The sequence below is a fragment of the Callithrix jacchus genome, chromosome 3, assembly GCF_049354715.1.
Source record: "Callithrix jacchus isolate 240 chromosome 3, calJac240_pri, whole genome shotgun sequence".
In the NCBI taxonomy this organism is placed as follows: Eukaryota; Metazoa; Chordata; class Mammalia; order Primates; family Cebidae; genus Callithrix; species Callithrix jacchus.
This window is the reverse complement of record NC_133504.1, coordinates 168673598-168745686: the sequence shown is the minus strand read 5'-3', so window position 1 is coordinate 168745686 and position 72089 is coordinate 168673598. Positions and strand designations below refer to the sequence as shown.

The following is a 72089-nucleotide window of genomic DNA, read 5'->3' as shown; positions in this document are numbered from 1 at the left end:
TCCTCTCCCATTCTTGTGATAAGTGGTCTTATTTCTTTTCTTTTCTTTTTTTTTTTTTTTTTTTTTTTGAGACGGAGTTTTCGCTCTTGTTACCCAGGCTGGAGTGCAATGGCACGATCTCGGCTCACTCACTGCAACCTCCACCTCCTGGGTTCAGGCAATTTTCCTGCCTCAGCCTCCTGAGTAGCTGGGATTACAGGCATGCGCCACTATGCCCAGCTAGTTTTTTGTATTTTTAGTAGAGACGGGGTTTCATGATGTTGACCTGGACGGTCTCAATCTCTTGACCTCATGATCCACCCGCCTCAGCCTCCCAAGCAGTCTTATTTCTTTGCACAGTTATACACAACAATATGCGAACTAGACTGTAGGAGGCAAGTATTACGCTGTTTGCCCCAGCATCCACTAAACCCAGCCTTGGCTTCCCTCCTCAGTCTCCATCCCATACTCTTCAGTTTGTACTTCAACACTGGCTCTAGATGGGCCATGTGACCCAGTCCTAAGCCAATCAGAGCCTCACACCCTCACTGTTGGACGATTGGTCAAGAACAATGACACCACTGGAGCCAATTATACACTGCAAGGCTGTTGCTGTATGTTCCTGCATCTGCTCTCATCCTGAATATGAGAGGCCATAGGAGTGAAGCCAATGTCCCATGTTCAGTTTGAGACTGAAGCCAAACACATTCATGGGCAAAACAGAGAAACAGAAAGAAGATGGGTCCTGATTACATCAAATCCAGCCCAGGCACATGGAGGAGGCTGTGGGACAGACAGGATGAGTCCAAGATCCACAAGCATTTGGCAACGATTCAACACCATGATGATAACCTTAACAGCCAATGTTTGTTAAGCGCTTACCATGTATCAAACACTAACATTTTATTTAATCCTTTCAACCTTCAAAGGTAGTTACTATTATCTCTCATTTTATAGCTGAGAAAACAGCCTCAAAAAAAACTTAAGAAACATTCTCAAGGGTCCCCTCACAAGTCAGCAGTGAAATCAAGTTTCAAACCCAGGTTTCTCGGATGCTGGACTCTGAACTCTTGGTGTGGTTTAGAAATATCTGGAAAGAGGCTGGGTGTGGTGGATCATGCCTGTAATCCCAGCATTTTGGGAGGCTGAGGTAGGCCAATGACCTGAGGTCAGGAGTTCAAGACCAGCCTGGGCAACATGGTGAAAATCCATCTGTACTAAAAATACAAAAATTCACCAGGTGTGGTGGCACACACCTGTAGTCCCAGCTACTGAGGAAGCTGAGGAGGGAGAATCACTTGAACCTGGGAAGCGGAGGTTGCAGTGAGATGAGATCACACCACCGGCAGTCCAGCCCAGGTGATAGAGTAAGACTGTGAGAAAGAAAAGCAAGGGAAGAAGGGAAGGGGAGGAGGAAGGGGAAGGGGAAGGGGAGGAGGAAGGGGAAGTGGAAGGGGAAAGGGAGGAGGAAGGGGAAGGGGAGGGGAAAGGGAAAGGAAAGGGGAAAAGGGGAAGTTAAGGAAAGGAGAAGGGAAAGGGGGAAGGAAAGGAAGGAATGAAGGAGACTTTTTTTAATAATAGAGATCCAGGTCAACCCCTAGAGATTTGGGTCACTGGGTCTGGGGTGGGGGGCCCAGACACTAGAATTTATTCAGTGCCTCCAGAGTACTGCAAATGAGTAACCAGGATCAAGAGCCACTGGTCAAGGCACGTGGGATGAAGTTCTTGTTTCTGTAAAGCAGTTTCAGCCATTTGCACAAAAGCCAAGTGACACTGACCTTCCAAACTCCCAGCAGCTCAGGGCAACCCCACGTTCCAGTAAACACCTCCGTTTGGATTACCTACGCAATCTCGGCCAGCTCCTGATGGATGGAATTGAGATCTGATTTACAGGAAGAGAGTGAGGAGTGAGAAACGGACTAGGTGAGAAGAAGAGAAGCTTTCTTTTTTATTTGGCCTGTCATTTCTAGAAAACACACTTTATAGTACTAGGAAGCAACAGAAAGCAGCTGCTTTGGGAAACTCTGGGGGACGTCGGCTCCTGGCTTGTCACAGCTATGATCCATGTTCTGTTCCACTCCACTTACAAGAACAAATTTCCCTGTGAAACGCAGGGTACAGTGTACACTGCTGGGCCCACCACACACACCGCAACAAGGACCAGGAAAGTGCTTGGCTGAGACAGGGCATGGGCCAGCCCTCCATATTCTGGGGCCAGTTGGTTTTGTAGTTGTTGGAGGAGGGAAAGGGAGTTATTTGTTTTTTTTCCCAGAGGTTGGCTGAATATAATCATTCAGGAGTTCCTCCCTGAACATTCTTCCTTGCTTTAAAAAAAACAACAAAAAATCCTGGACTGCAATTTTGTCTTTATGGCCTTTCCCAGGAGATCAGCTTTTATTTCCAAAGTAAAACCCCCGCACAAAGGGTAAGGAAGCTTGCAAACCTTTTGAGGATGGCTGTATAGCAAAGACTTTCATTAAAATGCTTCTGCAACTCCTATATCATCAGGAAAGTGGCTTTTGCACTTGTTCTCAAAAATCTCCAGGTTACTTCTGATTTTATGATTCTGAGTCTCTTGGTTCTAGCACAGTGCCAGGCACATAGTTGATATTAAGCGGGAAAATGGTGGGTGTTTTTTTTTTCCTCTCTCTCTCTCTCTCTTGTGTATGCGTATGAGAAAATAAGAGCAGAAAAGAAAACCTATTGGCTGGGCACGGTGGCTCACGCCTATAATCCCAGCACTTTGGGAGGCTAAGGCAGGAGGATCACCTGAGGTTGGGAGTTCGAGACCAGCCTGACCAACATGGAGAAACCCTGTCTCCACTAAAATACAAAAATTAGCTGGGCGTGCTGGCATGTACCTGTAATCCCAGCTACTCAGGAGGCTGAGGCAAGAGAATCGCTTGAACCCAGGAGGCGAATGTTGTGGTGAGCCGAGATCACGCCATTGTATTCCAGCCTGGGCAACAAGAGCAAAACTCTGTCTCAAAAAAAGAGAAAAGAATGCCTATTGGCCAACTAGCTTCCTTCTTCATCAGCAAAACTCAGGACTTCAGTATTCCCTGAAATGTAAAATTATTACCAAATGGTTTAAATTTTGATGATACATTTCACCATTGGAGTAAAATTTAAGAAAAAAAATGCAAATGCAAAATTATCCTATGTTTGTTGTTAGTATTTTAATGTGTTTCTACAAACAAGCAGGAAAACGTTAAAACTACATTCAGGGGGTGGGGAGGGAGAGGAGATTCGATCCAGTGCAGGGGAGGATGGATCCATTTCTAAAAGGCAACGAGGAGACTTTGAACTCAGGATTCAACTCTTAAGATCTTCCTTTCTTTTTTTTTTTTTTGTTTTCTTTTTTCTTTTTTTTTTTTTTTTTTTTTTTTTTTTGAGACAGAGTTTCGCGCTTGTTACCCAGGCTGGAGTGCAATGGCACGATCTCGGCTCACCACAACCTCCGCCTCCTGGGTTCAGGCAATTCTCCTGCCTCAGCCTCCTGAGTAGCTGGGATTACAGGCACGTGCCACCATGCCCAGCTAATTTTTTGTATATTTTTTAGTAGAGACGGGCTTTCACCATGTTGACCAGGATGGTCTCGATCTCTTGACCTTGTGATCCACCTGTCTCGGCCTCCCAAAGTGCTGGGATTACAGGCTTGAGCCACCGCGCCCGGCCTTTTTTTTTTTTTAGGAGACAGAGTCTTGCTCTGTCGCCAGGCGCCAGGCTGGAGTGCAGTGGCGTGATCTTGGCTCACTGCAAACTCCACCTCCCGGGTTCAAGCAATTCTCCTGCCTCAGCCTCCCGAGTAGCTGGGACTACAGGCGCAGGCCACCACGTCCAGCTAATTTTTGCATTTTTAGTAGAGACGGGGTTTCATTATGTTGGCCAGGATGGGCTCGATCTCTTAACTTTGTGATCCGCCCGCCTCAGCCTCCCAAAGTGCTGGGATTACAGGCATGAGCCACCGCACCCGGCAAGACCTTCCTTTCAAACTGATTCTTACTCAACATTCTTTGCCTAGAACCAAAGGGAAATCGACCCACCTGTGCCAGATCGTACTTCTCCTTCCTGTCCAAAAGGATGTTGTGAGGGTCTCTGATGAAGATCTCACAAGATCGAGGTTCGTCAGGCCTCGAGCATTTCACAAATCTGTATCAGACACTTCCCTAAAAGAGACAGTGAACCCAGGACGGTCCTGGGGGGTTTTTACTCTTTTCTTCTGCCAGTGTGCCAAACTGCCTAACAATTTTAAAAGGAATTAACACCACGCCAGCCTGGAGTTTCTACAATTTACCCTTTTTTCCTTAAAAAGGAACTGAAAAAGCTCTTTCTGTCCCTGGCTCTCTCATGCCACTCCCATACCTCGCGATTCCTCCGGGAATACTGACGGCAGCTCCGTGGCCATATCAGCAAGTTTTTCAGTGTCTTGGGATGCAATTTAGCTGAGCTTTGGACATGGATGGCATAAACTTAAAGGAGCTAGACATTTTTCCACTATCCTCCCGAGCTGAAAGGCCAATTCGCTTGTTCCCTAAATAGTCGCTCTTAAGGTAAGCATCTCTGAAAGGCTAAAAGCAGACCTAGCATGATTATTGTCTGTTCTGGGCTTCACCACTTGCTCACTCTCTATATAACGACAGCTACGTTTACCGAAGAGCAGAGCGTGTCGGGCACTTTGCTGAGAGCTCTGCTTATAGGCTCGCAAGGAATCCTTGCAATACCTCTGTGCAGTGGGTACAGCTGTTTCCCCTCTTGTGCAGAGGACAAAACTGAAGCGCAAAGAGGGCAACTTTTCCAGGGTCACACAGCTCATAAGTGGCCAAGCTGGCAATGCAACCCCTGTCCCGAACCTCCATGCGACACTCATCTGTTCCTTTTAACCTGTTTTGGGCTTAGCTTGAAAAGTCCTTCATGACTGGGGGCAGAATTATGGGGAATGATTTTCTCTTTTCTGTTCAAATGTTTTGCGTCAAATGATTGTGAAACCCTTTGAGATAGCTCCAGCACCCCGACTGGCCCCAGCCTTCATGGACCTGAGCCTTCCTCTGCCAGCTCCTGGCCTCCTTGCGTCCTTCAGGCTCCCCCTGGCTGACAGCATCAGTCACGGGGCTACTGCCTCCTTCACTCTGCAGTGGCAAAGCCCACCCAGCTCCTTGTCTGTCTCCTGATTCATCCCTCGTCAGTCCTTTTGGAAGCCACAGGTCCAATGGAGCTGGATGGTAAAGACCAAAGCCTCTCCCCTAGAAGCATCGTGACTCCAAGAAAAGACTTGAAATTGTGAGTTGAATTATGTCCCCTCAAATTTATATGATGAAGCCCTAACTCCCAGCTCCTTAGAGAGTGACCTTATTTAGAAACAGGGTCATTAAGATGTAATTAATGAAGAAGACATCATGGTGGAGTTGAGGGGCCCAATCCAATGACTGATGTTCTTACAGAAAGGGGAAACTTGATCACAGATATACACACAGAGCGCCATGGGAAGATGAAGGCAGAGATGGGCGATGCATCTACAAACCAACAGACACCAAAGACTGCCAGCAAACCCCCAGGAGCTGGGGAGGCAGGGAACAGATGCTGCCTCACAACTTCATAAGGAACTAACTCAGCTGACACATGGATCTGGGCTTCCACTCTGCAGAACTATAACACACTTCTGTTGAATACACCACCCAGTTTGTGGTACTCTGTTACACAGCCCTATGAAATGAATATACTGAATATCACATGGAGGAAAGAAGAAAATTCCAGTTAACAAAATCCCCCAGCTCTCCTCTTAGATTCCCTTCTCTTGAGAAGCCTTTCCAGAGCCCTTGACCGTGGCCCTACAGAAGAGGGGACTGGCAGAGCCCCCTGGCAGAAGAGAAGGCCAGGATGTGGCGTTGAGATGGTGTTGTAGGGATAACATGCTAGTGTGTTTATTCGTGGTGCCCTTGATGGAAAGCTTGTGAGGTGGGGAGGAAATAGAGGCACCTCCGAGGCACCTGCCGGGCTCTATCCTGCCCCAGTCTGGGGAAGTGCTCCTTCCACGTGTTTCCTGCCTCAGCTCCTTAGGCATCCCCCCTCTTCCCTCCCACCACATGGCCTGAAGATCATCTCTTTCCCTATTGGCTCCCCCACTAGACTCGCCCCAGGACCAGACTGAGGTCAGGACAGGCCCACTGGCTCCCCATTGTATCTGCATGGCCAAGTCACAGTACACATCTGTTAGATGAATGGCTGGAGGAAAACACGAGTCAAAGAGCTCCAAAGATGAAGCCAGGTTTCGGTGGCTCATACCTGTAATTCCAACACTCTGGGAGGCCAAGGTGGAAGGAGAGCTTGAGACTAGGTGTTCAAGACCAGCCTGCACAACAAAGCAAAACCCTGTCTGTCCAAAAAGTTAAAAAAATAAGCAGGTGTAGTGGCATGTATCTAGAGTCTCAGCTACTTGGAAGGCTGAGGACGGAGGATTGCTTGAGTCCAGGAGTTCAAGGTTATATTGAGCTATGACTGCACCCCTGCCCCCCTGCCTGGGTGACACAGCAGGGCCCTGTCTCAAAACAGAAACAACAACGAAAACAAAAACCACGAAGACGAAAAGTAGAAAGGGAAGGTAACGAAGAAGCAGAATATTTTAAAAATAAGAGAAGGAGCGAAAAGGGAGAGAAAAAGGGCAAAGAGAGAATGAGAGAAGGACAAGAAGAATATGCATTTTTCTCATACGGATCCACAATTCCTGGTCTGATATTCTTGGGACCAGGTGTTTTCCATATTGAGAATCTGGGGTTTTTAAGGAGGGTTACTGTGGGGCATAGTACCCACACGGGGGCAGACTCCTGTATACAAACACGCATGGACATTTCTGCAGCAAAAAGGTATGTATATTCACACAACGTGGAGAAACAAAGACTAGAAAGAGCCTCGCGTAGTTGGAGTCGGGTCAGGTGTTCTTAGACCGCAGGTTTGCAGAGGATTTTGGACTTAGGAGGATGTTCGTGGAGCGTGGCTCTGGCATGGAGCCTCTGCAGCCCAAGCCAGGCTAAGATGGGGGCTGCTCACCCTTCTCGTGTCTAGGAAGGGAAAAGGCCTGGGCCAAGAGCCTGTCCCCCTGCTGTTGTGTGCTCACCTCTCATCCAGGGTGAATTTTAGGCCAGGGGTTCCCAAGAAAGTATTGAGGACAAATCATTTATTCAACCTAAAAAAAGATGAGGCTTTGTTCGCAATCAAAGCCAGATGAAGAATGAGAGACAGGGAGAGAAGCCTTTCCATGGAAAATCCAGTCCTTTCAGTGCTATACTCTTCACTTTTCCCCACGAATAAGCCCCCCATTTGCCATTGTTCTTTTCTGGGAAGTGGTTCCACAGTCATTTTTCCCAGCAGCTGGGCCCCCCACCCTGGCTGTCCCGGCTGCAGATGACCGGGGCAGCGTCTGGTGGAAGCCCCATGGGGCCTCCAAGCATTGAGAGTGCTCTCTCCTACAGGATCTGTCCTGGAAGCAGCTGACCTTATTCTTGAATGGCCTGAGGCAGCTGTAGACATATTTCTGCTGTCACTCAAGGATCCTGGAGCTAGTCCAAGCCCAGCTCCTGGTGTGGTATCTCGAGGTGAGAATCAGGATAGGGCAGAGGAAAGAAAATAAGGTTCACGGCCAGGCAGGTTTGGATTTCAGGCTTGTCCCTGTGACTTGTCATGTGATCTTAGGCACATGATTTCATCTTTCTGAATTTCATTCTCCTCCTTTGTAGAGGTGAATAATGATACTCTCTTGCAGAGCTGTTGTGGAGGGGAAAGGAGATAACATAGGAAAATATACCAGAAGCCTAGGCCCTTTCTGAATAGCAGGTGTTCCTATGTTTGCTGTTCTGTGAACCATCTGTGGACTCTTCTTGGGGGAGTGGCTTCCTTTCTCCTAGTTGGTGGCAATGGTGATGGCCGTGGGAGACATCGGAAGACTTTTGAGGCAAGTCCCTAAGCTTCTCCTGCCCTGGTCCATACTCCCCAGACGTCAGGCAATTCCACAAATTTGGGACCCACCAGAAAGCTGTTCTGCAATTGGGCCGGTTCCTATAAAGGGAAGTTGATTTCAAAACCTCCCCCTCCAAGATGTCAATGGTTAGAAGCAATCCACTGATGATCCCACCAGCTCACTTGACCTGGCCTACGCAGGGGCCAGCATAGCTCCAGGGCTGCCCCTGCCCCCACAGACACCCCCACGCGTCTGGGCACATCTGCCCTGGGCCAGCCCCTTGGTGCTTCCCAAGTCAGCTGCTGCAGTGGTCAGCAGCTCACAGAGCCCTTAGGGAGGAAACCCAGCCAGCACTGACTGCTGGTATTGATGTCAGGGCAACACAAGGCCTCCCCAGCTCCTGGTTCCTAGGACTCATCTGCATTAGGTTGAGATTCCATTCACTGTGCATGGTCACTATTGTCTGTGCAGTGCTGTTGGCTCCTGGCATCTCTCTGTGGAGTCCTCACAGTCCAAGATGGTTGCTGCAGCTCCAGCCACCATATCTGTGTTCCGCTTGCTTCCCAGGGGCCTCCTTACCCAGTGACTGTCACTGAGCACACATCTCACTGACTCATGTGGTGGTTCTAAACAAATCTATACATTCTTTGAGAAAGGTGGAAGTCTGTGTCCCCTTCTCCTGAGACTGGGCCAGACTTGGTGTCTTGTTACCAATAAAGGCAATGGAAGAAAAGCTGCGTGCCTCACCCCAGAAAAGTCATGCAGTTTCCAGCTGGTACTCTTGTCAGGCTTGCTCTTGGGGACAGCCACCATTAAGTTAGATGCCCCAGAATCACCATGGTAGAAAGGTCACACCTGAAGGGAGTAGTGTTACTAAGTCTACTGGATAGGGCCAGGTGCAGTGGCTCACTCTTGTAATCCCCGCACTTTGGGAGGCTGGGGCAGGCAATCACTTGAGTTCAGGAGTTCGAGACCAGCATGGCCAACATGGTGACACCCTGTCTCTACTAAAAATGCAAAAATTAGCTAGGCATGGTGTCACATACCTGCAGTCCCAGCCACTGGGGAGGCTGAGGCAGGAGAGTTGCTTGAACCCGGGAGGCAGAGGTTACAGTGAGCGGAGACCACGCCACTGCACTCCAGCCTGAGCAACAGGGCCAGACTCTGTCTCAAAAAAAAAAAAAAAAAAAGACTACTGGATAGGAGTCAGTGGGTCCAGTGCTGGTCAGGCCACAGTTCCTGAGAAGTGGTTCCACTCTCTGCCCTCCTGTGCAAGCAATGGGGGCAGCTGGCAGGAGTGTGAGCTCTGGAGGCCAGGTGCTGGGAGTCACATGCCGCTTCCTCCACTCCCTGGCATGTGTCCTTATGCAGGCAATGTTATCCTCCCCAGGCCTCCTTTTCCTCATCTGTAAAATGGGTATGATACTTGTCACCACCTCACAGAACTGATATGAAAATTAATACATGAGACATTCTCAGAACTGTCTCACTCAATATCACCTGTTTTCTTTATTTCATGCCACCAATTATTTCACAAAATTACTGTTTCCACATGTATAGCTTTCTCTCCACTAGAATGTGGCTGCACAGGGCAGACAACCTGGTCACCATGCTAGTAAGCATCCTCATTGCTGGGTCACCACCACCTCGAAGAGTGTCTGTCACACTGCAGGGACTTGAATTAGTTTGGATCATGTTTTTCTTTTTATTTTTGGGTTTGGATCAAGTTTAGCTAATGTGTAACAGATAAAACAACAGTGGCCTTAAAAGGGAGCAGTTTATCTGCTTCTCAGGAATAAGAGGTGTCTGAAGGTGTACACCCCAGGAAAAGGTTTGTGAAACTGTCATCATCAGAGGTCCAGACTCCTTCCACCTTTCTACTGCAGCAGGTTTAGTGTAAGTAGACACTTCATGGTCCAAGATGGCTGCTTGAGCTCCAGCCATCACATCTGAATTCTGTGTCAGGAACAAAAAGAAACAAAAAGGTGTAAAAAGGCACACCACTTTTCTTTTAGAGAAACTTTCTAGCAGTTCTATACAATAATTCAGTTTACATCTCATTGTTCTAATCTTAATGCAGAGTTACATCAGCTAGAAAGCTTACCCCACTGGGAATGGCAGCGTTATTCTCAAAGTTAGGGTTCTCAGGGACAGGAGGGAATATTGAGAAGAAATGAGCAGTCTCTGGCCAGTGCTCAGTAAATCTCAGACAGATAAACGGTCCAGCCAGCCTCAGCCCTTTCCACCCACGCCCTGGGGGTTCTCACTGCCCTGCAGGCCAGCTGACTTGTGATTTGTGCCAGCTTTGACTCTAGAAGACTGTGCCTACTGCCTGAGTGGGAGTCAAAAGGTAGGAAGGAGGCTGGCTCAGGAGAGGGGCATGGTGCAAGGCAGAAGCCACTCCTCCATCCTTGACAATGACACCATCGTCAATCATCCCCTCCTTGCCCAGGGCCTGCTCTGGTGATGACTTTGGGGACTAAAGTTCCAGTCTCCTTAGTCCTCAGCAATAAAAGGTCCTACTTGGCTACTAGGTGATTCCTCACCGCCATCACCAACACCAATGCCAAGATCAAGGGCAAAAACGTCACGGGTCTCTTGAGGACCTGGGCATGGAGGCAGGCACCAGTGACATGCAGAACACTGAGCTCTTCATTGGCCTTGGCAGAGTGCTTGTCCTATGCCACACACCATGCTATGCACTTTGCACCTAGCATCCTATTTCGTTTTCCCCTCAACCCCAGGCTGTCGAGACCATTATTATCCCCCTTTCACAGATGAGGAAACTGAGATGTAGAGAGATAGACTTGCCCAAGGACCACCCCTAGAAGGAAGCTCCAGTGACCCTGTGGGGATGTGATGTCATGTTGGTGGCAGGGGCCTTGCCAGCACAGCAGGAGCATTGCAGACATGAATCCTGGATCTAGATGTTTTGGTTATCACCTAGCACGACAGAGTGCTAGAGGTGGATGGGCCTGGGAGAGGACCAAATCCAAAATTCTCATTACACAGATGAGGAAACGGAGGCCAGAGTGGGGAAGCACCTTGCCCTGGCTTCGTATCAACAGGTTCAACGTGCAGCCTGTTCTCATTTAGTTTGGTCATTTCTTGTCCCTGATAAGTTGCTATTTTTTTTTAAGGCTTTTCTTTGGTTTTTTAAAAAAAAAGTATTTCATGTTTGGATTTCCCTCAACTTTTCACTAGCACCAGGTGCAGAAAAGGCTGAGGTTGTACAGTGATAAGCACCCCCTATCAGTATATTTGGGAGGACAGACAACTTCAAGGGACTCAGCATCATCTTATCATGACACCTCCCACTCCCAAGAGTGATCTACGTGTCATGCTAAACACTTCACAGTTACTGCATGGCACCCCCAGTCCCTGACAGAGGAACTCCTCCTTACCTTTCCTATCTTGTAGCTGAGGACACTGAGGTTTATCCAGGGAACCTATCCAAGATTACACACTTGATAAATAGCAGAACCAGCTCTGAAGGAGGGCTGGCAAACCACAGCCCGTGAGCGAGTTCCAGCCAGCCGCCTATTTTTGCATAGCCCATGAGCTGGAAATGGTTCTTCCACTTTTAGAAGATTTGGGGGGAAAAAAAGCATCCAAAGAATACTTCACAACTCATGAAAATTATATGAATTTCAAATGTCAGTGTCCATAAATAAAGTTTTATTGGGACACTGCCATGCCCATTCATTTACAGATTGTGGCTGCTTTCGAGTAGTTGCAACAGCAATGGTATGGCCAGCAAAGCCTAAAATATTTACTGCCTGGCCCCTTACAGAAAATGTTTGCCAACCACCCCTGCTCTAAAGCAAAGGCTCCTACCCCATGTTTCAATGCTCCAAGAAGGCTCCAAGGCTGGTGTCAGAGCTGTGAGTGCCAGGGTTTCCAGACCTTACCCTTAGAATGACGCCAGACAAGACAAGCCATGGAAGTCACCAAACTTCTCTGGGGCTTAACTGCAAAATAAGGATAATCATCATGCCCTGCCTGGCTCCAAAAACTGTCAGAAGATGAAAACAAAATAATGTACATCAAAGCATTTTGTAATCCAGAAAGCACTCTACAGAAATGGGAAGGATTAGTGCATTATTTGATTCAGAGAAAGAGGGCTGGTATGAAGGAGAGAATCCAACTGGAGGAGGTGGGGGTGGGTTTGCCTTGCTTTTGCAGTATTCATTAATAAAACAGACCAAGCCTGTTAGGAACGGCCTTTGCCACAAACCCTGTGCCCCTTGCTCCCCCATGGAGCGTATTCTTTGACCCTGAAGCATGGATTAATCTCTTAAACATTTACATTTGGGGCCAGTGTCTTCCATCCCAGAGAAATGGCTTGCAGGGGATTCCCAGCTTTGGGCTTCTTCCCAAGGTGTGAGGCACCACGAGGCAATTTTAAGGTAGGAAGACTTCTCTGTCCCCAAATTCAGTCTGCTCTTTTCTGCTCACTGACTGGCAAAATTTCACAGAGCTTCATTTCTATGATTATTCCAAATCCGTTAAAACAAATATTTCTGGACCAGGTTAACATTAAATACTGTTGGTTATTTCTATAGTGTGAACAAATCAGTTGATCATTTGTTCAAGAAATATTTGCTAAGGTCCCACAAAATGCAGGAGATCAAGGGGCATTCAAGGGACAGGCAGGGGAAGCGAGGAGGGTGAAACCGAGGTCACCACCATGTCCAGCCAGCTCCATTTATCAAGGTGTTTAAGAAAGAGAAGGGAGAAGGAAAAGAAGGTGTGGCAGGAGTTCCAGCAGGCAGGGTTAGGGCTGGAATCTTCTATGATGGAGAAGGGTGACTGTGAGTATTTGGAGCTGATGCCTGGTAACTCCAGAGTGGAGTCCACCGATTCCATGAACCTCCTCCCACTTACAGGGGAGCCTGCTGTTTTTGACTGTCAGCACAAAAGCCAATCTGAACGACAGCAGCCCAGCTCTCCTATCACTCCCCACCCCCAGCCGCAGCCCCCCTTCTGGCACCATGGATGCCTGACACTCAGCTGATCTTTTAAAAGTGAAAAACAAACAAAACTGTGTGCAGAATTGGATGTTTATTTCCACCATCTGTGTGGCAATACAAGTTCAAGTTATAATGGCATCCGCTCTCCATCAGTATTAGGCAACCATTTAAACATCTACAGCCATTTACTGATTATAAACACACACTAAAAAAAAAGGCGGCAAGTGGCATGTGGCCCCGCACCTGCTGCCTCTGTGTGCGTCAGTCAATTTCATGCCTAGGAAGCTCTGGGCTCCATGGGGATGGATCTATAAAGCAGTTTGGTTGGTTGTGGGTTTTACTTTTTTTTCCTGGAAACAGCATAAACCAAGTTGGCCCTAAAATACACTTATTGCAAATAGATGGGAATAAATGGAAAATAGACAATGATCATAAATACAAACCCCAAAAATGCTGAATTTCCTAATGTTAAAAGGTCTGTTTGCTTTTAATTAGAAGATAAAAACTGATGAATGTTTTTACTGGCCTTTAAAAAAAGTTTGCAGGGATAACTGTTCAACAGCTCCTGCTCGCCACCACCCCCACCTCTCCCACCCCAGGAAGGTCTGAGTCACAAGGCAAGGACGAACAGAACATCAACTGGTTGTGGTGAGAGAGACACTGGAAACAAGAAATCAATGCATTTGATAGGGAATCAAAAGAAAACCTGATCCAAAAACCGGGAAAACATTTTCTGGATCAAGATGTTGTCTTGCAGGTTTTTCTCTACCTCCTTCAGATCTGCCCCTGGCCATCATGGGCCACTGTTGGCTGCAGCCTGAGACCTGCCTCAATGCCATCCTGAAGGGGCTGTGTGGCTTTGGGTTGTCACTCTCAGGATCTGTTTTATTACCTGGGAAAGCTAAAATGGGGAATTTCATTAGACTAATGGATTCCTAGGGACACTGGATCCCATACTCCCAGGTTAACTTCTCCAAGGAGAGGTTTGGTTTAGTTTGAGAGTTTTCCAATGAAAAGTACCTTCTGCCACTGTGGTGTAAAGGACCCACTTATTGCCTATGACCAAGTTTTTTGGAGGAGGAGTGGGAATAGATCTCTCTCAGCTTTTGATTTGGTCTCAAGCAAGTTCTCCCAAAAGCTCCTTCATCTCTCTCGCGATCCCTGAAGTGAATCAGGCGGACTCTTCCAACAGGAACACCACAGTCAGCTCCTCTGCTCCAACCCGGGGGTGCCTCTCTGCTCCCCTTTGCTCTAAACACTCATTTTGAGATGGCGTTCTGCCTTCTCAGCTCATTGAGCCGGGCTGGCAGGAGCCCAGCATAGCTTGCTTTGTCTTCAATCCATTTTAGAATAAAAGATAGCTCTATATAGCTACGACGATTACCACCCCACCACCAACACATTACAGGCCTAATCCTTTTTGGGGTTCTAACGTAAAGCCTCATGTTGGGAAAGCTGGCATTGAAAGTGAATTATTACACACCAGTGTGGACTCAAGTCCATTTCTCATGATAACCAGCAAAACCTGAAGCATGTCAAACTGTAATTTCTCTAGCATCCTGAAAGATCTCTGGGAGCCTGTGTGGAGGTAACAACATCTCCTGTAAATCCAGTATTATTAACCCAGGGGAAAGTTGTTTTAAAAACAGACAGACACTGTCTCAAGTCTCAGACAGACACTTTCAATCTCCCCTCTCTGTACTTCTCCAATTGTCACTGGTTCCTAATGCTCCCTGATTGCCTCCTCTTACCCCTCTTCCACTAAAATCTACCCTTAGGTGATCTTATTTGGATCCTGACTCAAAGGTAAAAGAAAGGTAATTACAGAAATGAATACTGACAGCATGTTTTACGACATCAAGACATTATTGTTCAATTTTTCAGGTGTGATAATGGTATTGTGACTTAAAAAACCAAAATGAGTCCTTTCCTTTGGTGACACATTTTGAAATGTGAGCTACACCCAGAAATGATGATGAGATTTGCTTAAAAGTGACAGGGGGAGGACTGGCTGGTGGTGTAGGTAAAACAAAATTGGATTTGATATGTGCCAGAGCTGATGAATGGATACTAGGTATCATCATATTTTTTGGTATATGCTTGAAAGTTCCTATAATAAAAAAATTTTTTTAAACAAAAAGCCTACTCTTAGGGAAACATCTGATAAATACATCCAAAGAAAGATGTCACCAACTAATAAGGATAAATAGCAGTTATCTATTTCCTGAGGCATCTGCATTTAACAGGAGAAAAAAGCCTTAAGACAAAGAAATGAATCCAACAGCGCAAGTCAGGCAGGAGCAAAGAGGAGGGGAGCGAGTGGCCATCTCCAAAAAGGCCACTGAAGCCAAGTGCTCTGAAGAGATTCCAGGCTTCATTTTCTTTATCAGAACAGGATTTGATAAAAATCAGGCCAACAAACACAACTACATTTTACAAAGACGGTTTCTGGTGCTATGTTATGGAAGATCTTTTTCAGTTTTTTAAAGTAAGATTCATTTAATAATAGCTACTATCAGACCACATGCTATAGACGGGACCCCTTGCTAAGTACTTTATATATGATAGATTCTCCCATTTGATCTTTATTTCAATCCTGTGAGATATTATCCCCATTTTACTGATGAGTGAAAAGTAAGTTGTGCAGTTTCACTCAGTCACTAAGTGGCAGAGCCAGGGACTGAAGTCACTTTGTGATCACTGTAGCTCCTGGGAGAAACCTCTTCCTGAAGGTTGGTCACTCAACCACTGATTCACCTTCTCATGGCACATGGACCACTTATCAAAGGTGTGATAAATCATTAAGTCAGGAACCATTCCTCAAAACAGTAATTAGTATTTTAAATCATCAAACAGCTAAAAAATGATGCCAGGCTAACACAATGGCATAATCTGTGACAGCCAACACAGAAAAGATTCATGAGGCTAATGAACCTTACTGAGGATTGATGTCACTGGAATACTACTAAGTGGGTGCAACCGGGTTTAGTAGACATGTTTACAGCAAGGGAGAGAACGGGTAGAAAGGCGTGCAGAAGAGTGTAGCTCATTTTGTTGGCCACGGGTATCAAAGGTTGAATTCTCTGGGAGGCACATACTGAGGCAAAATTAAGAGAGCAAAAGGTTTGTTGAGGAGTTAACACCTGAAAAAGAAAAGGGGGAAAGAGGCGAGGGCAGGGGGGGCTCTTGGACTGGGATGCAGACCCAACCAAATGTCTGCCAGCCCAGCAGGGTGCTCCAGAGCTACACTGGGTGGAAATGGCTGGGCCCTTGTACCTGGGCCTTGCTCAGAAATTGGATGAAGGCCATGACTTTGGCTCAAAGACAGGTTTGAGCTAACCTTGAAGGAGGTAACAGCAGGAAGGCTGTCAGCTAAGCATATTCCTTGCAGCTGGGTAGAGTCTTTCTGTGCAAGATATGAACAGAACCTCTTTGTGTCTACCACCCAAGCAAAATTTTTAGAGCTCTAGTCTAGGAGAGATGGAAAACCACTGAGAAGTTTCAATCAGAAATGATGGCATTTCATATATAGTTATATAAATATTTAATAATACCTATTGAATCATTCATGTAATAAATATTTTGAGTGTCTATCATGTTCCAGGTGCTGTTTAGGTGCTTGGGATACATGAGTGAACAAAACAAAGATTCTGCTTCAGTGGAGTTTATGCCAGAGCCAGAGAGTGAGAGACAAACAGTACAAAATAAATATGTAGATGAATGGTATGTTGAACCTCTCCTCCTCAGTGTGTCATGGGCCAGCACTGTGGCCATGTCCTAGGGATTTGCTAGAGATGCTGCCCCATCCCAGACCTAGAATTTGAATCTACATTTTAACAGCTCCAGATGATTCTCACAAACCCTAAAATTGAGGCCCCACCCTCAATTTTTACACAATGTTAAGGGAGGGGGGAGACAGATACAGTACTAAAAAGGGTAGTCAAGGTAGAGCTCATCGAAAGGAGAGAATGTTGATAAAAAGTATGAAGGAAGCGAGTTAGCCAAGCATCTGGGTTAAGAGATATTTCCAGGTGGAAGGACCAGCTTGAGCCAAGGCTCTAAGGCTAAGCATGCCTTTGAGGAGCAGCAAGATGGCCAGTTTGGCTAGAATGGAGAGGGTTTAGGATGAAGGGTCGGGTCAGAAAGATGAAGGGGGAGTGGTTACGATGGCCAGTGCTGTAGGGCTTTTTGAGACACAGCAAGGTCTTGGGCTTATACTCTGAGCGACAATGGGAGCTACTGCAGGAGTCTGAACAGACACGTGACAGGACCTATGTTTCCAGAGGATCACTCTGGCTGTGAGAACAGATGGTAAAGGGACATGATTAGAACCAGGGGAACCAAGGGTACTGTCATAATTCAGACAAGAAACACTGGGAGTTCAGAACTGGCTGGTTACAGAGCAGGTGGGAAATGACTTGATTCTAGATAAATTAGTAACCAGCTACAACATGATTTCTTCATGGATTTGGCGAAGGATGGGAGAGAAAAGTGGAGCATTACTCCAAGGTTTCTGGCCTAAGCAACTGAAGAGAAGTGTGATTCGCTGAGGTGAGGAAGGCTGTGGGTGAAAAGATTTTTAGGGCAGAAGATCAAGGAATCATCTTTGGCATGTGGTCATTAAGATATCCATCAGACACGCAAAAGATGTTGACTAGGCAGCTGCATACAAGTGTGGGGCTCAGGAGAGAAGTCTGCTAAAGATACCCACTTGGGAGCCATGATCAGCTATTCTACTGTAAAGTCATGTAAGAATAGGGCTAAACATACTGAACAATTGCCATGCCTGCAGATCTGCCTATCATACCACAAATTTTAGTCAGATAATATAATCAATGTTCAAGTCATTGTATATAAACTTTTTCCAGGTTGTAATCTGAAATTTTAGGCAATTAGTCAATGCACTTTAAATATGGTTTTTAAGAAAATTCTCAAAAATACAAAACTAAAAAAAATCCATAAAAGCCAAAATAGAAAAACCCTGAAAATAAAAAATAATGGTCATCTAAAATCAACTACATACTTTTAAATTAATTTGCCGACAAAATTCATTGATGACTCCCCCTCAAAAAAAATTCTACTGAATAAACTAAATAATAATAAATACATTTAAATTTGTCTAGCAAAACTTATGATGGTATATAGCTTTTTGCAAAGCATAATAGCAGTTTTTAACAGTAAGTACTTTATGCAAAGGTACCGAGTTACACTTTACCATATATTATCTCATTTAATCTTCAATCCTATAAGGTTGTATCCATTTTATATTTGATGATACTGAAATTCAAAGAGGCTAAATATGTGACCTCACATGGTTAATAAATGCCGGTGCAGAGATCAAATTCCAAATCAAAGGGAACTATCTGCAAAATTCAAACAGCACAATTTAGATGTGAAATCCAAAGGGGAAACTGATACAAACCTATTTTCAAGTAAAAGGTAGTATTTCTTTTAGAAAAGATTAAATGCTTCTAGGCACTTTCTATAGTCTACAACGTTTGCAAAATGGTTGCTGGAATATCCTCTCTTTCCTTCTTCTTTTTAAAATAATTTAGCCCCTGGCCATGACTCATGATTCTCATTATAGGTATGACTTTCCTTGCTGATTTCTCGACAAGCTGATACTGATGACTGAATCAAAAATGGGCAAGTAATTTAGTGTCAGTTATTTGTACTTTCAGATTTTATTTATCGTAAGGATTAGGTAAAATAATGTACTGTCAGTGACTTATTAAAAATTTATTTCATGCAATAAATTATATAATTTATTTTTATTTTTAAACAGTCTACAGCAAAAACGTTTTTGGAAACATCTTTTCCTTTGGGAAAAACAGGTTAGCAGGCTGACATCAGCTTCATAATCTCATGGCTAAAATCCCCACAGTTACACAGTTAAGCATAGCCTTTCTCTGTACTTCTCAAGTCAACACCACTTGATAAAAAATAAAACAACATAAACATTTCTAGATTTTGCCTAAGGTCTTAGCTTTAACTGCAGAATAATGAGAAGGAAATTACAAACATATATTCATTAGCCTTAAACTTACCATCTTACATGTGTACCTACCATAAGGGCAAAAGGAAAGTAAAAAGTAAGGCACAAAAGGATGCAATGAGTGTTAGGTCTGTCTACTAAGATTGGCCTTAAGAGACATTTAGCCAACATAATATGGCAGACAAGGAGAAAACTGACTAATATAACCTCTTCTTAAAAAGCTATGAGTATCATATTCAATTATTATTAAATTATTCAGGCTATGAGACTTCTAAAATAACCAAACTTCTGTGTATGCAAAACTGGACTTTTTTTTCAGTTACAAAATAAGGTTGGCCTCAAAAATGTAAAACATAACAAAATCAAAATTTAAGGGCCTGGCAGAAGTTAGTACATCTCAGAAAGTGGGAAAAGAAAACCCAACTCTTACATACACCAAATGTGTATGTATTCCAAAAACTTTCTCCCAGTGTAATATGAGTTAGATTCACCAGTTTTATTGTTGTTGTTTTCAGCTGTTGGTTATTTTCCTCTGTGAAAGGACACTTGAATATAACTCTCAGGATGAACTGCTAATTCAAAATTAAAGTAACATCAGCAGTAACCACAAATTATCTCTGTTTAAATTTTACTAAAATCTATGGAAGCCACAGACATCGTCTAAAAATACAAGCACATTCTGTAGCCCAGTCCTCAATGAGAGTTCTTATTGTGAGGCAGTTAAAGACACAGAACCACAATGGAGTTAAGTACTGATCACAATATTAGAAAAATTTAATTTATATTTAAATTTACCATTCTGTATATCAAGTGCCTAGCAGCTGAACAGAACTGCATTCAATAATTCATATTCTATAACTTCATTCAACTAATACAAAAAAATCAATAGAAAGATTTACAGTCAAACACCAGGTTCCTAAGGCTGGCGTCACATATCATTCCCTGATAGAGTGAGAATTCTTCAGCAGAGGACCTGAGAACCAAACTGTGGGTTTGATTTAAAATTCCTTTCCCTGCCATGTGTAAGTAACACACTGTGGAAAGACCAAAAGAAGATTCCGTTCCTCAATTTTCTTTTCTAGGCAGACTGCCATAGCCCAATGACTTTAAAAACCTAACTCCAAAATTCTACCTGGTAGTTTTTTTGTTTTTTTTTTTTTTTGAGACGGAGTTTCGCTCTTGTTACCCAGGCTGGAGTGCAATGGCGCAATCTCGGCTCACCGCAACCTCCGCCTCCTGGGTTCAGGCAATTCTCCTGCCTCAGCCTCCCGAGTAGCTGGGATTACAGGCACACGCCACCATGCCCAGCTAATTTTTTTGTATTTTTAGTAGAGACAGGGTTTCACCATGTTGACCAGGATGGTCTCGATCTCTTGACCTCATGATCCACCCGCCTCGGCCTCCCAAAGTGCTGGGATTACAGGCTTGAGCCACCGCGACCGGCCCTCTACCTGGTAGTTTTAATAAGGGTAGTTGGGTCACAACGATAGAAAAGGTTATCTTCAGCAATGGCTGGAAGTGGATCATCCACTGCCTTTGTCACTGTGCAAATATAACAAAGGCCAATCATGAGGCTTCTCAATCAGTACTAGCAAATTATAATAAACACATCCTTTTTAATACTTATATGTAGAAATGGGAGTAAGGGAAAATTACACTAGGGTGAGGACCAAGGAAAGCCTGAATAGACAGAACTCTTCAAAAACTGTGTGAATTCCATGAACTCAGAGTCAAATTTTAAGCCAGGAGGAATAGAGCTAGAATTCCATAACCACGGAAAAAGAAAAGGGTTAATAATAAAAACCACAGCTGATTTTATGCATCAAGAATGAAATGTTGTAACATATCTATCATTCACATGTGAGTTCATGTAATTTATCTTCAATTAGAATTATTATCTATTCAGCAGCTGAAGCCCAAGAACTGCTAATATACTGCAGATGAGAAAACATTTGCGAGTTTCCCAGCTCTGGCCTTTCTTAAGCTAAATGATGGTCACAACAATATGATCACTTGCTCTAGAAAACAGTTTTGGCGTACATGTGCAGTAGGCTGCACTGTCAGCTTTACATTTGCAACATCATTTCAATCCTTTTCTTGACTCTAGAGGTTGCAACTCTTCAGCTTTATTGGCTCTGCAATTTAGTCCCAAATTCTCATTAAAAATTTACACTTTTTAATCCAGTATTTATTCCCTTGAAATGAGTTATTACAACTATGTAAATTTTTTAAATGTTTGAGCCCCAAAGATAAAATAAATACATTTTAAAATAAACTTTGTGATATTCATAATTTAAAGCTTTATCTCAGAATAGTATTGACTTCCAAGGTAGTCAAGCCAGTGACCACAGGAGTCTACCTTACACGTTAAAGGAAGTGGTATCTATCTGAGCTCACGTTTACAGTCTGGGACAATGCACAATGTCACCAAAATACCAGAAAATCCCTTTCTTATACATAGGTTACAATGGCAAATCAATAAGAAAAATGCAACCCAGAAGGCAACATACCATTCTCTACCGTAGTGTTTTTAAAAGTATGTTCAATGGGCTGTTAACAAATACTTCACTTTAAAAAATAAGTTTCTCTTTGGATAAGGATATACTCAAACTGGGTTAGTGAGGCAATTCTTAGAGCCTTTAATATGCCAAAAGGCAGGTTTGCAAAGGTGGCTCCCAAATTTATTTGTTTGCAGAACATTTTCTCCCCATGAGCACCTTTTTGGAACAATGATCCACAGAGTTGGTTTTGAGAAACATGGCTTTGGCATGGTGGCATGTTTAGAAGCTTCAGTAACTCTTCAGGCTATGACATATCAGTCTATTTCTTAAATTAACAACAAAAACTATTGTTAATGCAAGTAAGTCTGGAATTTCAGATTTAGAAAAATGAACACATGGGTAGAAATGGGGGAATACAACTGTTTATCACACTGTATGATTTTCACCTTCCTAGCAAAAATATGCTCAAAAATACCCATGTTAGCCAACATCTGAACAAACTAACCAATATACATGGCTGCTTAAAGCAAAAACAGTAAGTGGAATAATGGTTTCCCTTACCCAAGTGGAAAAATGCACCAGTGCCATAATGACATGTTTAGAACCCGTGACCCTGGTTATCACTTAAGATTCTCTATATTTGATGACATTTATAAAGCTATCTTCTTTGAAGTATTACTGAATAATTAAAGTTGCTATGATAAACTTCTCTTTACTCAAGGAGTTTATCTATTTTAGAGGTGTATTTCTCAACTTCAGCACTGCTGACATTTTGGGTTGGGTAATTCTTTGTTGTGGGGAGTTGTCCACGCATTGTAGGATGTTGAGCAGCACCCTGGCCTGTATCCTCCAGATGTTAACGGCATCCCACCAGTTGTGATAACCAAACATGTCCACAGATGCTGTTCAGATAAGTGAATCATCCCCAGTTGAGAACCACTGCTTTTGGGTCAAAATGGAAGTTTATACCCTTACTCTGCTTCCCTGGGGAATGTCCATTTCACAGGCACATTGTGACTTACACATTTCAACAAACAACTAGTAACTAGTAACGTAAGAGACCTTTCTCAATTCTGTGTGATCTGCATTTCAAAAATAATTGAAGGTAATATTACTGTCATTACACTAGTAAAAATTATCTGAGCCATGAGGCTTAATTGACAGATATCCTAACAATTAGAAAAATGCTAATTGTATATTATAACCTGTTATGGATCACAAGGATTGAAGCAGTCTAAGAAAGGAAAACTTAACAATCATCAATGGCTAGTTCAGACTACTTGCTTGTACTACAGCTGTATCATTTCTTTCAAACGATCAAGAAGAAACCTTTTGCATGTCATGAAGAAGCATCCTGGTGTGTGTCAAGAAGTACATTATCTAGTTTTAAAGCCATTTCTTCAATATCCACATCTTCAGTTTTATCATAATTGTCATCACTGTCTTTACTTTGTTCTTTTCTTACTGTCTTTAAACACCTGTCAAGTCTCTTTATGAACAGGTCCACATCCTGCATCTTCATTCCGATGGCTGATGCAGCATTGAGGTAAGCACAAGGGTAATTATTTGTATGTGACATAAAGCCTCTGAAAGTATAGCCACTCACAGTTTGCACAGACCCAAGAGGCACAACCCTGAAAGAGGAAAGATTTACCAATTTAATATGTCTGGTGATGGTAACACAATGTCATCCATAAACAAAAGATATGTGTTACAAAGCCTTATATCCACTTATTAAGAAGTTTAAAAACAGCCATAAATCATAGCCTATGGAAATAGACTGGGTTGACTTATTTTTAAAATGATTCTATAACACACTGCTTTTTTACACAGAAAAATTCTGCCTCATGATTATCATTTATTTATCTTCTATGAAAGATCTATAAGCTCTAGGCATCTCTTTTTATTTATTTTATTTTTGCCAGTATCTTCTCTTTACCTGAAGCTCTAGGAATCACAAACACCTCTACATCTTCTTCAAAGAGGTAAAAGGAAAATTACTTGGTTTTCTGCCAAATCTGGAAAATTACTTCATATAGGCACAGTTTACTGAAATATTAAAATTTGCAAGTCAAACCACTGTAATTGTCATGTGTTACCTCAAATAATCAATAAACTAAAAGTCTATCTGATCAATGCTTTGCAATAGACAGTTTTAAAGCAAAGATCCAGAAGAAGTTACATAACTGTTTATAGTGGGGTGGCGATCAGCAAACAGTAATATTCAGCAAAGGCACCTGCATTTTTAAAGCTTTAGTTCACTGGCATATTAGATATAAGCAGATTTCTAATAGTTTAATCATTTTTTTTTAAGGAGTCAATTAAGCTCAACCTAAACATAAAGACAAATAGTGGCAATACTAAAATAGAAGTCAAGAAAACCATTTTAGAAGTGTTAAAACTATACCACATATAGATAAGAGTTCATCAAGGTAAAAAGTAAATTAATCTAAGATTTTCCTTTTAAAAAGTTGCCCTGTGATATAAAATCTCTATCTTCTGGTAGTTACAGAAAAATTCTTTAACAGAGGCATGTAAAGAAAAGTATTTACAACAAGATATTTCTTTTCAAGTCATTTTTCTCTGACCTCATCAAATCTAAAATGAAAAATGAGATTCACTTTCAGGCCATGTATATTTGTAGAGGAAAAAATACAATTTCTGAGGCAGTTACATAGGCAAGGGTTGCAAAATCTTTTTTTTTAGTTTAGGAAGAAGGCTCTTCCTTAACAACACTTTCACTTCCATTTAGTGATGAAGAGGACTTATTTCTAATGCCATAGTGTGACTCGCCAAAGATCTTCTAACAAAGGAAATAAAGACCAAAAAATCTGTGTAGAGAGGTAATAAAACTTTGTTTCTGTATATCTATGAAAACAAGGTTCAGGCATAAGCAGTCCACAAGTGGGCATATAGTAGCCTTACAGATCCTTTTTTTTTGACTTTTTGTGACTATTTCAGGCATAAGCAGTCCACAGGTGGGCATGTAGTAGCCTTACAGATTCTCTAACTCATCATTCTTCACTCCATGATGAATTCACAGGTATAGTTCAGCATATACTTGGGGGACCATTGTTGAGGAAAGATACTTTATCGGAGTTAACTTTGAAAAGCCAAATAAACCCACGTCCCTTTTAAACATACTTACCTGGCTCCAGAAACCTGTCTGGTAAAAAGCATCGAGCCAAGCTGAGTGACAGCTTTGTCATGGTGTTTATCTAATGTTTTAAGTGTCACAGCTGAAAAAGAAAAAAGTATCCTAATAAGCCTTGGTTTACTGGCATAAAAATCACTCAATAATAACAATTGTAATGATGAAGACATTACTTTTTATTCATTGTCAAGTGGCACAATTTCACTTTAATGTATTTAATGAATTACAGAAGGGATTTTTTCAAATATCAGACAAAAATATTTTAATGTAAATTAACATCTCAGAATACGAAACAGAATTTCCATATCATCCTTCCAGAGAGTAAATTTTTCCAACTAAATAGGTGGAACAATAACATCATCAGTATGGCTGTTCATTCAAATCCAACCAAGTTTTAAAAACTTGTAAAGTGAGGATGTGGGATATATTTCAGTACATATATAAAACTAAGTAAGATCAACGTCTGCAGATAGAGATGGGAATGGTCATTCTGAGGCTGTGTGGGTAAACTGGATTGCATACATAGCACCACTCGTAGCTACCTTTTACTGACGACTCACCATGCTAGATGCTTCACAATCTCAACCAATCATTTAGCAATTTTGCATGTGAAGGAAAAGGAGGTCACAGGCTAGTACATGGAAGAACCAGAATTCAAGCTACACAGTATTGCCTTCTATAACATCTACATAGATCATAAAACAGCAAAGACTAATTGGGGTGGTTTTTATTACATATTGGTGTTCAAATGGTATTCCATAGAAGCCCATTCCTTAAAAAGGCTTCAGTTACAAATGATTCACTTTCCTTACTTTCTTCAGATATACATGAAATATGAAACATTGTATTACATATATTCACAAAAGGGGGTAATTTGAAGCTTAAAAGATAATTAAGTGAATAAAAGTCAATATTTATATTATTGTTTTTATAGCCTCTATATTACATGACAAAAACACAAAGCCCTTATATATACAAGTAAAATAGTAGCCTCTATATTACATGACAAAAACACAAAGCCCTTATATATACAAGTGAAATTATCATAAATACAGATTTCTCTAACATCCATAGGCTAAAGAAAATAAACAATAATGGCATTAAAAACAACATAAGATTTGATTTCTGATATGCTGGTGTTTTGTTAACTAGAGAAAATTTTATTTATTTGTTTAGTTTAACTAATAAAAACAAGGTCTTATATGTTGCCCAGGCTGTTTTTGAGCTCATGAGCTTACATGATCCTCCCGCCTTGGCCTCCCAAAGTGCTAGAATTACAGGCATGAGTCACCATACCTGACCTGGAGAAAGTTTTAATTATATAACTAGAGTTCTGATTAGAAACAGGACTTTAAGTATTTTCTGCATATTCATTATAATACTTAATACTGATTCTCATTCTCTCAGTGCATTGGCTTTATCTTAGAAATATATTAAAGCATTTCAAAGACAAAACTTCTTCAATTTACAAATTAAAATACTGTGATGAACTTAGAAATATCATTATAACCAGAAAGAGTTCTCTCACTTTCTAGAAATACCAGCTTCCTCCTAGAGATGGATTGTAATATTTGTTTTTCTTTAGGAAAAAAGAAATTACCTAAAGATATGGGATTGTGAGGTGTATGCAACAGTCTTTCATTGTAGGCTTCTGACAACTTCTTTATTTGGTTGGACAAATATGAAAACATTTCCTGCAACAATAAAATGTCACATTTAAAACAAATCAAATATCTACTGCAACTTGCCAGATTTAGTAAGATAAAAATCTGATTGGTATGAAGTCTACACTGTAAATTAACTCATCCATTTGCCCTAAGACCAATTCTCTTCTTTGCCACAATACAGTGAAATTCAAAGCGGCCACAAATATCAGAAGTCACAGGATTTCAGTAAAGGTAAAAAATCAGCACATTTTCTTCCTTCACTATTACGTATCTATATATCACAAATCCATCTTCTTCTCAGAACTTCCCGACCTACCACTCTGGACCACGTAGCCATCAACCTCTTCCCTGGACACAGCAATAGATCCTAAAAGATTTGTCTGCTTGTTCTCCACTCTTCTAATCTATTCTATACTCAGAGACTAGATAGGTCTTTTCAAAAGCACACCAGTTCATTTCGGTCCCCTGATGACTTCCTCGTGTAACTATTAAAAAGCCACACTCTTCAACTCTAAGGCAGCACATCATGTGACCCAGCCAAAATACTCAACCTAGTGACTATCATTTCCCCTGGCCACTACACACCAGTTACATTAACCTCCTTTCCAATCATTCTAGTATCCAAGTCTTTGTGTTTGCTCTCTCCGCATTTCCTAGATCATTCCCCAAGTAGTCCCTCTTGTCAAATGCTAAAGACACCTTCCTTGGTTAACTTCACTGTTAAAACAGCTTTCCAACTCTGCCATTTCCTTCCCAATTCCAATCTCCTTCCAACATATTACCTATTTTGGTTCCTTCACTTTACTTAACACTACCTGAAATTATCTCACATACTTGCTTAAATGAATATTGCCTATTACAACCTATTACAAAGGAAAAACTTCTTGAAGATGAGGACTTAGTCTTCTTTACCACCACTGCCCCAACACCAAGAAAAATGTGCCAGACTTTAGTATGCAAGTTGTTTAGGAAAAGGTAGTTAATAAATGTATTTCCTTTAAATCACACAACATTAAAATGAACAATCCCCTTAATCAATTAAAAATAATACACCAACTCCCATAGTCCAAGCTTAAGCCCAAGAGTTTAACACCAGCCTGGGTAACAGAACAGAAAAAAAATGCAACTAAAACTAAAAATTGTCCCAATCTGAAAAATATAATATATTCAATAGTAGAAAATATAATAAAAATATACAAGTATAAAACGTCACATGTATGTAAGTATCTAAGTCAATATTAAGTTGGCAACTATCTGACCTAAAATTTTACTTTCTTCTCCTCATAAGACCTTTAAAAAGTATTGAAATCTGTATCTGCCCAACTGCATCTGCAGCTAAACAAACCCATTTGCACTGAGCTCCTCTAATCACAGACAAAACATATAAACTCTAAGGATACACCAAACAGCCAGGGGCTCACAGAGTACCCAAGCGGAGACAGCAAGAAATGATACTTCTCCAACTTCAAAGGCCAAGATACTCTGATCCCACACTGAGTCCCAGAGGAATTTTTTCATGCCTGAAGCACACAGATGACTAACTCCATCTTTTGTTAGGTAAAGATTAAGAGGGAAATTCCTACCAGGTTTATGAATTATTAATGAGTCTACTTAAGACCAAAACCATTTTCACTTCTGTCAATCAGTACATATATTTTATACTCTGACCTAAAAATTTTTGAATAATCATTTTTAAATTTTAGGATATAAGATTAATTATCAGAACGTTGGAATTACAGAAATCTTAGATCACTAAAATTAATTCATTCCTTTTATAGTCAAAAAGTTAACATCTACAGTGGTCATACCTAATGAAGCTATCAATAAAAGTTATATGTGATAAGCCTTCTCTTCTGTTACTTAAAGTATAGATAAATATTTAAGGAGACAAATGTCATTATCATTTCCAGAAACAAACAAAAAAGCATCTTTTCTTAGACATATAAAAATATCCTGAGTCAGGAGCAGTGGCTCACACCTATAATCTCAGCATTTTTAGGAGGCCGAGGTGGGTGGATCACTTGAGGTGAGAAGTTTGAGACCAGCCTGGCCAACATGGTACAACCTCGTATCTACTGAAAATACAAAATTAGCCAGGCGTGGTGGTGGGCACCTGTAATCCCAGCTACTCCGGAGGCTGAGGCATGAGATTCACGTGAGCTTGGGAGGCGGAGGTTGCAGTGAGCCGAGATCATGCCACTGCACTCCAGCTTGGGCAACAGAGCAAAACTCTGTCTCAAAAAAACATTGTGTGTGTGTGTGTGTGTGTTGTGTGTATCCTGGTCCCTCCTTTTTTTGTTTGAGATGGAGTTTCACTCTTGTTGCCCAGGCTGGAGTGTAGTGGCCCGATCTTGGCTCACGGCAACCTCCACCTCCAGGGTTCAAGTGATTCTCCTGACTCAGCCTCCAGAGTAGCTGGGATTACAGGTGCATGCACCACCACACTTGGCTAGTTTTTGTATTTTTAGTAGAGACGGGGTTTCACCCTGTTGGTCAGGCTGGTCTCAAACTCCTGACCTCAGATGATCCACCCACCCTGGCCTCCCAAAGTGTTAGGATTACAGGTGTGAGCCACTGTGCCCGGCCCTGGTCCCTCCTTCTTAAACTAATATTCCCATACTATGAAAGGTGAAACAGTAAGATAATCAAATGGAACAAATCAACAGTTTTTCCAGCAATTAGAACAATTCATAATTTTTCAGTACCACACCAGTGTTAATAAAGAGGATAATTCCTGTTTCATTTATATATTTTCATCTCCTATAATTAGGTTACTAATTTAAATGCTGAGTATTTTTTAAAGCAGCTATGTGTTTTCATTTAGATATTAAATGCTTATTTTTCTTCACTTATGTTATTTACCAAAGTCTTAACTGGCTTCTATCTAATTTACTCTGAAATTCATCAACCTCCCATAAGCAGAAACAAATCTCACAGGCAGGAAATGCCTTTTACAGAGCCCTACCACCTAACAACAACCCACATCCATCCTTCATTTACCCTCAAGCATATATTAATGAAGCAAAATTTTCTCCAGTTTACATATTTCAGTGGTGAAGACAATTTAAAATACGATTCTATCTACTTTGGCAGCCACATTAAATACCAATGTGGTCACATTTGTGAATAAGCAGAACCTGATGAATAGTTAATTTGTACTCAGGTTAGCTCTTTCTGAAAAAAGAAGGAAATGTTTCCTCAGTAACACCCCTAAAGGGTGCTTTTAAACTAACTGATGCATACATGGGTATTAAGAAAGAGAATCTGCCCAGTGTTCAACTTCTAATACTTTAACAAATTAGTTTTAACCAGTTCTATCAACCACTTGCTAATGCCACAAGAATTCAGTTTGAACTGTAGGTAACATTAGGATAGAATTTTTAGACTACGAAGATAACACTAAAGTAATTAAATCTTATATCACTAGTAGGAGAGTAATTAGATTAAAAAAAATTTTGATGCAAGTTCACACCCAGTAACAAATATTTGTAGTATGTCTACTCTGTGTAAAAGGTTATGATAAACAGACCAATAAGCAAATATGTTTTAACTATATTAAAGCACAGTATGCTGAATTCTACAATATTCGACATGTTATACTCCTAAATACTCTCCTATTAATATTACTACATTTTTAAAATATCGTTTAGGAGACTATACCACTATCCTACACTGATACTTAGCTAAGCAGTTTTTTACCTGATATATTAAAGCTACTACAGAACCTGTACTATTTTTTGCTACAGTTAAATCTGTAACTGACATCTATTATAAAATACTTCTGTAAAGAAAGAAATTTATAAGCAACCCAAGCAAGTGTATATAGAAAGATCTTACTTAAACGAAATGAAATATTATTGATTTTCCATGTTCTTTGTGCTGTATTTAACTTAATTGTAAAAGATTTTTCACTAGAGATAAACTGAACTATATACCTGAATGCTAATGTCAGCTATATTTCTAGAATAGAAATACAAAACTTTACACCATAGTTCAAGATGTTAATGGAAGGTAAGTTGAATTATATTAAGCATTATCCTTCACAGAGCCTTTTGCAAATTGATTTTCAGTCACGAAATCTGACATCTAGGCTGTCCCTCCCAGAATCCAAAGACGTACATAATCCACTAAATTTTAAGTGAAATGGCCTTATGTAATCATGTCTTTGGAAACATACCATTTCATGTTATAGGATAAGATAAAAATGGAACCTCACATATTATTACAATATGTCTCATAAGGCAGGTAATAAACCAAAAGAAACATAACCAGTAGTCTACTATTTCAAAGATAACATGAATGGATGGATGGATGACCAACAGTAGGTAAATATGAAAGCAGACAGATGTCCATATTCGAGGAAAATAGTACTAAATACAACGTGCTGCTGTCTATGACTGTGGCCAGCCATAAGGACTGATGTGCACTCAACAAGTCTTGCCTCAGAGGCTACACCCATCTGCATTCAAGCTGCTAAGGCCCCATATGTGAGCCTCAAATCAGATGCTTCTGTGAAGATTCAACTACTCTACTTACAGGGCCGAAAATTTACTAATGTTTCCAAACTTAGCTCTGTTATAAGGACAGTGTTTGAAGTGTATGATGTTCTTTTAAAACTTACTTTGTCCCCCAGTTTTTAGCTCACAAATTCCAGCCACTGGAGCAGCCACAGTGCTGTTATTCTCCCACTTATCCAATTCAGCAGATATTTGCAACAATAAATGATTATCTAACTGCCCTGTTCAGCAAAGCACTCTTCTAAAAGGAAAGCAAAACAGAATAATGATCTTCTCCAGAAGCAAAACAGAAGTGAGGATAAACTTCTAAGGCCATAGACTTTTTCCACATAGATAAACTAAAAGAAACAGTCTTACGTTTTAACCCCTTTTAGAAAAGGGGTTAAATTCATAGTATTTCTCCCCTGGATGAAGCAAATGTGTTGATCAGGAAGGGGATAAGGACAAAGAGGCTCAATTCACACACAGAGTTCCACTCTCTCTGATCCTTTCACCCTTTAAAAAAGAAAGCTTAAGAAGGAATGACTTCAAGCTGAGTTCTTGTCTGCCACTACTGTGAAAAAGATAAAGCCTTTTCTGAATAGATATAGCTAGATGAAATAACCTCTAAAAATACCATCATGGTGAATAAGGGCATAGAATAAAAAAAAATCCTAAGTTTTCTTCTAACATTCCTTTTTTTAGTGCACAATAACACCAATAATATAAAAAGGAGCTCTCAGTGATGGTATATAAATAGCTCTGGCTAGAGCAAAATAGCTTTGCCTCAGCTTCTCCAGAGCTGAACCAATAAACTATCATGATTAAATTTTCACAGTTCAAAAGCAAGTCCATTTAAACAAAAGAAGCCCTTATTTCTGCAACAAATCCAATAAAAAAACAATATTTATGCTACATATATGCAATTATGGTTTATGGAGGACATCCACATTTTTCAACAGAAAAATCTCCCTACTGAATGAAGTTGTTAAAAAAGCAAACTTTAACTTAGTGACAGAGTTCTCAAATGGGCATCTTAATACTTTGAAAATTACTCCTATAGATATTCTCTCTTATAATAAATTGTATACATAGAATTTTAAATAAAACCAATTAGTACATTAGAGAGCCTTTGGGGTTTTACATACCTCCACTAGATAGAGTGGGAGGGTCACAAGATCATCATCTTTATGGCTCAAAAGCCTAGCACAGAGCAAGTGGTCACTCCCTCAACGTTGGATGAGTGACTGGAAGCAGTGAGAAGAGTGATAAGACAGAAAGTGCAGAGACTTTACCATCACACAGACTTGGGTTTCAATGGCAATGTTGGTAATTATATGTGATACCTAGGTGAGTACTTAACTCCTCTGGGCCTCAATTTTATCTGCAAAATGGGGATAATTCCTACCTCATACACCTGTTCTGGGTGTTACACAAAATAATAAATATAATGAATCTAGCATAGTTCCTAGCATACAGCAGACATTCACAAAAATGTTAGCTCCCGACCCACCTATTTTTCCCCTAGCCTAGAAAAAGTCTTCAGGAGTAAAAAAAAACTAAAGTTAGCCAGCAGGATGTCTAGGGACACATGATAATACATTGTACCTATAATCCTGTTCTTGTCCTATTCCTGCTTATTCCAGGATAAAAGGAAAAGAACAAAGTTCTGAATGTTACAAAGAGAGTTACCTCCTGATATCTGAGATGAAGGCATCCAATTCATGAATATTACTCCAACATAAAATTTCTCCCATAAAGTGTTTACCCAGTGATAATAAAGAACAAAGTCCCAATGAAACTGAGCAGCCTGCTGGATTCATTCACTAGCTGAGCTACATATTGCTGCAGATCGTTCTCAAAGCAGGTGGATTTTCATTTATGCCAAGCAAAATGTACACATGCATGGGCCTTTGGAATCATCTACAAGCAGTTGAAAATCTTTTTTTTTTTTTTTTTTTAAGATGGCGTCTTCTTGCTCTGTTGCCAGACTGAAGTGCAGTGGCGCAATCCCAGCTCACTGCAACCTCCACCTCCCAGGTTCTAGCAATTCTCCTGCCTCAGCCTCCCAAATAGCTGGAACTACAGGCACACACCACCATACTCAGCTAATTTTTGTATTTTTAGTAAAGACAGGTTTTCACCAGGTTGGTCTCAATCTCTTGACCTTGTGATCTGCCCACCTCAGCCTCCCAAAGTGCTGGAATTACAGGCGTAAGCCACCAAGTCTGACCGTAGTTGAAAATCTTAGAGGCAAAACATCAATGTCACAAGACAGAACAATCAAGATATAACAGATTCCAAAAAGATGACAAAATCCCTAAAATTAATAATTCCAAAATCTTAAGGTTATAAAAGTGCTTGTGCTAGGCAGGAAGTACAATGCCTGTTATATACAACAGGTAATCACCATTCCTTTTCACAAGTTTTCAACTATATCCATATAGCTGAATATTTAGAGAAATGTTTTTATAAGAACATAGAATTATACAGTAGATTATTCCCTTAAAAAAGAACAGCCTGAGTGGAGTGGCTCATGCCTGTATCCCAGCACTCTGGGAGGCTGAGGCAGGAGGACTGCTTGAGCTCGGAAGTTCAAGACCAAACTGGGCAACACGGTGAAACCCTGTCTCCACAAAAAGTAAAAAGAAAGAAAAAAAGAATTAGATAGGCATGGTGGTGTGCACCCATGGACACCAGTTACTCAAGCAGCTGAGGTGAGAAGATCACCTGAACCCAAGGAGGTCGAGGCTGCAGTGAGCTATAATCATGCCGCTGCACTGCAGCCTTGGTGACAGAATGAGACCCCATCTCAAAAAAAAAAAAAAAAAAAAAAGAACATAGAATTCATAATGGAAATCAGTATCAAAATATTATTTGCAACTGGACAGAGGTACATGCCTATAGTTCTTAGCTACTTGGAAGGCTGAGGAGGACTGCTTGAGCTCAGGAATTCAAGTCCAGCCTGGGCAGCATAGCAAGACCCCATATCTTTTAAAAAATGTGTGTGTGTGTGTGTGTGTGTGTGTGTGTGTGTGTGTGTGTGGTGTATGTATGTGTGTGTGTATGAAATTTGCTTTCTTACTAATTTTCCAGAAAGATACTCTATGTAAAATAGGAGATGATTATACAACATTTGGCTCAGGTGTTCTTAAATGTCCTGTGTTCATTCATTCAACAAACATAGGACAAGCATCTACTATATATCAGGTAAGGGATGCTAAGAATAGAAGGATGGATGGCAAATTCCAAGGGGGTATTAGCCTACCAAAGTACTCATGACTAAGGACTAAGTTTCATTTCAAACACATAATAGTAATTTTTAGGAGTACACTCAGTTTAATTTACTAATTAAATAACTTTAACTACAAAATTACTCCAGACACTTTGTTTATTATAGTAAATATTGCACATTACTATTATTATTTATGGTTTCAATTCAAGAAGAACAAAAGCAAGAAATACTAAATAACATGTTTATTTGGCATTATAATGACAGCATATAGAAATCTTACAATTTCACTCATCAGCAAATGCAAAAGAACTGAAATCATAACAGTCTCTCAGACAACAACTAAATTAGCACTCAAGGTTAAGAAACTCATTCAAAACCACACAACTGAACAGTCTGCTCCTGAATGACTCCTGGGTAAATAATGAAATTAAGGCAGAAATCAAGAAGTTCTTTGAAACTAATGAGAACAAAGAGATAACGTATTGGCACCTCTGAGACACAGCTAAAGCAGTGTTACAAGGGAAATTCATAGCACTAAATGCTCACATTGAAAAGCCAGAAACATCCCAAATCAACATCCTAACATCACAACTAAATGAAGTAGAGAACCAAGAGCAAACGAAACCCAAAGCTAGCAGAAGACAAGGAATAACCAAGATCAGAGTGGAACTGAAGGAGACAGAGACACACACAAAAAAACCATCAAAAAAAATCAACAAATCAAGGAGATGGTTTCTTGAAAAACTAATAAAATAGATAAACTGCTAGCTAGACCAATAAAGAGAGAAGAATCAAATAGACACAATAAAAAATGATAAAGGAGGTATCACCACTGACCTACAGAAATAGAAAAAAAAAATCAGAGAATACTATAAGCACCGCTGTGAAAATAAACTAGAAAACGTAGAAGAAATGGATAAATTGCTGCATACATATACTTTCCCATGACTGAACCACAAAGAAGCTGAGTAGCTGAATAGACCAATAACAAGTTCTGAAAATGAGGCAGTAATTAAAAGCCTACCAACGAAAAACAGCCCAGGACCAGATGGATTGACACCTGAATTCTTCCAGAGGTACGAAGCGAAGGTAGTACCATTTCTTCTGAAACTATTCCAAATCACTGAAAAGGAGGGACTCCTCCCTAACTCATTTCACAAGGCAGACATCATCCTGATATCAAAACCTGGCAGAAATTAACAAAACAATAAAATGTTAGGCCAATATCCCTGATGAATATCTACACAAAAATCCTCAATAAAATCCTGGCAAACCGAATCCAGCAGCATATCAAAAAGCTTATCCACCACAACTCAGAAGGCTTCATCCCCAGGATGCAAGACTGGTTCAACATATGCAAATCGATAAACATAATCCATCACACAAACAGAACTAAAGACAACAACCACATGATTATCTCAATAGATGTAAAAAAGTCCTTTGATAAAATTCAACACTTCTTCATGTTAAAAACTCTCAATAAATTAGTTACTGAAGGAACATACCTCAAAATAATAATAGCCATTTATGACAAACCCACAGACAATACCATACTCAATGTGCAAAAGCTGGAAGCATTCCCCTTGAAAACCAGCTGAAGACAAGGATGCCATCTCTCACCACTACCAATCAACAAGTATTAGAAGTTCTGGCCAGGGCAATCAGAAAAGAGAAAAAAATAAAGGTATTTAAATAGGAAGAGAGGAAGTCAAACTGTCTCTGTTTGCAGATGACAAGATACTATACCAGGATACTATACTCATTGTCTCAGCCCAAGTTTCTTAAGCAGATAAGTAACTTTAGCAAAGTCTCAAGATACAAAATCAATGTGTAAAAATCACAAGCGTTCCTATACAACATCAACAAACAAAAAGAGTCGAAAATCATGAATAAACTCCCATTCACAATTACTGCAAAGAAAATAAAATACCTAGGAATACAGCTAAAAAGGGAAGTGAAGGACCTCTTCAAGGAAAATTAGAGAGGTTATAAACAAATGTAAACACATCCCATACTCATGGATAGGAAGAATCAGTATCATGAAAATGGCCATACTGCCCAAAATAATTTATAGAGTCAACGTTATTTCCATCAAACTACCATTTACATTCTTCAAAGAATTAGAAAAAAGCTATTTTAAAATTCATATGGAATGAAAAGAAGAGTCTGAATAGCCAAGAAAATCCTAAGCAAAAAGAACAAAGGCACCATGCTACCTGACTTCAAACTATACTACGACCAAAACAGCTTGGTATATACTGGTACAAAAACAGACATACAGACCAATGAAACAGAATAGAGAACTCAGAAATAAGACCACATCACAACCATCTGATTTTTGACAAACCTGAGAAAAACAAGCAATGTAGAAAACATACTCTATTCATTAAATGGTGCTGGAAGAACTGGCTAGCCATATGCAGAAAACTGAAAATGAACCCCTTCCTTACACATTATACAAAAATTAACTCAAGATGGATTAAAGACTTAAATGTAAACCCCCAAACTATAAAAACCCTAGAAGAAAATCTAGGCAATATTAATCAGGATACTGGCACAGGTAAAGATTTCATGACAAAAACATCAAAAGCATACATTGACAAATGTGATCTAATTAAACAAAAGAGCTTCTGCACAGCAAAAGAAACTATCATCAGAGCAAACAGACAACCTAAAGAATTGGGGGGAAAAAATTTGCAACATAGCCATCTGACAAAAGTCTAATATCCAGAGTTTACAATGAACTTATATTTACAAGAAGAAAATCAACCCCATTAATAAGTGGGCAAAGGACATGAACAGATACTTCTCAAAAGAAGACACACATTCAACCAACAAACATGGAAAAAAAAGCTCAACATCACTGATCATGAGAGAAATGCAAATCAAAAGCACAGTGAGATACCATCTCACGCCAGTCAGAATGGTGATTAAAAAGTCAAGAAGCAACAGATGGTGGCAAGGTTGCAGTGAAATAGGAATGTTTTTACACTGCTGATGGATGTAAATTAGCTCAACCATTATGGAAAACAGTGTGGGGATTCCTCAAAGATCTAGAACCAGAAATGTCATTCGACACAGCAATTCCATTACTGGATATATATCCAAAGGAATATAAATCATTCTATTATAAAAATACCTGCACACATATGTTCATTGCAGCACCACTCACAATAGCAAAGACATAGAATCAACCCAAATGCCCATCAGTGATAGACTAGATAAAGAAAACGTCGTATATCTACATCATGGAATACTATGCAGTCATAAAAAGAAATGACTTTCTTTGCAGGAACATGGATGGAGCTGGAAGACTACCCTCAGCAAACTAACGCAGGAACAGAAAATCAAACACCGCAGGTTCTCACTCATAAGAGGGAGCTGAACAATGAGAACACATGAACACAGGGAGGAAAGCAACACACACTGAGGCCTGTCAGAGGGGTGCAGTTGCAGGGAGAGCATCAGGAAAAACAGCTAGTCTCACTCTGTTGTCTGGCCAGAGTGCAGTGGCACCATCTCGGCTCACTACAACTTCTGCCTCCCGTGTTGAAGCAATTCTTCTGCTTCAGCCTCCCAGCTACACAGCTGGGATTACAGGTGTGTGCCACCACACCTGGCTAATTTTTGTATTTTTAGTAGAGATGGGGTTTCACCATGTTGGCCTGGCTGGTCTTGAACTCCTGACCTCAGGTGATCCACCTGCCTCGGCTTACAGGCATGAGCCACCACACCCAGTCCAATACTTACGTGATGAGTTGATAGGTACAGCAAACCACCATGGGACATATTTACCTATGTAACAAACCAGCACATCCTGTACATGTACCCCAGAATGTAAAATAAAATTTTAAAAAATCTTAAAAGTTACTATCTACATAACAAAGTATACTTTTTAAATGACTTATTACTTTGTAATAAAAGAGTTATAATATATTCCATTTATTTAAAAAATAAATTTAGGCTCATGCCTATAATCCCCAACACTCTGAGAGGCCAAGGGAGGAGAATGGTTTGAGTCCAGAAGTTCGAGACTAGCCTAGGCAACATAGCAAGACCCTATTTCTATTTAAAAATAAAACTAATTATTTTTATGATTTTAGCCAAATCTGAGAAGTGGTCAATATAAAACAAAAAGCAGCTACAAAAAAAGAGAAAAAAACACCTAAGGAAAAAGACTCAAAAGATCAGAAATAAATACAGATAACTAATGTTGTATTTCCAAGTTTTGATATTTGGGATATTTACACACTCCAACTCAAATATCATAAAATACTATTTACCTATGTGTAAGTGTTAAAATGCTGTAACATTATATGCTTCCTCTCCAAGTTTCTGTTATACATACAAGTGACCTATGTGGCCCAAAACAAGGAGTATCAAACGTCAATCTGCACCAAAATTCATCAGGAAAATTTTGCTAAAAATGCAGCTGTATGAGCCCTCCTTCTGACCTAATGAATCTGAATCCACCCTACAAGAAAGCTAATTTTATAAAGTGACTCAAAACATAAACCCTCAAATGACTGCACAATACTTTGCTTTCTAGACTCAGTTTAAAACACCTTTTCAGTGTTTTACAGTTGTACTAGCCTTCAGTACTACCTTAGGACCACACCATGAATCTCAATGAATAAATGCACTGTCTTTTCTCCAGGGAGATTTTCCCTGACTCTTCCAGAGCTGGGGTAGGTGCCCCAGCTGGGTTTGGTGATAGATGCTCTCAAACACTCTGCTTTCCTTTCATAATTCCCATCAAATTTGTAACTATTTAATATCTAGAATTTCCCCCAAAACTGTAATTTCCATGAAGGTAAAGACTAAATCAGTCTTGTTGAATTTAACTTTAGGGCCTACACATAAATATTTGTTGGAATGAATAAATATATGAGTAGGGACCAACACTGTTTTTAGAAGGGATCAGATTATAAAAGATCATTATGGTAGGCTAAGGAGTTTGAACTTTGTCTTTGTAGGCAACCAGAACCCAAAGCAAAACAACTTGAAGAGTTGTGTCTTTAGAATATTAACCTGAAACTGCTCTACAATATGACAAATTAGAGTAGACCAAGGTTGGGGAACAGGAGAAGTGTGAGTAAATTATTGTAACCATCAGGTGTGATGTGGTAAGGACTTAAATTAGGGAGTGGTAGCAGTGGAAATGGAAAGAAATGAATGTTGGAAACATTGTGAAAGACTTAATGATAATAAGGACTTAAAGGTATAAGAGGAATCAAAAGTATCAGCATTCGAAATCTAGTTTAAAACAGAGAAGGGAATTTACTGCTTCATCTAACAGCCCAGTCTACAAGCAGACATGGCTGGATACAGAGTCTCAAATGACTTAATTATGTTTTCCTTCTAATATTCCCTAGAGTCAAGAAGTCTCTCTTGGCGTGGCTAGAAATATGGCAGCTGGCAGTTCTAAGATTATATCCTTACAGCTTACTATCTGCAAAGCAAGAGGTCCTGTCTCTAAAGGATCGATCAAATCTATTGGAAGGACACTATCTCCACATGTCTGTGAACCAGGCTAGCCAGATTATTTGCCCACCCTATAAAAGAGAAGGAAGGAATACTGTAATTGACAGACTCAGCAGGACTACCTGGAGGCAGGGAGGAGCAGTTCTCCAATGACAGTGATTCTGCACCAGCAAACAACATATATTCTCTCTAAAATATAACTGAGCTTTTCTGGCCAGAGTAGCTAGATTTATTCACTGTTTTTATCCCCTTTAGATATTAGTAGATCTATATTTGAGATTTATAGCCATATAAATAGCTCCATAGTGACGAGGCTACATTATTATCTTTATTTAAAAAGGCAGTAGAATTTAGAAGTGAAGACAGAGAACAGGAGATCCAATTGCCCAGATTTAAGCCCATATTCCACAATTCACCTCATACGTTACTTCTCTATTTCCTCTGAAAATGAGGATAACAACACCTCACAGGAATATTTTGAGGATTAAATGTATACATACAAATGTACTTAGTGCCTTCCATAGAGTAAGAGCTCAGTATTGTGTAATTATTTCATATGTACATAAATTTATAAGAACGTATATGGTATTTGTATAAACACAAACTTCGCATGGAAAGACTATGTTAAGAATGATTTTTACATGAACCCTTTCTAACCAATGGTCAAATCTTAATGCTCACCCTACCTAACCTATCAGTGCCATTAGCTATGCTAATCACTCCCTACTCCTTAATACACAGTTGGTCCTCTATATCCATGAGTTCTGCCTCCATAGCTTCAACCAAGTGTGGATCAAAAATATTTGAAAAAAATATTCCATCTGTGCTGAAAATGCACAGACTTTTTCTCTTGTCATTATTTCCTAAACAATACAGTATAACAACTGCTTATATAACATTTACATTGTATTCAGTATTCTAAGTAATCTAGAGATGATTTAAGGAATACAGCAAGATGTGCATAGGTTACATGAAAATATGACGTCATTTTATATATGGGACTTGAGCATTTACAGATTTTGGTATCTGAGGGATGCCAAGGGAAGGAAGACTCAGGACTCCACACTCTTGGTCTTCCTCCTAAGTGAATGCACCTTCTAAGTCTCCTTTGCCGGTTGTTTTTCTCAGACCTCTTAAGGCTGTAGTACCCCAGAGCTCAGTCCTTATACCTCTTTTCTGCTTAGACTCACTCTCTTGCAATCTCATCTAGTCTCTTGGTCAATTAACTTCCAAATTTTAATTTTCGGCCCAATTCTCTCTCTTGATCCTAGACTTACATATCCTACTCTCTACTTTGCAACTCTATCTTAAGGTCAATTCAAATTCAATTTTGTCCAAAACTGAACTCCTAGTCTTCCTCCAAAACCTCAGAAAATCTCAGTTATTCTTTACCTGTCTCTAACATCCACGAGGAACTCCTACTCACTCAACCTTCAACACAAACCTACACCCTAACCACTTATTACCTCCACTGCCACCATCTAGCTCCCAGCCAATATCACTTCTTAACTACTATAAAAAGCTCCTAAGAAGTATCCACCCAGTTTCTACCCTTGCCCCACTAATCTATTATCAAACAGCAATCAATGTGAGGATTCAAAGCATGTTAGATCATTCTACTCAATTCAAGCCCTCCAATGGCTCCCTATTTCACTCAGAGTAGGAGACACAGATCTTACTGTGGCCTAGAAGGCCCCACATGATCAGCCCTACCCTCATTACCACCCTGACCTCAACTCCCACAGTTCTCCTCCTTGCTCCAGCCACACTGGCCTCCTTGCTGCTTCTCAAATACACAAGGTCTACATCTGACCTAGGGTCCTGATACTGGCTTTCTGCCTGAAACACACTTCACCATCATATGTGTATATTCCCTCAAACTTCAAGTTCACTCAAATGTCATGGTCTTGGGCTGGGCACAGAGGCTCACACCTGTAATCCCAGCACTCTGGGAGGCCAAGGTGGGTGGATCACGTGAGGTCAGGAGTTCAAGACCAGCCTGGCCGACATGGAAAACACCTGTCTCTACTAAAAATACCAAAACTAGCTGAGCATGGTGGCACACACCTATAATCCCAGCTACTCAGGAGGCTGAGGTGGGAGGATCACTTGAACTCAGAAGGCAGAGGTTGCAATGAGCCAAGATAACACCACTGCACTCCAGCCTGGTGGACAGAGCAAGACTGTCTTAAAAAAAGCCACCTTCTCAAGGAGGCCTGCCCTAACCACTGTATTTAAAAATCAGTTCTCACCACCACCTCATCACCCCAAATTCTCCTTAATCTGTTCTTGCGTTTTTCCATAGTACTTTTCACCTTCAAGCAAACTTTGTAATTTCTGTATTATGTTGCCTGTTTGTTGCTGGTTTCCCCCATAGGCAATGCGTGCTCCACAAGAGCAAGTATCTTTATGTACTTTATATATCTATATGCCTGACACATACTATGTGCTCATTAAACACATAGCAAGCTAAATATTTACTGAATGACTCTTACCCCACATTCAACTTTACCTTTGCATTTCCATACTTTAGACCATGCTATCTTAAGGGTTTATTCAGATGCAAAGAGGGAAGCCAAGACAGCCTGATAAGGGCAGAAAGATCATTATGTTAAAAAGAAAAAGTCGGCTGGGTGGCTCACACCTGTAATCCTAATATTTTGGGAGGCCGAGGTGGGTGGATCACCTGAGGTCAGGAGCTCAAGACCAGCCTGGCCACCATGGTGAAACCCCATCTTAAGAAAAAAAAAAAGAAAAAGTCAAATTCAAAAAATGTCTGATTTATATTACCAATATGCCTTATACTGGATTATTAAATTACAGACCAATTCCCATATTATTATGTCCAAAGTCCAGAGAGTAACTCTTTTAAGAAATATTCTAGAGTCTCTTAAAACTAAAAGTGTCCTGAGATAGCAATTGTCTCCTTCACTAATGGGGAAATAAAACCTTTAAAATTTTTCCAGGATGAAAAAACTAATTACACAAGAGCTAAGAACCACTGGCATCTGAAACAACTCAACTCTCATATAAGCAGATGACAAGCTTTCCTCATCTACAGAAAGCTGTCATCTGACATATGGATTTGTCCCCTTGAAAGATTTGCCAAGGTCTTCTCTTGGCTACAACAATCTATGACCATGAGTGATTACAATTTGGAGTTTATAAAACCAGAGTTTTATTTTTATTGTATAAAAATTCATTGTCAGACTTACTGAGGTGTAATTCACTACATATAATAAAATTTGGGGTGTCTGTTTTTTAGGTGTTCGCTTCTATGAATTTTGACAAATACATATGGTCATGAAACCACTACCACTACCAAGATATAAAACGTTTCATCACCCCAAAAAGTTCCCTCCCCAACCCCTAGCCTTTAGCCACCATTAATCTTTCTTCTTTCCTTATATTTTTAACCTTTTCCAGGATAGCATATAAATGAAACCATGTAATATGTAGCCATTTGAGTCTGGCTTCTTTCATTTTGTATAATGCATTTGAAAGTCATTATCTTGTTGCATATTTTGGTACATTAGCCATGCTAAAAGGTGTGTGGTGGTATTTCACTGTAGTTTTAAATTTGCATTTCCCTAATGACTAATGCCATTGAGCATATTTTCTTGTATCACATAAGCCTTAAGAAATGTTCTCAAAATTAAACAATTACTTTCCCATTGAATGAATGAGCAGGGGAAAGAGGGCTGGGGTAAAATAGAGCACAAGATTTTCAAACTTCTGTTACGTATTCATCATAAGGCTATGAGAAGATCTATGAGATAATACATATGAAAATGTTTTCAAACATATAAAGCATTATTAAAAATATAAGGGACTATAATTGTTATTAAGTACTAGAAAGTTACCAGATATAAAAATAGCACCAGAGGACTAACTCTCTCCCACATAGAGGATGAATAAAACACAGCAGTCTGACCTGCCCTAGCTAACTATCTCTGTCTTTTGGAGTTGTCCTGAATTAAGCTAGTTGTGTTGGAGATAAAGTCCTGTTTCCAAGCATAAATGTTACTTTTCTTTTCATAGCCAATATAACCAATCAGTTCAGCATTCAATAATAACAAGAGATAAATTTATTATTTTAGTGTAAAAAGACAGAGCTAACTTCTGACCTGGTTCTTCCTCCTAGGACTGACATCTCATACCTAAACAAGTTTTCAGGTTCCCAAAAACTAAAAAGATGACTTCTCCATTTGTCTTTTAAGAGCCTCTACCTTTAAGTGATAAATGAATTGAATTTTACTGAAAAAGCGTCCTTAATGCAAGAGTTTCTAACAAGTAAATAAATAAAAGCAAAAGCACATATTCAAGATTCCTCAAAATATCTGAATAGACAGGCTGACAAAAACCAATAGGAAACCACCCACGGGGACTCTAGATCTGAATAAATACTGTCGGACCATACTAGATATCTCCCTCTCAATGCAAGCAACTAATAGGCAGAAACACCAATGATTTAGAGTACGGTTCTAGTTGAGAATATTATTCGACTCCTAAAGGGAAAGCTTACCTTTCTTTCTTTTAATAGTTTCTTATAGCCATTTGATCCAAGTGATAATAAAGTAATAAGGACATCTAAAGAAGGTGAAGCTGAAGCTCTTCCTGAAATAAGGATAAGTTACATTAAGGAGATTAAGTGGTGGTGGCTTTGGAAATTAAGATTTATTACAGTAGCCAATGTACAAATGGATGTTTGTTTATTACTTTTTCTGAAAAGCAACTTATTTACCTGGATACATCTTGCTGATTTCCTGAATGAAGGAATCGTTAAAGCCAGCAATTATAGCGCCACCTACTGGAACCATAAAATTTTTGTCCAAGCTCTGAACAAAAGCATCTATTCTACCAACTCGAGCCCCCTAGAATCAATATAATATTACATATTAGTTGCTAGGAAAATAGACAACTGCTATTAACAAATAAACACCATAACAAAAAACTGTATTTGGGGTAATTAATATATTAGCATGATTTAACCATTTCACAATATATACATGCATTGAAATATCAAATTGTACACTGTAAATATATACAATGTTTGTCAGCTCTACCTTAGACTAAAAATAAACACTATTAAAACAATGCATAGAAATAAAAAACTATTGAAAATTTTTTTTTTTTTTTTGAGATGGAGTTTCGCTCGTTACCCAGGCTGGAGTGCAATGGCGCGATCTCGGCTCACCACAACCTCCGCCTCCCGGGTTCAGGCAATTCTCCTGCCTCAGCCTCCTGAGTAGCTGGGATTACAGGCATGCGCCACCGTGCCCAGCTAATTTTTTGTATTTTTAGCAGAGATGGGGTTTCACCACGTTGACCAGGATGGTCTCAATCTCTTGACCTCGTGATCCACCCACCTCGGCCTCCCAAAGTACTGGGATTACAGGCGTGAACCACCGCGCCCGGCCCGAAAATGTTTATTTCCTTTGTTATAGTGCCAATAAAATGTTTTTAAGTATTAAACAAAAATTTTTGATGGTGCTCCTTATATGTGAAACTTTAATTTACAACTTGCTTTCACACATAAATTATTTAATCTTCCTAACTCTGTGAAGCAAGCATGGTTTAAGTATCAGCTCAGGTGGGAACTTTAATGAAACAGAGCTTTACACCTTAAAATTGGGTAAGAGAGAATGAATTCATCCCTTGCCTCCCATCTGTACTCCTTTTTTGACAACAGATGTCTGCACTGGGCCCTATAACTATTAAGTGGTTTTAAACACCCTCTGTGTGTTCAAGGGTGGCCTCCATGACTTAATGGATGTAGTCATCCAAGTTGCCAAAGAGTTAATTATACACGTGCCTCTCTTTAATGCTTGGACAATCTACTACCTCTATGACCATTTTAAGCACTCAGATAACAAAAAAGAAAAGCAAAACTTTTAACATTACTTAATGGAAATTTCATTTGTATACTCTTGGCATCCTAGAAGCTATGTTTCTATATAACTCATGCTCCCTAATATAATAAACTTAGATGATTTCATTCCACTGCAAATGAACTTCCAGTGAAAATCTAATATTCTGGTGAAAAATTGAATACTTGCCTACTAGAAATATAAAACTCAGTTCTGGTCCCCATCCAACACAGTCTATGACCTTCTATCTAATGTGCTTCAATTTTCTCCTCTTAAAAATAGAGATACTATCTAAATTACAACTAAGATAGTCTTTTTCTTTATCTGTAGCCACAGATTTTCAATCTGTATTCACAATCTGCATTCCTATTAATATTATAACCATATTTGACCTTCATTTTCACACCTCACTATCTCAGGGAGAATAGAAGGAACAGATAGCTGGCCTATCTCAGAGTCCAGATTCAGGCAGTAGGAGAAAGCAGCCAAAACAGGGAAGAGGAGTGGCTGCTCTGGGAGTCATGATACAGGTTCAAATCTTAACCTTCCTCTTCCTCTTCTTTCTAATTTCCTAATAAACCATGATCAGAGAAAATCTCATCATATCACAGGAAAACAGAAGCATATAAGACTAACAGAATAAAAAACCCTGGAAAACATGTGAAGTAGCAGCATATAAAAATAAGTGGAACAGAGTTGCTTTTGTATTAACAGTACTGTCCAAGGCTTCCTGAGAGAAACAGGAACGTAAATTGGAAGCAGAAGTGCTAGAGAAATCAGTGCACCAGACTTTGCTAGAATCCTTCCATCACTGAAACACAGAAGGTATTCAAAAGGCAGCATACTTTGTGGCAAGAAAACAAACAGGCCAGACCCAATCTCAGAAATGGTTCAAAGACCGCCTCTTTCAGCTACATAAGTCACCAGTATATGATCTAAAATCCACACTCAAAATACATCTGAATAAAACCATTTATTACCACCTTCACAGCTACTACCCTGGCCAAAGCCACCAAGAAATTTCATATGGATTGTTGCACTAGCTTCTACACCTGCCTCCCTACAGTCTGTTTCCCACATAGCACATCACTCTTTCCTGCTTGACATCCTTCCACGGCCAACGATCATACCAAGAATCAAATCCCAAACCCTTAACACACCTTAAAGCTCTACAACCACTGTTCACCTTGTTCATTATGGTTCAGCCATACTGGCCTCCTTGCTATTTCTCACACATTCCAAGCACACTTCTGCCTCAGAGTCTTGGCTATTAGCTTCTGTCTGGAATCTAGAGAGCTGCAAAGCTTCCTCCTTCATGTCATTCAGAGCTCCACTCACATTCTTGAAGAGTGCTTCCTAGATCACTCCATCTAATGACATCCCTCCCTGCCAAATACCTGAGCATTTATCCAAGACCTGTCATACTCAAGGTTTACTGTCTGCTTTCCCACAAAAAAACCGAATGCTTCATGGCGGTTAAAGATTTTGTCAGATTCACTATTTCATCTCGAGTTCCTACCCTCATGCCTGGTACACAAATAGGAACCCAGTAAATATTTGTTGAATGAAGTGACAATTAGGTCTGTGAATAAACAGTACTAACACCTACTTCCCTCAAATTCTCAATAGGCAAAGTTGCTGCTTCCCACACTTTTGGAGTTTTATAATCCATTATGACTCAAATAATTAATCTCATACACATATTTTGGTGACTCTACTATATCCCTCTCCATTAATCTATTCTAACATCCATACTCCATGAATCTCTTAGTCATTTTAGTAAATATGAACAGAAATATCAGTTATTCAAAACTAATTTCCCTGGGGGCTACATGTGCATACAGAACACTCTATATGCTCAGTATTAAGGTATTCTGGGGTCTCTCCTTAAAAATAAAAAAAATTAAAAACATAATCTTACTAAAAGTAAAAAACATTTTATTTATAGTTTTTCTTCATATATTTAATTATTGTAATATTATTTTCTAAAGAAAAGACTTATGGTATTAGCTTTGTTTTTCAACAGAAAAATAGGACTCTGGAGTCACACTGAACTACATGGGCTATTTTGTAGCTATAGACCTTGGGCAAGTCACTTAACCCCATTTAGCTTATTTCTCCATGTGCAGAATGGGAATAAGAAGTACACCTAAAATTGTTAGGTCTCAGTTAATAACTTTAAAAGCCTAGTAAGATGCCTGACACATGGAAAATGGTAAATATTAACAATAAGGACTATTGAGATGAATTAAAGCTAACTGTAATTTTTTTGAATGTCATGAAACAGCAAACAGCACTCAGTAAGACTCGAGCATTTATTTGATTTAAATCAATAGTGCCACAAACTCTTTTGGCAAAGGCCAATTTGGGAAAAACAGAATGTTTATATATTTGCTCTTTTTGTTTTAAATGAATGTCCAATTTAATAAGTTCTCATGTTCAATAGCACAGTACAGTTACTACAGTTAACAACAACATATTGTGTATTTCAAAATACCCAGAAGAGAGGATGTGAAATGTTCCTAACACAAAAAGAAAAAATAAATGCCAGGTAATGGATAGCCTAAATACTCTGACTTAACCATCACATAATGTGTACATGTATCAAAATATCATATGCACTTCATAAATATATCCAAATATTATGTATCAAAGAAAAATTTTTTTTTTAATTTTTATTTTTATATTTTTGGGGAGGAAGGCAGGAAGGGAGGGAAGGAGGACGGTAGGGAGGAAGGAAGGAAGGAAGGGAGGAAGGGGGAAGGGAGGGAGGGAAGGGAAGGAAGGAAATCAAGCAATGAGAGAGACACTGCCGACCTGGATCTAGAGGTTTACACATTGATTTCTTTTTTTTTTTTTGAGAGAAGGAAAGAAAAAGAAAATAAGTAAAGGAGAGGAAGAAAGAGGAAGAGAAAGAGGGAGAGTAAATGGAAATATTGCTTTATTCTGAAAAAAATTGGGTATTAATAATGACCAATCAATGTTTCATTTAAACCTATGGGTAGGTGTGATGTGGTATTGACAAGAATGTATATTTTGTGTATCTGAAGTGGAGAGCTCTATAAATATTTATTAAGTTTACTTGTTCCAGATCTGAGTTCAAGTCCTTGATATCCTTATTAATTTTCTGTCTCATTGAATCTAAGTCTCTATGTATCTGGGTGTTAGGATCGTTAGCTCTTATTGTTGCATTGATCCTTTTACCACTATATCTTTGTTGCTTTAAAATCTATTTTATCCGATACGAGAATTGCAACTCCTGCTTTTTATTTATTTATTATTTATTTTTGCTCTCCATTTGGTTGGTAAATCTTTCTCCATCCCTTTGAGTCTTTGTGTATCCTTGCATGTGAAACAGGTCTGGATGTAACCTGCCGTTGGGTTTTGGCTGTGTCTTTTGATTGGGGGATTTAGTCAATTTAAATTTAGGGTTACTGCCATTTGATGTTGACTGGCCGTTTTATCCATTCGTTGGTGTAAATTCTTCTTTATGTTGGTGCTCTTTACTTTTTGGTGTATTTTTAGAAAGGCTAATACTGGTTGTTTCTTTCTGTGTGTAATGCTTCTTTCAGAAGCTCTTGTAAAGCAGGCCTGGTGGTAATAAAATCTCTGAGTTCTTGCTTGTTCATAAAAGATTTTATTTTTCCTTCAGTTGTGAAGCTTAGTTTGGCTGGATATGAAATTCTGGGCTGAAGGTTCTGTTCTTTGAGGATGTTGAATATTGGCCCCCACTCTCTTCTGGCTTGTAGAGTTTCTGCTGAGAGATCTGCTGTAAGTCTGATAAGCTTGCCTTTGTGGGTAACATGACCTTTCTCTCTGGCTGCCCTTAGTATTTTCTCCTTCGTTTCAACCCTGGTGAATCTAACGATTATGTGCCTTGGGGTTGCTCTTCTTGAGGAATATCTTTGTGGTGTTCTCTGTATTACCTGGGGTTGAATGTTGACCTGCTTTGCTACTTTAGGAAAATTTTCCTGAATAATATCCTGAAGGGTATTTTCCAGTTTGGATTCATTCTCTCCGTCGCATTCAGGTACACCTATCAAACGTAAATTTGGTCTTTTCACATAGTCCCACATTTCTTGGAGACTTTGCTCATTCCTTTTTATCCTTTTTTCTTTAATCTTTTCTTCACGTTTCATTTCATTAAGTTGGACTTTGACCTCTGATATCCTTTCTTCTGCTTGAACAATTCAAGTGTTTAAACCTGTGCATACTTCTCGGAGTTCCTGTATTGTATTCTTCAGTTCCATTAATTCACTCATACTCCTCTCTAAGTTGTCCATTCTCAATAGGATTTCATCAAACTTTTTTTCAAAGTTCCTAGTTTCTTTACGTTGGGCTACAACATGATCTTTTAACTCACCGAAGTTTGTTATTATCCATTCCTTGAAGAGTGACTCTGTCATCAGGATGCGCTCATTCTCCATCAAGCCTTGTTCCATTGTTGATGAGGAACTGTGATCACCTTTAGAGGGAGAGGCGTTCTGACTTTGAGTATTCTCAGCTTTTTTACGCTGGTTTCTTCCCATGATTGTAAATTTATCCTCCTGTCGTCTTTGAAATTACCAACTTTCAGATTAGGTCTCTTGAGTGGACGTCCAGGTTGTTAGTTCCCAGGGCCAGAGCAGCAGCGTTAAAACTGATGGTGCTTTTCTGCCCAGGATTCTCCTGTCTGGCTTCCTTCTTGTGTCCGTAGTAGGCGACTCTGCCTTCCCGGGGCTCCAAACCTCGGTCAGAAGGGGAACCAGTCCCGTTTACTCTGCGCCCGCACCGAGGTGCCGTCACAGCCACTGCCGGGCTCTGGTGTCCTGCTGGGGCCCCCTGCGGGTCCTCCGAACCTGTTTACTCTGCTCCGAGAGCTGCGCGCCGAGGTGCCGGCAGAACCGCTGCGCCGGCCAAGAGAGTCTCGCTGGCCACCCCTGTGTTTCCTCCACTGGGGAATCTTCTGCTCCGTGAGCGACCAGAATTTGTCTGAAAGTGCGCCTTCCCTGAGAGCTGCAATCCTGGGATGTTAGCAATCGGCCATCTTGGATCCGTTCCTCTCAAAGAAAAATTTTTAAAGGAATGTCAACTTAAGAAGGTAATACATTATCTGCAACAATGTCTGCATTTAAAAGTTTATTCACCCATCTTATAGTTTGATGCTTTGGTTAAAATGTTAGTAAAATCGCCTCACAAATGCAGAGAGGTAATGACAAAGCAGAGTATTGAAGATGCACAGCTCCCAGGGCAGCTTTCTTACCCTATTCTGGAGCTCTTTTTTCTTCTCTTTTTTTTTTTTTTTAAGAGATGTCTCACTCTGTCACCCAGGCTGGAGTACAGTGGTGTGATCATAAGTCACCATAACCTCGAACTCCTAGGCTCAATCAATCTTCCTGCCTCTGCCTCCCACATAGCTGGGATTATTAGAACACACCACCACACCCAGATAATTTTTTCCTAATTTTAGGTTTGTAGAGATGGAGTCTCGCTTGTAGAGGGAGGTCTCAAACTCCTGGCCTCAAGTGATCCGCAAGCTTTGGCCTTCCAAAGTACTGGAATTACAGGAGTGAGCCACCATACCCAGCCTCTTTCAGTTTTAATCTCTTCAAGTGTACCACCAAATTTTCTAGTATTTAAAAATATGTTGTGAGTATCATTATAATGATCATTATGAAGACTTTACAGGCATCTGGAGAGTACAGAAATATAACACTAAAATATTAAAGGTACACAATGAATATGACTATGTAAAAACAATATGTATATAAAATGAGAAAAAGTAAATATATAAATTGTTAAGGGTTATTTGTTAGGGTAATAGTGTTATGAATTATCTTCTACATCTTCCTCATTTTCCTAAACTTTTAGTAATGCTGATGGTATTTGACTTTTAAAAGAAGAGAAGCTGCTAAAAACTACAGAGAAGAGCAAGGTGGAAAGGGAGGGGAGGAGTAAAAATCAATGACTGAAATAAAATGTTTTTCAAGATTTCCAGTGCAGAAAATTGTACACCCTTCTTCTATGACCATATGAGTTACATACACTCTAGTATAAAGTGAAGAAGCCTCAAAAAGTTAAAGTATAACAAAAAAAAAATACCAAGGAAATGGTAAACAGTCTTTCTCTAAACGTTTTAAGAAATCCTGACACGCCATGCCTACAACCCAAGCCACCTCTGGACTTGCTACATAAATTAATCCATTTCCTTATTGGTTTAATCCACCTTGAGTTGAGTTTCTGTTACTTGCTGCCAATGACATACTAACTGATACAAACTTGAGTAAAGAAATTAAGCAAACCAGCGATTACTATTCCATATAAACCACATTTATGTAAAACATGATACTGGTATACTCAAAATGATATAAAAGACAAAAAAATAACTAGTTATCTATTGTGCTTCAGAGCATTTACCATATTGGAGCAGGCGACAGGTAATCTGTGAATAACTTATGCCCACATAACACAAATCACATGTATGTCAAAACTGAATATGTATATTAACATCATTACGTACACAAACTATGTAGCCCACATCATACATGCATAAATACAATCTTTCATTTATTCACTGACTCTATTTAGTAACCAGTTATTATTGTCCATTATGTACTAGATTCTGTCTTAAGTATTGAGGCCACAGCAGTGAACAAAACAAAGTTCTACCTTCTACCCCCAACAGAACCTTAATTCTAATTACAGTCAATAACTAGACAATAAACAAACATTACATCAAGTGTTGATAAGTGTTCTGGAGAAAAATAGCAAAAAGCCACCAATTTTAAAAAGCATCATTATTTTATATGTCACTAAGTAATAACATTACCTGTTAACATTGTAAGACACCACTGACTATAAGACATCACAATTTCAAATGTCAAAATGCAGAACACTACATCTTAAAATCAATGAACATGATAAAAAAAAGAAAGAGAGGGATAGAAAATGCTAGCAAGCGCTAGACACAGTGGCTCACATCTGTAATCCCAGCACTTTGGGAGGCCAAGGTGGGAGGCTCACTTGAGCCCACGAGTTCAAGACCAGCTGGGGCCACATGACAAAACCTCATCTTTAGAAAACATACAAAAAGTTGGCTGGGGTTGGTGGTGCACACCTGTGGTCCCAGCTCCCCAGGAGGCTCAAGTAGGAGGATCACTTGACCCTGGGAGGTAGAGGCTGCAGTGAACTGTGGATGCACCACTACACCCCAACCTGGGCAACAGAGTGAGACCCTAATCTCAAAAATAAAAAAAAAAGCAGAAAATGCTAGTGAGAAAGGGGGAGGTATTAGATAGGGTTTGACACATATGTCAAAACTGAGTATATATATTAACCTCATTATGCACACAAACTATATAGCCTGTAATATACCTGCATAAATAAACACAATATTTCATTTATTCATTCACTTGGTTCAGTAATCAGTTATTGATTGTCAATAATAACAATCACAGATAGAGTTTCTGAGGAAGTTTCGCTGACCTAAAGAAAGTCACGCAACTCTCTAAAAGAGCAGTCCAGTGAGTGGGATAAGCAAGAGTAAAAGCCTAGAAATGCACACACACGACAAAATGGAAGAAAAGAAAGGCAGTGAGGGTGGGTGGAGCAGAGAAGGCAAACGAAAAGCAGTAGAAAATGAAATCTGCAAATCAGCAAAGGCCTTAATACACAAAGCCTTGTAGGCCATAGTTCTTCCTATAAGTGACATGGGAAACACAGACATAATTTCAAAATTAGAACCTAAAGCTAATGACCAGAATCTAGTTGATGCTTAAAAAAAAATACAAAAACCTGTCAATTCCATAGCTATATACTAGAATGTTTATAAATGAAGTCATTTCTAGCCTAAGATAATAAGGTACAATAATTCCTTAAATATAGAAGAAATCATATATTTTAAAAAATGGTATAATCCAGTATATTAGAAAAATGAGAATCCTGATAATGAAACATTCTCAGAAAGTTAAAAGCTAAACTACTAAAGTATTTCTATGTTGATTCTAGTCTACTACCAAAGCTATCAGTCCAATTACCACCATAGTACAAAGAATAATGACTTGTACTGAGAGATTATCAGATGCAGGTTCCTAATACTCCCTAAAGCAGATGGTGATAAATAACTGTTTTTACTGTATCAATTTGTAGAAAAAGTAACAATCCCATAATATGTTAAAATGAATTTTTCCTTGACATATATATCATTTTAAATTCTTACCTGCTGAATGAGGTGCATACACTTTGAAGACTGCACTCCATAAGCATTATTGACTATATGTGGAATGTCAAAATTAGCACAAATCACAGCCAGTTCTTCTAGTCTATAAACATAAATATTCAATAGAAACACATACTCACACTGTACTTTATAAATGATAGTGCAGAAACTTTAAAAAAAAATTAATAGTTATCCTTAATGTACACTAAGGGAAAAAAAACGATAAACACTGAAATTTCTATTGCAGGAAACTTAGAAATACATAGCAAGGTCTTTCGAATAAACCTAAAAAAGCTTTTAAATTAATGTTATCAATCAATGGGAAAAAATACAAAAATTTATGGAGATGGTAACTTTTAAATCATCTTAAAATTAAAAATTCCCTAAATAGAAAGCCAGAAGATTATTTATAATGACCCCTCACAAGGTGGTATGTGCGTTTTTTTCCAAACACTTTTGGATGCTTACCATTCTGAAGCTCACTATCTGAAAATAATTAGCATATCTGGAAATCTCAAGAAATCTCACATGAAACATCTCATAAAATAAAAAATGCATTCTTAAATAGACTTTAATGTATTAAAAAATACAGAACATTAAAATGTGTCATTACCAAAATAACATTTTCCAACAACTTAGATACTGAGGAATCTTTTAAATAGCTACTGGTTTTAAATCCACCCTTATCTACTCTTACTTTTTCATTTTACACCTCTCATATTAATTTGAGAGTCTAACTTTATGCAAAGTAAGGTAATAAACTTCAGTGAGAGCATAATAAATAGATGTTCTTTCACAAAGCCAAATATTTCTTGTGACTGAGCTCATCTTTAATAGAAACGTCCTCCTGCTATGAAACTAAAACTAAATCCTATGTTCTAGTAAAGTTATTAAAAGTTTTCTCTCTAAATTATAAAGAATTTGAAAGCATTTTTATACAAGTAAAGTCCTTTCCAACAGGATATATTTCAAATATATAGTTTGAATTACCTATTTACGCATAACACATGTTCTTTATCTACTAGATATCATTAATATATTGTTAACTATAAGGAGGAATAATACTACTTTGTTCATCTGTCACAAGTTTTCTTTTTTTGTCCAGTTTGCCTCAGACCAAAAACAAGTTATCAATTTGCTCCCTTGAAGTCTCATGAATTTAAAACTCATTTTATCATTCGTTTTTAGGAACCCTACAAATTGATACAAAAATCATTTTTGTTACTTCAAACTAATCAGATGATTTTTTTTTTTATAAAATAGATGTGTTTTTTTTACAAAATAGGCCTTCTGGGATACACAGAAGTATTTTCTTCATAAAATAAAGGGTGCGTGTTCAAATGAAAATATTCCTTAATAAAGGACTTCTTTGAAAATAAGGCTCCATAACACTACATTCTATTTTTAAAAGAAAAAAAAAAATCACTTGTGAGTAGTTTTAAATAATCTGAATTACTTAAATCTGTTAATGGTTAGGGTGTTTTTCAAAAAGTATTAAAATGAAAGAAGAAACAGAAAAAATATTTTTCATATGAATCAAACTGTTTTCTAACTTAGAAGCCAATGTAAGGTGTTTATCAGTTAGAAGAAATACCCTTCTTTTTTGTAACATTTCCTTTAAGTGAATTTCCTTCACAATACTTTTTGTCTGATTAAATAACTAATAAAAACAAAATGTATACTGCACCCAAAAAATTAAGACTATAAAGGAATAAAGCTTGATGTAAAAAAAATTCAAAATGTAGCTTTAAAACTTAATAAAGTCAGAAATTCAAACATGACTGTGCATCACCCTTTTACTACTTCACTCGTATTCAGAAATATTCATTACACAACAATGACAAATGAGAATTTTTCTGACTGATAAAAAAACTTTATGAAATTTTTTCTCAAGGAGATAATACAAGTAGAACACTTAACACTGTGCCAGGCATACTGTAAAATTCAAAGACGTTAGTCAAAATGAAACAAAAGGAAAGTAGCCACAGGATAAACAATCCAATTAATACAAATATCCATATGCTGTTTTTCAAAATGTGATTTCTATCATGTTAAAAATTTTATATATATCAAAACCATCAGTAAAAAAAAGATGCTTATTTAATATTTCAATACAAATTTGAAATCTGATTGGTAAGTAATGAAGAAACCACAATAGCATATGCAAAGTAATCTTAAAATAGAGTTCACAGGCTCATGAACAAGGTAAATTTTTAAGAATCCAGTTTAAAAACTGCCTCTTACAATCTGCCTATAAGATAATAAAAGCCAACATGGCATTCATTACTGCCAAATAACATGATTCCAAGAATTAAAACCAAAGTATAACTTGATGCTACAAGAAAAGTCCAAAGTCAATATAGTTCTTACAAATTATTACCCTTCCATTCAAAATGTTAAAATGAACCAAAAAAAATTGTAGTTAAAACCAGAAATCTTATTACTAAACCTGGGCCTATTACACTTTCAGAATAAAAATCTGTGACTATCCTTTAGAAAAGTAAACATTTGCTTTCTTTCCTTTTTGCTTTTTATGTTTGTATTATTCTCAAAACGTAGGCAATGACAACCACTATGCACACGTTAAGTATACATCCGAGTTAATCTTTCAATTACAGAAATTTGAAAGTAAACAACCCTAAATTTTTTAAAATTAACACTGATAGCAATGAAAAGAAGTAACCCAACATTTATATTAGAAAAGAAGCTTCTATTAAATAATAAGAAAAAAGATGCTAAGAAATCAGAAACAGAATAGAGAGCAAGAAAACAAAGATGGCCTGCATCTACTCGGGTGATAAAGGCAGCTCCCACCCTGTACTAGTTGTTTTCCTTGTTCTATTTCAAATGTTTATTTTCCCAAGCCACTATGCTGTTTCTCCACGAGGTCAATCTATTCTCTTAGAACAGACCATTCACCTATTTACTACGAAGTAGTAAGCATATTTGAGAATTAGTATATCATATTTTATTTAAAAGACTGATAAACAGCTAAAAGAAAATATTCACAGATCATTTACCTATCAGGCACCCTGGGAGCAAAACAGGATGTAGTAGAATGAATACACAGAATGTTATCAGGCCCAAGTTCCTGGACTTTAGCCTTTACTGCTTGCAGGTCTGTACGTAGCTCGTCACCTTCCAAAACATTTTCTATCACCACAGGCTCAAAACCTAACAAACCAGAAAACAAACTGTTAGCGTGAACTAAAATAAGGGAAGATCCTGAAACTCTAGGAAGCATGCTATTTTACACAAGAACTCTTAATATTTATGTTGGTGGATTAACCTTCCTCTGGTAATAAATACGTGGCTCAGTTCCGGTATTAGTCAAAGGCAGGTCAAAATACTGTGAAGGACAACTACACAATTTTAGGCCCATATGTCTATTTAACACTTCAATATGACAAGAATGAATTCTGGAAAGAAGCAAAATAAAAGTTAACCAGATATCTATAGAAGTAATAACACAGACACTGATAACAAAAAGGATCACTTTAATCCAGTTCAATCTCAGTCCACAGAAAAGTAAGCCCACTCATTCTCTGGCAATATTTGCTTTATTTTAAAGTTCACTTTATTTCATACAGGATATAAATAATAATATAATTCAATCACTGAAACAAATCACAATCATTTGCTTAATGTTTTACCTCTAAAGAAAAATACAATAAATTTCAGCAGCCTAAGGATCACTGATTCATCTCACAGCCTACAAAAGCCTTCTATTAAAACAAAATGTATACTGTAAATTTTTCATAAAGATAAAAATTGTTTTCACATTTTCATTTAAAACAGTACACTTAACTAGCATATAAGCAAAGGTCCCTCAACAAATAATAATTGAGTAATGTTTTATGGTCGATATTTAAGTACCCATAAACTTAAAAGTTACATAAAGCAATACAAACATTAAATTTTGTTACATATATTTTACCACAATTTTTTCTTTAAAAAAAGCAATAGGGTACAGATTTAGTTTATTTTTCACTTATCTATATTTATATAAGAAGTCTGAATTTTCTAATTGTGATGCTTAACACATTATATATGACACTTCTCTTACCTGCAGTGATCATGGATTTAAAGCAGGACTTCTGGTCTATTCGTGGCCATATAATATACTTTGCCTTTGGTCTTTTGTGTCGTAATGTTAAGAAACATAGGGTTAGACTCATACCAGTTGCCATAGGAACTACAAAGCAGTTGGCTACTGTATGGACACCTATAAATAAGAAGCAAAACAGAAAATCTGTTATCCCACTAAATACCCAGCATCCTTCTTGAAGAAATAATATACTTCATCTACAAAATAATAAAAGTCGTTGCCCTAGTGCTTCTGTTTCTGTACTCACTCCCAGGAAGTACAATGCCAAATTCAACTTCTGGGCTTCTGGCTCTGATTTTCTATCTTATTCTAAGATATTTTATTTTTAAAAAGTACTTTTTTTTTTGGAAAAGGGCAATAATAAAGGAAATGAGTCAATGGTGTGTGTGTGTCCAGTCAGCCAAAAGTATTATGATTAAGATAGTACATACCAGCCAGCTTAATCATGTCCAGGACCAAAAAATTGGTAATTTTGTTCAAAAGGCTAGAGCCTGCAGCTTTTGGTTGCACAGCAGAAATATCACCCGATCGTCCAATCCCATGAATTAACCTAAGCAAAAAATGGGCCAAAAACTGGACAAATACATTCAGCATTCTAAGTAATACAATGTACAAGTACGCAAATAAAATAACCAAAAAAAACACCAGGAGCAATATTTGGCTGTTACAGATACATGTTATAAACTATTAACAATGTGGAACTATCCTACTTAAATTGAAACAACTCTATCAATTATGCTGTGATAGCTGGTTTCAAAAGGCAGCCACAATCAATTCTTTTTCTCCCTATGCCCACATGCTACTCCCATACCAAGTGATGATGTCTACTTTCCCTATACTTGAATCTGGTCTAACCTTAGCGACTTGCTTGGCCAGGAAGAATCTAACAGGAGTGACTGTGTGAAATTTTCATGCTAGGAAAACCTTCAGATGACTAAACTCTCAGCTAGTATCTGACTGCAACTACATGAGAATCCCAAAGCAATACTCACCCTGCTGAGCCCAGTTAATCCAAAGAATTATGAGAGATAATAATAAATAAATGTTTTAAGCCACTTAATTTTAGGGCGGTTTGTTCTGTAGCACTAGAAAACTGGAATATATGAAACATTAAATTATCTTTTTTCTTTCCTTTTCCCCTAATCACATAGTGGACTAAGTTCCAATGAAGATAAGCTGATGTTCAAATATTGCCTTCATTTTAAAAGAACAATATGCTCCTAGAAAATCAGAGTGCAAATCTACTCATTTTAAATCAGATGATATTATACATTGTTTAGATACATCTGAATACTCCCTTAAAATAAAAAAACCCTTTTGTAATTTGAGTAATTTCTGATTGTCAGTAAAACATCAGAAATTCTGTACAGGGGGATTTTCAAAGAATACTAGTGTTGTACTTCCTCACCACTGAAATCTCAAGTACAAAACATTTGTTACACTTATTATCCACCATGTTATCAGCAAACTATTAACTGAAATTTTCATCCGAATTAGGCATTATCATCAGTTTTGACTGCAGTGGTTTTGACTACAATACAAATTCCACTAGGCCGAGGAAATTTTCATTACAATATAAAAGCATGGAAACAGGAGTTTGATTTAAAAGAGTTTACACTTCACAGAAAGGTTAGTGGACAGAGAAATAAGTGATGATATTTGGAACAACTACCAATTGAACCGTTATCAGAATTAATGAAAAGTTTTCTTCAGGCCAGGCGTGGTGGCTCATACCTATAATCCCAGCACTTTGGGAGGCCGAGGCGGGTGGACCACGAAGTCAAGAGATCAAGACCATCCTGGTCAACGAGGTGAAACCCTGTCTTTACTAAAAATACAAAAATTAGCTGGGCATGGTGGTAAGACGCCTGTAGTCCCAGCTACTCAGGAGGCTGAGGCAGGAGAATTGCTTGAACCCAGGAGGCGGAGGTTGCAGTGAGCCGAGATCGTGCCATTGCACTCCAGTCTGGGTAACAACAGCAAAACTACGTCTCAAAAAAAAAAAAAAAAAAAACTTTTCTTCAATAACGCAAGAGATAAGTCACTTAATAATCTACTATATCTACTGCAACAGAGAGGTATTTATAAAATGAGATACAGTTTAAACACAGTTTAAAAGTTCTAACTATAAATCATTCTCAAAAAAACAAAAACCCCACCAATGTTAGAAAAGAAACATAGAAAACTATAAACAGCCTTAACGGATTTTAAACTCTTAAAACCAGATATGTTTATCAGGGTAACCATTCCTAACAAAATGTATACCCTGTGTTGTTCACCCAGAACCTGCCAGAGTAACCCCCATATATTTTTAGACTATTGTCTTTGAAAAGCACTTGCTGAGATAAAATTGTTTCCATCTCCCTGTTGCATCTGGTTTACATATCCATTTGAGCAGGGAAGAAGTGGTTTACAGACAGACATTTGATAATCTAATAAGATGAATACTGCTGCCATTGTTTTGAACCCAAAATAAATAAACGACAGGCGTCCCGTACTAATTTTAAAAAGTTACCTGTAATGACGACGAGCAACTAATGCGGATGCAACTCTCCCTTCCCTTTCTCCCACACCACAATTGCCTAAGAAATTGTTGCTGTCCATGATTGCAAGCTCATGTAAAAAGAGTTCAAGTGTACTTTCATCCCAGCCATTCTCTGGACACTTGCCCTTAAACAAACAAAAAAATATTATATTTAATAAAACTCTGGTTCTCTAGAATACAACAGGAATACATTTTCACTTTTTAATGTGTATTTTGCCATGCTCTTTGTTTGCTAAATTCAGGCATAAATTCAGCACTATATAGAGACCGCAAATAGACAAAACGTTTGTACATTTGATTATAATTATTAATAGATTTGGAAAAGTGATGATAAATGCATTTACTCAGATATTTAAATTTTCGTAAGTGAAACTAACTGAAAACCAACATGCCCCAACCCCAATGAAGATACTTCAAACCAGAGCGTTACTATTGGGGTGGAGGGGCGCGGAAGAGGGCAGTGGTTGTCAAACTTCTATTAAATATTATCTCACGCCTGTAATCCCAGCAGTTTGGGAGGCCGAAGAGGGCGGATCACTTTAAGTCAGGAGTTTGAGACCTGCCTGGCCAACAAGGTGAAACCCCGTCTCTACTAAAAACAAAAATTAGCCGGGTGTGGTGGCACACGCCTGAAATTCCGGCTACTCGGGAGGCTGAGTGAGGCACGAGAATCGCTTAAATCCGCGAGGCAGAGGTTGCAGTGAGCCGAGATTGTGCCATTACACTCCAGCCTAGGAGAAAGAGCGAGACTTTGTCTCAAAACACACACACACACACACACACACACAACAAAACTTGTAGTGAAATTAAAATTCAGGAATGCAGACAGGAGGGACGGAGACCCGTGAAGTTCCGCTGAAACCTCGTGGTTGGAGTGAGCATACAGAGGTCTACAAACACCATATGTGCTCTGACTCCTTGAGGGTGGTGAAAGATGGAGGAGCGAACTCTGCCCTTCCGCAGGAAAAAAAAAGTAAACTGGGACTTTCCCTCACTTCTGCATCCCGAAGTTAGAAACAGCGGGACTCAAAACCCCGACCCCAACAATCCCTCCTTAAGAACAGCCTTTGGCTTTCACTGGCTTTGGCAAGGCTGAGAAGGCACAGACCGCAGTCGGTCAGCGAGGACGAGCCGAACTGAGACAGACTTGGGACTAGTCTCAGGCAGCAATGAGCTGCCGAAGAGGTAGCACCAGTAGGGACGCCGGGTGGAGCCTGAGCCCCGGGGTCGCGGCGGCTGGGGAGGGGACCGACAGCTCGGTACCTTCTCCAGAAGCAGCCGTATGAGGTGCTCGTGCGAGCGGCGGGCCTCACAGCCCTGCCTCACGTAAGCCGGCGACACAAGTCGCTCGCCCGCCGCGAAGCTCTCGCGGTTCATGACCGCGGTGGCGTCCGTTGTCAGTGGGAGAACCAGCTCCACACACAAGAGACAAGACGGAACCAGAATGCAACTCGCCGCCTGGACGGTACGGCAGCGCCTTGGGACAAAAAAACACAACAAACCACCAACCACGTCTCGCTCCTGCACATGCGCAGACCGTCTTAGATGGCGCGCGAGGAGGACGTTGGAATATTTGAGTATGCGCAAAGGAGCCCGCGCTTTTCGCTGACCGGGCAAAGGATGGACCCCGCCCCGCTGCAGCTGATTGGTCTAGTTAAACCCTGGAGTTCCTGATAGGAACTTCAAGAAAGGATTTTGCACTTGTGCAAATCCGGCGAACCGAGTAAAGACCAGGTACGTGGGGTTTCTAGGTTGTTCTTTGTTCCAGTCCTGTTGGATGGTTGAGATCTGTGCAGAGTTTGTGCTTTTGCCTTATTTAAACTGACTGTCAGATGCCAAAACTTCCAGTCTTTACCTTGATATAGTTCCACACTTATTACTGCCTGACAACCCCATAGGAAATAACAGTACCCCACTCCTTTTTCCCTTTGCACTACTCAGTGTTTAACCATAGCACTTACCACTCACCACGTGACATGCCAGACGTTTGTTTACACACACACACACCCATGAATATAAGCTCTCTAACCTAACGGCAGGGACTTGGTTTTTGCTGCAGTGCCCTCCACCCCAGGCACCTAAAACAGAATCAAGTAGAGCCTTAAAAAATTGATAATGAATTAACGAATTACTTTGACCGTTCTGAAAATGTCCCCAAGAACATTTTGTAAAATTGATTAAGGGGGAAGAAAAATTCAAGTAGGCTTACAGCTGCTATTATTAAGCCAGCTTGCGTTATGGCTGACTTTCCTGTAGCTAATTGCTACTTACTACCCCAGGAAAATGTGGCCCTTGTCACAAGACTCTTCATTCTTTTTCTGTTTTATAGATTAAAATCTAAAACATTGTGAGAAGAGAAGCTTTCTGTTTGCTTGGCTTCTTTAGGTTCTGCATAACAACAAAACTAAGGATGCCAGCTTGTCTGGAAGACCCAATAAAAAGCTGATTCTTGGAGAAATGCCATTGTCACATCCTGATGATTTCATCCCCCTTACCCCTACAAATTGATGACCCCAAATTTTCCTTTCACCCTCCAGAAATCCCCTTAAAAACCTTTGCCTAGAACCCCTTGATGAAATGAATTGAAGCTTGAGAATTCTTCCTGTTTCCTGACTTACAACTTGTGATTATTAAAATCTCTCTGCTGCAACCCCACTGTCTGTATATTGGTCTGTTCCTGCACAGCAGGCATAGAAACCTGGCAGTCCTGTAACAATTCAACAACCTAGAGGTTTATTGCTGGAGATTCCTGTCTTCAGTTGCCTTACAGTCTTCATCTTATGTGAGCCTACAGTAATTTCTGACATTGCTCTCACTTGGTGGTATGCCCACTTGGACTGATTCACACCCACTTGCAAGAGCTGATTGTTAAGTGTTCAGTAATTTTGTGAGCTAGTTTTTAAATACAGCCACTCAAAAATTAAATTATATTAAAAGCAAAAGTAAAAATACTCAAAATCCATCGCTTCCAAATTATTTTACTCCATTTTACTATTATGTATCCTCTTCAGGTTATTTACATGCATTTTATCTATATGGTGGAAATTCAGTATAATGTACTAATGCACATCTTCCAATTCCCCTTTTGATGATGTCATGTTGGCCACGGTGAGAGCATTTACACCAGGGAAATCAGTAAACACTGCAAATCAAGCCCTTACCCTCCAATCCACTCCCCTAGAAGTCAGTTGTTCACAATGTACCAGCTCATCACTGTTTCTACTGTGTGTTCCCAGGGCATCCAGCTATTAATATATATCAGTCTACTTATGGTATTTGTTGAATTGCATTTCAGTTGTTAATTTTCTCTCTCAACTAGACTGTGAGCTTCTAGTGACAAGGGCTATATTGATACCTGTGTTCAAAGCACAGCACTAAATACATAATAGGTGTTTGATAAATATTTGTTGAATGACATAGACCACTTAGCTACATAAAACTAAACAGAAAGGTAAACCACAAAACAACAAGAATTTCGCTTACTTTCTAAAATGAGTATTGTCTTTCAGAAAGTTGAGTTCTTAATTCTCAAAATGACACTATTTTTGCAACTTCTTCTTTGGAAAGGCCTTCAAAGCTGCTTTGTCAATCACATGCAAAATGTGCAAAAATCCCAAAATTAACCTCATTACTAAATGGACTGCTAGGTTTTTGAGCCAGCGTGTTCCCTCACCTTATTCGCCATCTTAATTCAGAAAAATGTTTGTCTGTTTCCAAAAATTAACTAACCATCATCAAGATATGCATTTGTTAAAAGTATTCAAAAGATGCCAGCTTTGGAAGAAATTTCAAGAGAAGTATTCCAAAATTATTTTCATCCATTCACTCACCCAACAACTATTTATTAATTACATACTATTTTTAAAGATAGGGCAGCATCAGAATAATCTCATGGTCTTTACAAGATGAAGCATCATTTAAAATAGGTCCAGAACACACAGGTTTAAATTCTGCTAGTGTCACTAGTTGTATAACCTTAAATACATTACTCAGACTTCCTGAGCTTTGCTTTCCTCAGCTGTAAAATAGGGATATGAAAGAGGCAGTTACTATGATTAAATGAGAGGTAATTGCTCAGTGACATCTTCTTGATAGACTGACTAAACAAATGGACCACGGCCAGGTCATATATGATAACAGAACTCTCACCCACAACCTGTTTAGCAACTAGCCTTCCAAACCACCACCTCTGCAGCAATCAGGCAAGAATGGTTAAGTCTTGGACAATGACTGCTAGCTTCCCTCTTTTATTACTTGCCTCTAACTTACGACCAACCAGAGAAAGCCAAATAGGCTCCTTTAAAAAAATCACATAAGATGCCCTGTTTCTAGTTAGCCAACCTCTAGCTTCTCCTTGCCAACAGCTCCAATCGGCATACCAGAATTCTTCCCTTTACCTGAATCTTTCACCATAAAGCTTTCCCACTCCCCTGCCTGCCTTTGAGACTCTGACAAACACAAGTGGTGGTGACTGACTCCCTTCTCTAACAGGCTGATTTTCCACAGTTTTCCCAAAGACTCCACTGAGACATGGTCTGTGCTGTCCATGGCTGTGGACTTTGGACACTTGTGCCGACAGGGGCTCCTTATGCCTTGTTGCTTATGGCTTGTCAAGTCCATGCCAACATGGTAAGTCAGTGGTGGCTTGGAACTCCTCCCTCTTTGCCTTGAGTTCCTAAGCTATTCATTTGAAGTTTGATATTCGGATTCTGTTATTGGTTACTGTTTTCATCCTTAGTGGAATCAGGCAACTCCTTTTCAGCCTTTGTGCTGTTCTTTGTACGTCTATTTTGTATTGTGCTGTCTAAAAGTGTTTTCCATAAGAAGGAGAATCCTAGGGGTAGAACACTGTCATGGGCCCTACAACCCTGTTGTTCGAGCCAGTTTCACAGACCGATGAATTTGCAGTTCTCACCAGACTACATCCATTTGGACAAACTTTGTTGTGAGTCACCAATAAAACTGGATGAGGTTCTCACTTCATCTTGGTTTTTTGTCCTGCGGGCTTGCTTTTGATCCAAAGAAAGAGGTTATTCTGAGATTCTTCCTACCAGGGGGCACAGATTGTCCAGTCTGTGTTCAAAAGGGCCAAACATCAGGCTGGGGGCTGAGACAGGAAAAGCAGAGCATAACTTTCAACATGGGTGCTCTAAGTCTAAATTGTCTATGTCCTCTCCTTCACCAGGAAAAACTTCTGCTTCTTATACATACTGTCATTACAATTATAATGCTTGTGCCTATCTCTCTAAGTGGCATAACTTCAGCAATGAGGAGTTAGGCCTTCAGTAGCCACTCTGGGGACCACCTGACTTGAACAAAATTTTTTATTTGACGGCAACTTAGAAAAGAAAGGGAATTAAGATTTCTTAGGCCTCACGGGCAACAGTTTTTGAGCGATACACAGAGGCCTCCACAGGAAATTCTGATTGAAGAATTATTCCACTAAAAGATGCTTTGGCCAAAGCTAACAAGCAATTTGACAAATGTAAGCAACAACAAATGAGACTCATTTACCAGTAAATCTTCCCCTTTGGGTTGGCTCCCTATATCCAGATGTCCCCCTTAATCCCTTAGCCTTCTGATCTCTCTCTTTCTTCACTTCCATCAACTCCCCCTTTCTCTTCCTCTTGTCCAGGCCTCCTGCATTTTCTCAACAACTCTCCTAAAACTCCAGAATGTCAGTTGCTTCTAAAGATCCATCTCCCCTCAAAAGCAAGATATTCAGGCAACTGCATAATTTAAACTTTGCACCCAAGATGAATTAAGAGCAATAATCAAGGACTTCTCTACTTCCAAACAAGACCAGCAACTATTTGTAGAAGAATTTAGGATTCATTTGAGTTCATATGATTCAGGGTTATGTAACCTAAATATATCAATGTATACATATATTGGCCAGATCCTCAGGTGTTAAATCTCAAATTTAAAGAAAAGCTGGTAGGGATCTACAAAGATCACTCTTTCCCCGATAACACTTAGAATCTGAGAAAAAAAAAAGCCCTAAAAAGGAGAACAAAGTCTCCTAAACATATTCTATAAAAATCTGCTGTATCGTAATTCAATAATGCAAACCAAGACAAGATGGAATTATAGGAGATTTTCAGGATAGACTATAATATACCTCCAGACAACATTCAAGAGTTAACAAAGGTGCCAATGTAACAGCGGCCCTTTCTTATTTTGTCAATGGAGTTAAACCCGAAACTAAAAGGTTAATTCAAAAGTAGAAATTAGAATGGGAAATAGCTCTTTACCTGAACTAAATATCTGTCAGAACGTTTGAAAGGGCTTTAGAATAAAAATTACACAAGACACAAAATAAACTATGGTCTTACAGATCAAACAGCTAGGTGGCCCTCTTCCCACCAGCCATTTGACAAGTACACTTACAGGTATTGTAAACCAGAAAAAAAGATTGTACTATCTTATACAAGAAATACCAAGACAAAAAAATCCCTCAATCCCAATCAATGAGAGTGTTCTCAGAAGAAAAATGCTCGCAATATTCTGCCTTGCCCTTAAACACTCAAATGAATTAACTGTATAGATTATGCTGTAGTCTGAATGTGTTCCCCAGAATCTATATGTTGGAAACTTAATCCCCAAGGCAAATGTGTTGGGGGATGGGGACTAGTGGAAGATATTTAGGTCATGAGGGTGCTATCACAGGAATGAATTAGTGCAACTATAAAAAACTTGCAGGAGTAAGTTCATTCTTTTTGCTCCTCTGCCATGTGAGGACACAGCATTTGCCCCCACTTGCCCTTCCACCTTCTGCCATGTGAGTATGGAGCAACAAGGCCCCTAACAGACACCGGATACCAGCACCTTGATCTTGGACTTCCCAACCTCCGGAACCATGAGAAATACATTTCTATTCTTTATAAATTACTTAGTGTTCTGTCATAGCAGCATAAATGAACGAAGAAAGATGATCAATCTCATCAATTCCTTGTAAATACAGGTGCTGCTCTTTGTGCATTAAATTTCTCCACCTTTGCTGAGCCTTCTCCACCTTAGAGTAAGCATACACACAAGTGATAGGTCTCTCAAATAACCCACAGATTTTTCCTGTCTCCCAGCCCTTAACTGTAACCCTTGGGCCCTTGAGTGAAAACATCCCTTCCTGCTCTGTGAAACTACCCCTGCAAATTTAATAGCCCCCTCTTTGCAAATAGAATCATAATATTAAATGCACAAGACAAAATTGTTTCTTAAAAGTTCTAGAAGACTCCTCTATTCATAATCAAGTTGTGCCTACTGTGGATAAACCTTAGCCTCCTCCATTATATTTGATGCATACCCTCACATGAAGGTCTTGACACTGTACCTGACATTCTGTGGCCTTAAAAATCCACTGACATAGAAAAAAAAAAAAAATGAGTAGAACCTGAAAAGCACATGGGTTGTACCAAACTGTTTACCCAGTTATCCCCAATATCCCTTGAAGACAGAGCAAAGGAAGATTTCAAAGCTACATTTGAAGGCCTTATATCTAATGGTCTTTTCATACCCTGCACTAGCAATTGTAACACTCTAGTCTTGCCAGTAAAGAAACCAAATGGATGAGAATAACAACTTTTCAAGACCTTAGGGCAATCAACAAAATTTTTGTTCCTTGCTTCCCAGTAGTACGTAACTCAGATACCATCCTGGCATCAATTCTACCTGAAGCCACTTGTTTCACTGTAGTGTATTTTTGCTCTGCCTTTTTTTTTGAGGGGGGCGGGGGTCTATGCCTCTAGACCACTTATAGGACAATCAATACCTTTTATTTTTCACCTGGAGAAGATAATAATATACCTGGACAATCATGCCTCAGGGTTTTATTGAAGCCCCTCCTGTTTTTCTCAATTCCTCAAACACCTCTTAAAAGATCTAAATTTCTCTTGTGATTCAGTTCTGACATCATATGTAGATGATCTGTTTCATTCAGAGAAAAAGAAAACTTGTAAAAGGGTTCCATGTTTCTGTTAAAGCTCTTAGCTTTAACAGAAAAAGAACAAAGCTTCAACAGACAGATTTCAACTTTCCAAAGTATAATTCATTATTTAGGACATGGTATGTCTAAGGATGGAAAAACATTCTCTCATTAGGCAAAAGATTATCCAAACTTATTTTAGACCTCTCACTAAATGACAAGTGATAGGACTTCTAGGTTTAACTAGATATCACATACAAATTTTTCTGAGATTGTGACATCCCTTTACGAATTGACTCAGACCTCAGGAAGAGACTTTTTCTTCTGGGAACCCAAACTTGGAATAGGCCTTCTGTAACCTTAAGAAAGTTCTTCAACAGCTTCTTTCACTGGGCATCTTTAACTACAAAAATCCCCTTTGATCTATTTATGTATAAGCTATATGGACAAGCCCTTGGGGTTTTAACTCAACTTGATGGGAACTATCAAAACGTATAAGTTACTATATATAGTCTTACCTTTGATCTGGTTGCAAAGACTTTCCTCTCTTATCTGTGTCAAAAGCTGCTGTTAAGAAAATAACAAAAATCCCTTATCCATACTTCTGCTGAAATAGTTCTAGGTTCCCCTCTTCATCTCATGGTCCTTCACATAGTCCTGACGTTACCACTGACTGAAAACACACAACACTTTTCAGCCATCTGATTAACTTATTAGGATATTACTACTCTCTTCCTCTCACATTACCATTCACTGCTGCAGCACCCTGAATCCTGCCACTCTTCTGCCCCTAACCAGAAAGGGAGCCTCACCTTGGGACACTTTGTGTATTCATGTTTACCGGAGACTCCCGGTGAGAACTCTGACCTAATACTATTTGTTAATGAATCATACTCAAAACTGAAACTGGCCGAGGTGGGCAAATTGCTTGAGCCCAGAAGTTCAAGACCAGCCTCAGCAACATAGTGAAACCTTATCTCTACCAAAAGAAAAACATTAGCCATGTAAGGTGGTGCATGTCGGTAGTTTCAACTACTCAGGAGGCTGAGACAGAGGATCTCTTGAGTTCAGGAAGTCAAGGCTGCAATCATGCCACTCCACTCCAGCCTGAGTGACAGGGCAAGATACTGTCTCAAAAACTGAAACTGGAGTTTATCTAACAGGATATGGTATCACTAATTTCTCTTTAGAATATAGCCTTCTACTTGGGTAAAAATTAGCACAAATGCCAGGACATCATGCATGAATATTATACCTTGTCAATTAGTAAACAAACGTACAGAAAGCAAATATGCTTTTGGAATAGTACATGACTTTGAGATGTTTTGAGAAAAAGAGTTTCTCATCTCTGCGAAACTCCCAGCAAAAATAGGCATCAAGTTAAGGAACTTTTGGATGCACTCCTATTTCTTTGAGTGGTGGCCATTATAATGTAAAGGCTCATGCAGAAAGAGAAATATGAAAGATAAAGGAAATGCTCTAGCAGATCATTGAGACAAACAAAGCAGCCTTAACCAGTAGATGATCTTGTCTGAGCCCTCAAAGAATAACTCTCTGGAGGTACCCAAAGAGACAATTATAAAGTATCAATTTTGGTGGGCACGGTGGGTCATGCCTATAATCCTAGCACTTTAGGTGGTCAAGGCAGGTGGATCACCTGAGGTCAGGAGTTCAAGGACAGCCTGGCCAACATGGCGAAACCCCATCTCTACTACAAATACAAAAATTAGCCAGTTGTGGTGGCAAGCACCTATAATCCCAGCTACTCAGGGGGCTGAGGCAGGAGAATTGCTTGAACCAGGGGATGAAGTTTCAAGTGCCTTCTCCATGAATTTCTCCATCATGGTACAGACAAATTGCTTACTCCCTTATATGGACATTAGTTGGGAAACTTGAAAAAGACAGCTAAGGTTATTTTGGGGTCATATGTCACCTGTCAACACATAATCCTGAAAAATCTGTAAAGGTGGGACATGGCCAAGAACCAAGGCCTCAACAGTCCTTTGCACACCTTCAGATGGATTTTTTAAAATGTTTTAATTGTATGTCCATTTTCAGAGTAGACTACAGCATTTCTCTTCCAAAAGGCTGCAGCCCTTACAGTGTCTAAAGACCTGCGTGGTTTTATGTTTCCAACCTCGGATATAACGACTTTTATATCAAATAACTAAAGCATGCACTTTATGGGAACTATTATAAAATAACTCTGTAAGGCACTACCCCTTACTCAAAACTACACTATCCTTACCACCCACGGTCTTCTGGACAAGATTAAAAGAACCAGTGGCATCCTTAAATTTAAATTAGCAAAATTTTCAGAAATCTTTGAGCTCCCTTGACCAAAGGTACTTCCGTTTTCACTAGCCTTTATGGTTACGTGTTCCATTATTCCCCTGGGATTATATCACCCTATGAACTGGTAACTAGAAGACCCATGCTTGAGAGATTTCACTTTAGATAACAGACTCTGTCCTACTGCACACAAAAATGACAATATTTCAAGGAACTCATGTACCATACCCAGGTCTATCACCATGACCATTATGCTGGTATCCGTACAACATCTTCCTAAACAGCCTCTTCATGATCTTCACCAGGAAATTTTACATATTTGGAAGTGACATCAGAAAGAAGCTGTTCTTGAACCTCATTGAAAGTAGCCTTATCTAGCACTGTTAATAGCAAACATAACAATGAAACTCCAGGGAGTCAATCCTGGGTTCACATTTCACAACTGAAGAAGTAATTCAGAATTCTATACGACTGAAAGGCTAATCTAAAAAGATGCTTCAAACTAAGGATTCTTAGAGATCTTCTAGAAGAAGGCAGTCTTCTTTTTTTTTTTTTTTTTGAGACGGAGTTTCGCTCTTGTTACCCAGGCTGGAGTGCAATGGCGCAATCTCGGCTCACCGCAACCTCCGCCCCCTGGGTTCAGGCAATTCTCCTGCCTCAGCCTCCTGAGTAGCTGGGATTACAGGCATGCGCCACCATGCCCAGCTAATTTTTTGTAATTTTTAGTAGAGCCGGGGTTTCACCATGTTGACCAGGATGGTCTCGATCTGTTGACCTCGTGATCCACCCGCCTCGGCCTCCCAAAGTGCTGGGATTACAGGCTTGAGCCACCGCGCCCGGCCTGGCAGTCTTCTAAAGTTGGTAGCTGACCCTCAGAGCCTAAGACCTTCAGAAGAAGCTGATGGCCTAAAGTATTGGGCAGCTTCCTCCCAAGACATTGAACCAAGATCTCTAATTCCTATTTTGTTCTGTACCTGCTGCTTATAATCATTCTTTTTTTTTCATTTTATATAGAACCCTGGCTTTGTCCTCCCCTAATGGCCCCTTTTCCTTTTTTCTTTCTCCTTTTTTTTTTTTTTTGAGACAGGGTCTTGCTCTGTAGCCCGGACCGGAGCACAGTGGCACTATCTCAGCTCACTGCAGCCTTGACCTCCCAAGCTCAAGTGATCCTCTTGCCTCAGCCCCTAGAGTAGCTGGGACTACAGGTGTATGCCACCACCCCTGGCTAATTTTTGCATGTTTTTGTGGAGACAGGGTTTCACCACGTTGCCCAGGCTGGTCTCAAACTCCTGGGTTCAAGTGATCCACCTGCCTCAGCTTCCCAAAGTGCTAGAATTACAGGCGTGAGCCAGTGCGACTGGCCCCCCTTTTCCTTTTATTCTCTCCTTAGTATAATTATAAGGTCAAAACATACTTATCATAATGCCATTCTCTGGTTATTCCACTCAGTATCCACTTCCCTTAATCTTACTGACTGTCGGATGTGGCTTCCATTACCAGACCTCCATGATAAAAATCTCAGAACACCTTTAATCTCATTAAACAAGATCATAGGGAATTATTAAAAAATATATTTCCAATTGTAATTACATGGACAAAGGGTCTTCAGCAAATCAACCTGCAACTTTGCTGGTGTCTCTCCCTCTCCCTGAACAAGAACCAATTATTATAATCTATTGTTCAAACCCCAGGTATTTGTAAATTTGAATTCAGTAACTTTA

General features: G+C 39.4%; 1 protein-coding gene across 3 annotated transcripts; it reads right to left on the bottom strand.

The window, feature by feature from the left end:
- Positions 1-18557: 18557 nt before the first annotated feature.
- Positions 18558-61698, bottom strand: SEPSECS (Sep (O-phosphoserine) tRNA:Sec (selenocysteine) tRNA synthase). 3 transcript variants are annotated; one of them, XM_035293944.3, is made up of 11 exons: positions 61665-61698; positions 60126-60280; positions 58042-58160; positions 57569-57727; positions 56523-56676; positions 53503-53605; positions 44180-44309; positions 43961-44052; positions 26154-26247; positions 24548-24638; positions 18558-23033 (listed from the first exon to the last, which is right to left on the bottom strand). In XM_035293944.3, exons 2-11 carry the CDS (start codon positions 60212-60214, stop codon positions 22739-22741), a joined length of 1326 nt encoding a protein of 441 aa, XP_035149835.1. In that variant the 5' UTR covers positions 60215-60280; positions 61665-61698; the 3' UTR covers positions 18558-22738. The 3 variants fall into 3 exon arrangements, with proteins under 3 accessions (XP_035149835.1, XP_002745986.1, XP_054109420.1); XM_002745940.8 differs by lacking the exon at positions 61665-61698 and adding an exon at positions 61419-61608; XM_054253445.2 differs by lacking the exons at positions 43961-44052; positions 44180-44309; positions 61665-61698 and adding an exon at positions 61419-61608.
- Between the last annotated feature and the right edge of the window lie 10391 nt (positions 61699-72089).

Excerpts from the sequence above, each read along its gene's own strand:
- SEPSECS (XM_002745940.8), bottom strand. The coding sequence starts at position 61,532 with ATGAACCGCGAGAGCTTCGCGGCGGGCGAGCGACTTGTGTCGCCGGCT. Across the intron at positions 53,606-56,522 it reads GCTCCCAGGGTGCCTGATAG|ACTAGAAGAACTGGCTGTGA; the intron begins GTAAATGATCTG and ends TTATGTTTATAG. Across the intron at positions 23,034-24,547 it reads AGACAGGTTTCTGGAGCCAG|GGTTGTGCCTCTTGGGTCTG; the intron begins GTAAGTATGTTT and ends TTCCTCTTTCAG.